Genomic DNA, 70,088 nt, shown 5'->3' on the forward strand with positions numbered 1-70,088 from the left:
CAGCTCCACACGGGTCAAGGAGGCCCGGGGTTTGAACCGTGGACCTCCCATGTGGTAGGCGGACGCCCTAACCACTGGGCCAAGTCCGTTTCCCTTTTTTTTTTTTTTAATAATGACTGTTCTGTTTGGTGTGAAATGGTATTTCATTATCTCACTGTAGTTTTGACCTGCATTTCCCTAATAGCTAGTGATGTTGAGCATCTTTTCATGTGCCTTTGGCCATTTGTGTTTCCTCTTTGGAAAAATGTCTATTTGAGTCTTTTGCTCATTTTTAAAAAGATTTATTTTATTTACCGATTTCTCCCTTCCCCTTGTTGTTTGCACTTACTATGTCTGTTCGTTTTTCTTGTTTCTTTAGGAAGCACCAGGAACTGAACCTGGGACCTCTGATGTGGGAGGGAGGCACCAAATCACTTGAGTCACCTTTATTCCCTCTTTAGTTGTGTCTCTCATTATGCTTTTCTTCTTGTGTTTCTTGTTGCATCTGCATGCTGTGCCTGCCCATCACACCAGCTCACTGCTGTCTTCTTTAGGAGGCACCAGGAACCAAAGAAGGGACCTTCCATGTGATAGTCAGGAGCTCAATTGCTTGAACTACATCTGCTTCCCTTTTGCCCATTTTTCAATTGGGTTGATTGTCATTTTGTCATTAAGTTGTGTGGTCTCTTTATATAACATGGAAATCAAACCCTTGTCAGATATATGGTTTCTGAAGATTTTTTCCCATTGAGTCGGCTGCTTTTTCATTCTAACACTTTTGTACCCAATCTTTTGTATTTAACTTCCTCTTGAAAATACTAGAATGATTTCCTTTAAGAAACACATCATTCTTTCTTTCCCTTTTCCCTGGTTGGAGACCCTAGAGCCACAGGCAGGAGGTGCCTGGGTCCCCAAATCCCCACACCCAGCAATCTGACACAAACCTTAGACTGTTACATAAACAAGAAATAAACTTCTGTTGCATTTGAGTCATTGTATGTGTGGATCTATTTGTTACTGAAGTTTAGCCTTTGCCCCAAATAATCTAGCATCTTAACAACCATGATTTATATATTTATATGAAAGTAGTGCTTACTCATGCTAGGTAGTCTCCTAAGCACTTTATCCTCATTGAATCTCCACACAACCATTATTCCCATATACAAACTAGAAAACTGAATTGTAGAAGAGGTTCAAGATCTATCTAACTTAAAAGTCTATGTAACACTCATTTTTTCCTTTCTGCAGATAAGAGCCCTGAGACTTAAAGACCTTGAGAAGCTTGTCCAAATCATGTGATCCAGTGCTTAGCAAATCTGGGATTTTAACTTAGGTCTGTCTGACTCCAAAATTCGTTGTTTCTGCTTGATGCAATAAATAATTGCACTTCTTTTCTTTCATTCATTCATTTAGTCAGTCATTTGAGAGTAACATAGCAAAGTGGCTAAGAATTCAGTCTCTGGAATCAGGCCATTCATATTAAAATTCTGGTTCTATCATATACTAGCTGGTACTGTAAGTATTCTGTGCCTCAGTTTCCTGGTCTGTATATGCATGGGCATATTAGAACTTACCTTATAAATAAAAGAAAAATATGCCTATGTAGACGGATAGATTAGATAAATATAGACACTGATAGTTTAATATATAGAAATGTGTATATATTTTATATACCACATAGTCTTTGCATCTTCTCCACCCCTAAGCGTGGCAATGGTTCTCCACTGTTGCTAGTCCCAGGATGTTTGACTACCTTGCTGATTTCCTGCAACCATGTCCATACCTGTGTAAATAGTTCCCTAATTGAACTATCTTCAGTTATACCTTTGAGCATGCCATCTGTTTCCTGCCAGCACCTTGATAGTACAGCTTGTAGGTGTTTTCATAAACTTTTGAATACTCTGTTGTTTTTGCCGCCTGGTGTCTATTCACGCCTTTCGTGGTAGGAATACCCATCTCTCCCACTCCAGGTGCACATGCTTTGGGAGGAATTGACCTTACCTTCCAGTCCTAGGACTAGGCAGGTAACTCAACTCCGGCCAGTCAGAGCACTGCATTTCCCCGTCTTCAGAGATTGATTTGTTGGTTCACACAGATTCCAAATCAAACCAATGAGAGTCAGCCCAGGACTTTGGGCTGGCTGTGCTGGAGAAGAGAAGCTCTCCCGTCAGTGGGACTCAAACCTGAGAGTATGTTGGCCTAGAGATGCTGGCAGATATCTTGTTTTAAGTGGATTCTAAGAATGAAGCCAATACTCTGGAGAGCAAAGCCATGCCCTGGAGTAAGGTCAAATAATGATGACATTGTTTACAGCCCTGAATCCAGCCGTCCCTAAAGTTTAATCTACTTTTTGGATTTTCCCTTATTGGAATCTTTACATTCTCTTTTTTGCCTAACCCATTATGGGCTGGCTTTTCTGTAGTTGCAACCAAGAGTCGTAGCTGATAGATAGAAACATGTCAAACTTATGTGTGCTCTTTGCAAGCAAACAGAAATCACCTCTAGATGACAGTAACAGTTTGATACTATTGAGATATTCCAAAAAGAAATATTGGATTATGTTTGTAAACTGATCTTTTCCTCTGGGCATATTAGATTATATTGGATTCATAGATTTACTTGATTATGTAATTATGTAAACCTCTTGTGCCAGTAGGGCATTGAGTCCCCACTCTTGGTGGGTAGGGACTCACAGATAAAAGGCATGGCAAAGGACAGAGTTGGGAATTTTTGATGTTGGAGTTTGATGATGAGACCTTAGCTGAAGACCTAGGAAGAGAGGAACTCTGAACCCAGAGAGAAGCAAGACCCTGGAAGGGAGAAACCCAGGAAGCCTGAACCCTTCCTTATAGCCATTGGCAGCCATCTTGTTTCAATACATGAAAATAGACTTTTGTGAGGGAAGTAACTTATGTGTCATGGCCTGGTATCTGTAAGCTCCTACCCCAAATAAATACCCTTTATAAAAACTAACCAATTTTTGGTATTTTGCATCAGCACCCCTTTGGCTAACTAATACAACGACTTAAGTAAAAAAAGAGATTTGGGAGAGGGATGTGGGGTAGTTCATAGAATCAAATTAAAAGCAGAAGAAGCAGGTCGTAGACAGGACATATGCCAACATGGTCCCTGGGGATTCAGATAGCAGGAACGAACGGGCAATGTCATCAGGTCACTGCCCAGGAATAATCCAGTGCTGCCTACCACCCTTGAGTCGCTCTACTCAAGATTCAGATTAGCTTGGGAGAAGAGTTCATTTAGCCTTTCTTGAGCCATGTCTTCAGCCCTTGTCCAAGGGAAGGCAAGATAGCGAGGTTGATAGTCCCACCAAGACTGTACACAATCAGGGCTGGGGAATGCCCAAAGCAAAATCTGTTCTAAATGCTTTGCATATGTTAACTCATTTTAATCCTCAAAATAGCCCTATGAGATAGGTAGTGTTACTGTTAACTCTGTTTTACAGATGAGAAAATTGAGGGGAAACGGACTTTGGCCCAGTGGTTAGGGCGTCCGTCTACCATATGGGAGGTCCGCGGTTCAAACCCCGGGCCTCCTTGACCCGTGTGGAGCTGGCCATGTGCAGCGCTGATGCGCGCAAGGAGTGCCGTGCCACGCAAGGGTGTCCCCCGCGTAAGGGAGCCCCACGCGCAAGGAGTGCGCCCCGTAAGGAGAGCCGCCCAGCGTGAAAAGAAAGAGCAGCCTGCCCAGGAATGGCACCGCCCACACTTCCCGTGCCGCTGACGACAACAGAAGCGGACAAAGAAACAAGACGCAGCAAATAGACACCAAGAACAGACAACCAGGGGAGGGGGGGGAAATAATAAATAAATAAATCTTTAAAAAAAAAAAAAAAAAAAAAAAAAAAAGAAAATTGAGACACAGAGAGGTTAAGAAATTGCCCACAATCACACAGATTGTAAGTGATAGAACTACATGCAAACCCGGGCAGCCTGGCTCTACAGTCTGTGCACTTACCATTACACTCTATGCTTCTCCAACAGGAGAAGGGAGAATGGATGGATGCAAGACGCAGGGCGGTTCTCCTGCAGTGGTTATCTATCAAGAGACAGATTATATTGAACTTCCACTATCTTTGTATCATTTTTTAGCCACCAAGAAAATAGATTTCTATTTTGGAATTTAAAAAAAAATCTTGCTCAGCCAATAAGGAGAAAAGAAAGGAACTCAACTCCTGTGATCTCACTCTCTTCTAGCTACAAAGGAGACTGTGAAATATCTAGAACCCATGGGAATTCCAGCTGTCACCAGGCTGTACTAGCTGAGGCTGAGGAAACCCAGGGAAATAGGAAGGCATTATCCATCATAAAGGCACAGTTCAGGGGCCAAGGGGAGAGGAGAAGCAAACAGAAGTGGTCACCGCATGGTTAGGCTCAAACCCCTCCATGGACCCTTTTGTGGCCTTACACACAGCCACGCTGTTCCTTTTTCTACATAGCATGCTTCACCCTCCTCCTTCTGCAGGACCTGCTCCTTCAATAACGTGCAAAAGGGGTTTGCCAAGTCTCCAAGCCTGAGAACAGCAAGGGTCACAACAAAGCACCAGAATGACATTCTTCTGGTTCAGCCTTCAGCTGCAGAACAGTGGAAACCCCCGTGCAGACCTAGATGTTACCCCTTCCCAGGAGCACAGGCCAGGCAGTAGTTAAGAAGATGGGCTCTGGAGTCAGATAGACACAGGTTCAAATTCCAGTTCTGTCACTAAGGAACTGCATTACAATGGGCACATTGTCTAACCTCTCTGAGCTTTCACTCCACTGCCATGAAATGAATTACCGTAATGATATCAAGGCTGATATTCAGCCATGAGGCACCAGTACAGCTGAACTAGCTGTTAAATTATCAAAATTAGCCCAGAATGATTGGTAAATAGGTAGCCATACCCCTAAGCCCCCCACCACCCTACCTTCTCCTCTGCCCACTCCCCTTAATCCAGTAACTGAAGTGTTAACTCTTGGCAGAACAGAGATCTACCAAGGCCTTGATATAGCACTAAGTCCAGTTCTGATTGGTAATGCTAGCAGTGCCTCGATGGGTTGCTAGGCATTTTTAATGTCACCCTTGACAGTGGTCATCTTTGGGATTAAGTAAAACGATGCAGATAAAGGACTTGGCAGAAAGCCTGGTACATGCTGAAGCAATTCAGTGTCAGCTGTTATTGCTTTAAACATCAAACCTAGGTAGGGCAGAGGCAGGATCATGGTCGGGGTCTCAGAGTCAAGTCTTAGGAGCAGAAGAAGATGGGTTATGACAGGAACCCTCATGGGGGAGGGGGTCTGGTATAATTCATGAGCCAAGCTGCGTGGTGGTCCTGACTGGTTTAAAGGAGCCAGAACAGGATCGATCTATCCTGCTTTACCAACTGCCCATGCCTTCCTTTTCATGCTTGCCTGGGACTCCCTGGAACCCATGCTTGACTCCGGGGTGGGGGGATAGGAACGGAGAGAAGGAGCCACACACTGGTCGCCTTGCAGTTCAGCAGGGCTGCTACTTGTTGCCGCTACCAGCTCTCCTGCTGCTATTGGACTTCCATGTCTTGTGGCCTCCACGACAGAGAAGCTGCTCCCAGGAGGCTGGACTTTCTTGTGCCTTGGGAATCAAAAACAAATATTCCAATCCAAGGTCCCTCCACTTCAGGACTTGAAGGATCTTCAGGACAGTATTATGTGTTGTATTATGTGTTGTGTTATGTGTTGGCTAAGAGTGTGAGCTCTGGAGCCAGACTGCTTGGATTCAAATCCCAGCTGCAGCTTTGCTAGCTATGTGAGCTAGAGCCAGTACCTTACCTGGCTCTGTGCCTCAACTTCATCATCTATTAAATGGGGATAATAATAGTACCTAACTCATGAGTTCTTATGAGGAATTATTAGGCAATGCATGTAAAGTACTGTAGTAGCCTCTGGAGCAAAGGAAGCTTCCCAACATATGTTAGCTATCGTTAGGGACTAGTGAAGCAGTCAGATTCACGCCCACATAACCTTGTCCAAGATGACAGTCTTTCTTCACCTTCCTACTTGAAACTTCCCCTGCTCTTCCAGGCCTCCTGTACCAGCTCCCCAGGCAGACCAGGAGGCCCAGAGAGAGAAGGGTTTTGCCCACCGCCATGTGTGGAGTCACTGGCAAAGATGGGCCTGCATTTTAGGGCTTCAGATTCCACTGCCACATCCCATGCCACCTCTCCTCAGACTTTCATGCCCTGGACTGGGGGTTTTCTGTGAGGAGTGGTAAGTTCTTGCCCATCTCTGGGTCTCCAGAGCCCAGGGCAGAGAAGGTACCTGGGAAGTAACAGAGTCAGGGTGTTCAGACGCCTGTCCCCACTTGCAAGTCACCCACAGATGGGAACAGGGATGTGCCTCCTCACTGGAGACTGAGATAGACTCGCGCTAGCTTCCCGGGGTGATAGTACGGGCCTGCTGCCAGGAGAATGGCGCTGCAAAACCGGTTTAAGGGGGGGGATTGGGCTTCTAAAGAGGAGGACCGTCCACGCCTTGCTCCCAGCCGGTAGAGCCAGAGTTGCTGGGACCAGCCCCTCCACGGAGGCTGGCCTCTTCCCCAACCCCAGCTAGCCACTGCTTCCGCGGCTTCAGGAGAAGCCTCGCCTCTTCTCCGCAGCCGCTGGGCATCCTCGCTCCTGTTCCACCAGTTCTCAGACCAAGACCCCGCACTCCCGCGCTCGGCTTAGTCTCAGAAGCCCCTCCTCCGCACTTGGCCCAGCCGGGAGACGTCTGCTTCCCTTTCACCCCCCAGTTGGGGTGCAAGGACTCGTTCCGACCCCCTCGAGTCGGGAGCTCTCAGTCGTCGGTGCAGCGGGGCGGACCGGCCGGGCTTTGGGGAGACCCCCAAGTGCGGGAAGGAGGTGTGCCCGGGGCCCTGAAGCCTTCCAGACCCTCTCAGTGTAAACGGCCTCGAGTTTGTGTCAACATCCGAGGCCGGAGCCTGGCGGCGGCTGGGGACGGCTCCGTCTACTGGACGGAAAGAGGGGAGGATGGGGAACGGAGGGGTCCATGGGTTAGGCAGAGGGATCCTTTTGGGGGAGAACCGCGAGGCCTGTTAGGGGTCCTTAGGAAATAAGGATGGCTTGTCTGGGGAGGGATCGGAACTAGGGGCTTAGGGGCGGCTGTAGGGAGCCACGACGAGCGCGGAGCCAGTGGAGGATGGGTGCTGCGACTCCGCACTGAGCTCTGCGCCCACCCACTCTCTGTGCTCCAAGGCGCGAGGGGAGCGGATGTGAAGGAGGGACGCGAAGGCGTGGGCTGCTAGACCGTCTCATCGCTTCCCCCCCCCCCCCCCCACCCAGCTACTCGGCAGCTTCTTGTCGGCCCCCTCCACCAATTTCGGGGGGGATTTGGGCGGGGGGCTCACCTTGTGACTCATCCCCTCTTCCACCCCCAGCCCTACTGGGCCCCAGGAAGGGAAGCCTTAGAGACTCGGCTGTGGCTCTCCCGTTCCCATAGCAACGGTGCGGTTGTTGCTGCGAATCCCTTTCCATCGCCGACACTTTTCACCCTAGACCGGGGCCGGGGTCTGAGCCTCAGGGTGGGAGTGCAGATAGGGCCACAGTCCTCCCCCTCTTCCCGACTCCGGGAAGGTCAGCGCCGCGGGCGGGGCGCGCCGCTCCAGCCGGGCCTGCCGGGCCACCCCATCCCCACCTGAACGCCGCCTGTCACTCCGCGCCGGCGGAGCCAATCAACGCCCAACATGCTCGGGATGAGGCGGGAATTATGCAAATCGTGTCGCCTCCGAGAGGCACATAGTGATACAAGAGCTGGGAGGCGGCTCCGGCGCGGACCGAGGAGAGCCCGGCCGCCAGCCCGCCAGCCGGTGTCCGTCCGCGCGGCCCGCCGAGGCTCCGAGCCACCCCGCGACCCCGCGAGCGGCCTCAGGTAATGCGGGCGGGGCGGGACCTCGCAGGCGCCCCCCGGGCGGACGCCCTTGCCCCCTCCTCCCCATTCCAGCCCTCATCTCCCTGGCCCCCGGTTCCGCCTTATCGGCTGGGGACTCCCCACCTCCGTCCAGACCCCGCGGGCCCCGGGGAGCGGGGCGGAGCCACTCCTTCCCCCCAGCTCAGGTGGGAATGACCATTTCTCTGGCTCCCAACACACACAACACACGCACCTGGAGGTGTGGTGTCGCTGGTGCGAGGGGAGGCACCGATCACCCGCCCTCCTGTTGCCTTTGGAGCTGTGTAGTCTGCCCAGCCCCATGGCAACCTCCTGCCCCCACAGATAGCCCTCACCACCCAGCACTTCACGCCATGAGGCCCCCGTCCCCAAAGACAGTCTCCCCCTCACGGAGGGCCCACTCCCACCCCTCAAGCTGGCAGAGCTCAGGCCATACCTGAGAGAGGGAAGGAGGCCCCACCCAGAGTTTCTTTACTCACAGACACACTCTTTTAACAGCATGGCCTTCCTGTGGCCCCAGTGCAGGGAAAAGGCCCCATGTTTGGCTTCTTTCATCCTGGATGATGGATGAACCAGGGACCCTCCCCAGCCCCCAGCAGACCATCCATACCTTGCCAGTCACTGCTGCCAAGGCGCCAGCCTCCAAACCTCCTCCATTCCCCTGGCCTCTCACAGCTGAAGCACAAACCCTTTCCTTCTACCTCTCTAATGTCTTTCAAAGCTGTGCTCCCTGTGCCCTCCTTGAACCCAGTCCCTCCCTCTCTCTTCCAACACCCTGCTGCCAAAGCTCCATATGATCTTTGTTGTTCTTTTGCCTAAAGTCGTCTGAACCTGGAGGGCAGAAGAGCTGGGTTCAAGTCTTGCCTTTGCCCCAAGTTGCCATTTGACTTTGGCCAAGTTACTTCCCTCTTGGATCCTCTGGGAAGTGGGAGAAGGGGGCAGGACAGGGAGTGGAGTGGATGAGATGATCTTTACCAGCCTTCAAACACTGACATGCCCTGGTCTGTGACTGATTTTGGGAAAGCAGGACCCTTTCACTCTTTCCCTGAACCATGAGGACAATTCCAAGAGGAGCCCTGGGGAACTTCAGTCCTCACCAAAAGAACATTGCTTCTATCCCAGGCCTGGATCCAAGTCATCTCCTCCCACACATTCCCCAGGCCCTTTCCAGTATGAGTCCCTCCTACATCAACCCACTCTGGTATGGACAGCCCCAAGATTGGGCTGGTCAACAGGGCTCACCCTTTGTTTAGCATCCCCTGGGTTCTCATTAAAAAGGAGATGGAGAAGTCCTGTCCAGTTTTATCCCAAAGACCTGGCTGCTGCTTCTGCTATTGCAGCTGCTTGGAGAAGAGCAAGGGAAAGAGAGGAAAAAGCAAAAAATCTCCTGACCAGGGAGCTGTTGTCACCATGGCAACCACCTCAGCACCAGCTCCTCTGAAGCTAGTGAGGGTGTGGGATTATTGCCTTCCTCAGTCCCTCCCACCCTTTCTGCCATCTCCCCATTCTAAGCCCAGAACCCTGAGCTCTGCCCTCTGGAAGAAGCCTCTGAGCAGAGAGGGGACAGTGGCTCTGTGTATGGGGCAATGCCAGCTCCTTCACAGCTGGGCACAGCCCTAGAGGTAAGCAGAAGAGCCTGCCCATGTTCAGCAAAACCACAGCTCCAACAGAAAATGCCTCCGGCTGGCTTCTGGCCTTCACTTTGCTACTGATAAACTCTGGCTGACCTTGGGTGAACCCTTTCCTTCCCGGTGTCTGGGTTCCCTTGTCTCAGAACTGGGTGCAATGGTAGCATACAATAAATGAAACAGCCCAACATAAGTTCCAAGTAGGAAGAAGAGGGTTTTGCCCTTCTAACGTTGTCCACCAAAAGACATTCACTGAACATTACTGTGTTCCAGGCACTGGCTTTAGGTCTCTGAAGGTTGGTTCTGTTGAGCCACAGAGGGCAGAGCTGGAACCAGTGTGGGAAGCTACACGGAACCATGGGAAAAGGGTTCTTCTCACTGTCCAAGTTGCTCAAAGGTGGGCTGTGGGGAGGGGATAAGCTCCTCACTTATCCTGGAGAACTTTTTCTGACTCAGGCAAGGGTTTAATGCAAAGCCCTCTCCCAATTGGCTCCACCCTAGGAGAGGGTCAGAGAGCTCTGAAGCCTACATGCTGGTAGGGGCTGGACTCCATGGCCTCACATGGTCTGTCCATGTCCAGATGCCGAGCCCATGCTGCTGACTGTCTACTGTCCAGGCTGGAAGAGGCTGGTTATAAGGAAGTGGGCTTCAGCCAGACCCTTACTTCAGCACAAAAGAGAAGATAGGGCATTAGAGGAGAGGAAAGCAGATAAGCAAATAGGTGAGGTAGAGCCCACCCATGAGAAGTCTAGCTTGAAAGGAATGTGGGGTTGTTGAGAACAGTGGAAGGTGAGGCACCTTGAGGCCAGATGCTAGAGGATCCTGGAGTTTGAGGGGACCTGTGGGCTTGGCCACCTCTAGTGTATACTGGACTTCTGTACAAAACTGGGAAAGGCATTCCCTTGGTGCAGAGGAATCAGAAGAAAGACATTCCCTGTGGGGCAATTGCATGGGTACATACATGACTTGGCGAACAGAGCCCTAACTGGATTTCAGTCTCCTTGGCTGACCATGGGGAGAGAGAAGACATAAAGAAGGTTCCAGGATCACTTCAAAAGAAGAAACGACAAGACTTGGTAGCAAGTTGGACCTAGGGGACAGGGAGAGAAAAAACAGAAAGTTACTGAGGGTAACTAAGGTGGAGTTGCCTCCCCTGGGAGAAGTGAGTCAAGGAAGGAACAATGGAGAGAGAAGGACCAGCAAAGATTAGCAGTGAGTCTGATCATAGATGTCAGAGGTGCTGATATGCCCCCCCATGGGTGGATATTTCCTCCGTGTCAAAGACCCGGCCTGGAGCTCAGACAGTATGGTCCCACTGAGGCCAACAGGGAGAACAGAGCTGTGGTTTTCCAGGAGGCAGGTGGGGGTGGGGAAGGTCTGTGTTGGACAATAGTAGCCATGATTTGGAGAGGGTGGTCCAGGCAGGAGGCATGTTTTCATCCTGGGTGCTCACCTATCCTTCCACTGCCCTGCTGCATAACCCTGAGCCAGTTTCCTCCTGTCTCTGGGCTTCAGTTTCCACTCAGATAAGGCGGTTGATCTTACAGGGTTTGACAAACTTCGACCTTTTGAGGATCTAAAAGCAGTAGAGGGAGTGAAGAGAAATAAAGGAAGAAGCACAGTTCTCAGTGGGTCCATAGTGGGGTAAATGGGGCAGGGAGCAAGTGAAGCCCCAGGAGCTAGAGAATTGTGGAAGAAACAGCACGGGGCAGGGAGGAGAAAAGGGGCAGAAGGTGAGACCCACACAGACCCATGACACACACACAGACGTGCGCACTGACAGATTTGCAGTCTCATACTTGACACCCTCCCACACACAGACCAGCTCCTCACACAGATACACAGGCACATGCCATAGGAGACAGTGAGGAGGCACTTGGCCTCCTTGCAGGAGACTCCTTAGCCTTGGGTTTCTCCAGCTTCCTGGACTATACCCTGAGCCTTAGGTATCCTTCAGACTTAAGGAGGGGCCAACTAGGGGAGGAGTCCACGGGTGTTCCAGAAGCAGCCTTTGCTCTGGCCCCAGTGCAGCTTCCTAGAGATGACAACCTCTCCTCCTGGCTTCTCCTGTGTGCACAGAGGATTCCTCATCCTCTGATGGTGGTAGATACGGGAGGATGTCCTTGTTCCCTCTACTCCTCCATCTTCCTCACAGCCCAGTGGAGGAATCAGAGGCCCAGTGGTATTCTGTAACTGCTTGAGGTAATCCAGAGAAGGTGGGGAGCATGGAAAAGACCATCCTCAGGTCTGGCTGCTTAGGGCACTCCAAGCAGTAAGGATCAGTTGCTGAACTGGCATGGGGTAGACTATGGAAGGGGAATTCCTCTGCCAATCCAAAGGCTTCCTTTTCCAAAGCATCTTGAAGGACAAGCTACCCTGGGGTGGGGGGCCTGGCGCCCTTCCAAAGAGACTCTAGATAAGCCAGAGGCACCTCCCAGGTGAGTCCTGGGGAATCCAGGACTCTGAAAGAACATGGAGGAACAGGGGGGTTCACCCAGTCTTCAGGTGGGGTCTCACTTTGGCCAGGCTTCCTGGGTGTGGGTGGGGGTGGGGCCTGCACTACCCTCTGCAAACACTTCCCCTGGCACAGGCCACTTGAGGGGCTCATGTTCCAGCTGGGGACTGACTTCGTTCTCCCCAAGATCTCAGCAACAGGATCTGTCCATCCTCCACCAACTCAGACCCAAATCTGGGCATCTGCCTCAACTCCTCTGTCCCTCTCACCCTCATATCCAATCAGCCACAAAGTCCTACGGATGACATTTCCTAACATCTCTCGGTCCACCCACATCTCTGCACACTCCTACCCTAGCGGCATCATCTCTCACCTGTGCAGAGGCCCAACCTCAGGTCATCCTGCACACTGAGACCAAAGGAAAAATTCTAAAGCCTAACTTCTATGGATCTCCAGCACCTACTTCAGGGCCTGACATATTATAAGCCGTCAGGAAGTGCTGGTGGAGTGAATGCTGTTTTCCTAGTCCCTGCTATAGTCACTTCCAAGAGCTTCTGTCCCCAGTGGGTACAGTCCAAACTCCTTGGCATGGATGGAAGGCCCTCTACAAGCAGCCATCTACCTCTGAGACTCGATTATGAGTTTCTGAAGGCTGGCTCATGTCTGTTTTTCCTCCATCACAGAGGAGGCTAGCACACAGTCATCCTCAATAAAGGCTCAGGGGATGAATGAACTAATGAAAAGCAGAATGTAATCAGGGTCGTCAGTGCTGCAAGCTAAGGATTTCTGTTTGTACCGGGGAAGGAGGGAGAGAAGCTTCCTGCTGGGGAGGCTCTGGAAGGCCTTGGGAAGAACTTGGGAGATGGTGCCAGAGGGACGCAGAGTAGCCTGCCTCGGGCTCCCGGTGGGAAAGGGGCCTGCGGTGGTATTTGGGGCTGAGTGTGGAAAGCCCCGAATAGCCAGAAGGGTTAAGACTTGATTCTTCTGAGTGGGGCGCTAGGGGAGGGGCGGGGCTTGCTGGGAGGGGCGGCCTTTGCTGTGGGGGAGGCAGGAGCTCCTTTGGAAAGGGTGTGTGGTGGAGGATGGGCCCGGCTGTGGAAGGTGGGGCTTGTTGGGGAGGGGGGTGGCAGGAGGGGGAGCTACTATGGAAGGTGGGGCTTGCCCTGGGAAAGGGGCGTGAGGGGAGAAGACCCAGCGGTGGAGAGAGGCGACCCTGTGCCCGGGGGCCTTGGGGTCCCGCTGCAGTGAGGCGAGGGCCCAGTGCTGCACCAAGTCGAGTGCCTCTTCTCCCCCAGGCCCCGCCATGGGGAAGACCAACAGCAAGCTGGCCCCGGAGGTGCTGGAGGACCTGGTTCAGAACACGGAGTTCAGCGAGCAGGAGCTGAAGCAGTGGTACAAGGGCTTCCTCAAGGACTGCCCCAGCGGCATCCTCAACCTGGAGGAGTTCCAGCAGCTCTACATCAAGGTGCGCGGCGGGGCGGGGCGCCCGGGGCGGGGCCGGGGGCGGGACGCGGCCAACCCCGCTGCGCGTCCCCGCCGCAGTTCTTCCCCTACGGCGACGCGTCCAAGTTCGCGCAGCACGCTTTCCGCACCTTCGACAAGAACGGCGACGGCACCATCGACTTCCGGGAGTTCATCTGCGCGCTTTCGGTCACGTCCCGCGGCAGCTTCGAGCAGAAACTCAACTGGGCCTTTGAAATGTACGACCTGGACGGCGACGGGCGCATCACGCGCCTCGAGATGCTGGAGATCATCGAGGTGGGCTGGGGCAGACCTGAGAGGCCTGGGTGGGCTGGGCCGGGCCCTACCCTGCCACCTACCTTTACAGCCCCAACACCCCCCCCCCCGCCCCCCCGGCCTAGAGGAGCATCGTGGGGGCGTCATTCAGGCCCTTACTCAACAACCCTATGGGGTCGGTCCTTTAGAAACCCATTTTACAGGCAAGAAAACTGTAGCCAGTAGTGGTTCACAATCCAAATCCAGGGAGTCCGGTTTCAGAGTCTGAGTTCTCAATTCAGTCATTCTTCAACAAATATGTATTGAATGCCACGCACTGTTCAAAGTTCCTCCTTTCACTGGACTTTCTTTCTAGTGAGAAAATTGAAAGGGAAAAAAAAAAGCTATGCTATGTCAGGCGTTAAGTGCTTTGAAGAAGACAAGCGAAGCAAAAGCAAAGGTAGGAGATAGAAATTGGTGGAGGAAATGCTATTTTATATACAGTGAGATGTGAGAAGCGACCTGAAGGAAGAGAGGGAGCCTGGGGGAAGAACACTGCGAGGGAGCAATGGCTGCAAAGGCTCTGGGGCTGGACTGAGCTTGTGTTGATCAAGGAGGGGTCAGGAGGCCAGGGCGATGGGAGAGAAGTGTGTGAGGGGTCGGTGGTCTGGCAAGCAGCCAGGAGCCCTTCCCTTTGCTCCTCCAAGGCTGGGGTAGAGGCTTTGCCTTTATTCTGAGAGAGATGGGAAGCTGTTAGAGGGTCCTCTCTATTCTCTGGTCCGTGTGGAGAATCGACTATGGCAGGGCATGAGGGTCAGAGAATGGCAGAAGCAGTCATCCAGTCAAGAGCTGATGGAGACTGCAGTTGAGAAGGAGTAGTAGGAGTGGTAGGAAGTAGTTGGCTAATTCGAAAAACTAGGGCTGGCAGATTTGCTGAAGGATTGGATGTGGGTGTGAGAGAAGGAGGGGAGTCAAGAATGACATCAAGATGATTGCCCGAAACCACTTGAAGAATAGTGTTGCCATTTACTGAGACAGGAACCTCTGGGGGAGGAGCAGGTTGGGGATGAGGAGGTAGGGTTTAGATATGTTGAGTTTGAGATGCTCATCAAGTATCCAGTCTTAATGACCATACTTCAGCTTCCAGTATCCTCACCATCCCCCAGGATGTCCACCCCCAGATCCCCTTCATTCATCCCCAGTCCTCCCAGCCTCTTGTGGATGCTCACACCTCCCTCCTCACCACCCCCCCCCCAGGCTATCTACAAGATGGTGGGCACCGTGATCATGATGCGCATGAACCAGGATGGGCTCACACCCCAGCAGCGTGTGGACAAGATCTTCAAGAAGATGGACCAGGATAAGGATGACCAGATTACACTGGAAGAGTTCAAGGAAGCAGCCAAGAGTGACCCATCGATTGTGCTGCTGCTGCAGTGTGACATGCAGAAGTAGAGGCTGGTGAGGGGCAGGGCCACCGCCCAACCTGACGACCTCTCTGGTTGGCCCTTCCCCAGGGGGAGGGGCACTCCAGCCTCACTCCCTGGCCCCCCACCCCTCTGCTCCATGCCCTTCCTTCCCTCAGTCAAGATCCTTGAGGGACCACCTCACCCTGCAAAAGAGACAGGTCCTCAGGTATCCTGTAGTCTAGCCACGCCCCCAGCCTGGGCCCAGAACCAGCATCCACTGGGCAAAGGGGAGTTGGCTTTGGCCCGAAGAGGCAGGGTTAAGGAAGTGGGCTGGGGTCCTGTTTTGAAATTCTGTTGATTCCTGGGATTACGCTTTATAGGATATTGTCCCACAGGCCCCAGTCAAAGGTCTGAATTGGATCTATCCTTTACTGAGAACCCAGATCCCTTAGAGGTGGTCTCTTTCCTGTCCCTCAACTCTCCCTGGCTCCTCTGGCCCTAGCTTTGGGGTGTTTATTCAGTCCTTTGTTCGGCTAACATATTGACCAGCTGTTCTGTGCCAGGCGCCTCTAGGTGCTAAGAATATGGTGGTTTACAAGTCACATTCCATACCCTCTTCAAGCTCATAGGGTAGTGAGGCAATTTTATGTGGTCACGCTCTCAGAGGGGAATGTTGAGCACAGCTGAGCAGGGGGTGCAGTAAGGCTGGTTAGTTTGAGAGGAGCTATTCAATTTTCCAGCTCAGCTCTGCACAAAGCTTCAGAAGGATGGAATGGAAAGCGTTTGAAAGTTTAGGAGTCATGTGAGTAGGGAACAGTGGAAGTTTAGAGAAAAGTTGAAATTTATGAGTACTTATTTTTTCAGTACCCTTTAAAAGAGCTGAAGTCATTTTATTAGTTTAAGGTGTTAAAATGTAGTCTATATGACTTGGTTTCTTATAAAATGATTAAGTGAATATAGATAATGCTAATTTTTAAGAAACAAAGAGCTGAGGAAAAAGGGGGGAAATACCAACAGACTTACCAGATAATACTTTTTCCATTTTTTCTTATCAGTCCCAAGCTGTTGCAATCAGCAGTTTTCGCTGCTTCTGTGGCTTTCTTTTTCACTTTTTTAGTTCAACGAGTAACTCTATTATGTGCCTAGTATGGTTGAATACCAACTTCAGAGATAGAAAAACCAAGGTTTGCTGAGAGTGAGACAAGTGTATTTCCTACTTGTCAGTAGTTCAGTTCCAACCTTGGTCTAGTTTCAAGGATGGGCTCGTTCTTTCACTGCCACAGACGCAAAAAGAGCTGCAAGAAGAGGCCCACCGGCCACTGGAAGGAACCTCTTTTTAAGCTCCCAGGATGCGTTTATGAACCAAATGCCTAAAGTTGTGCTGGATGTGCTCCATATGAAAGGCTTTTTCTTACCCCAAACCCTAAATCTACCAAGTAATTCATCATCTTCCAAGTGCAACTGGCTTTGCTTTCCAATGTCTCCTTTTCCGATTTAGGATCCCTGAGCTATACAGCTGCATGCTTTGACTGCCAGAAAAATTAATCTTGCTTCTTCATCAAGTCTTTCACTGTATTTTCTCCTGTACTTGTGATCAAAAATTTGTTTTGATGTGTAGTGATAGTTGATTTCCTCTTGAACTGCTGGTGAAAACAGTCTAGTACATAGGTGCTGTCAGCCGGGCAGGAGTGGGGGATAATTGCTGAGTTGGCAAGGGAGTGGGGTTGCATCTGCTGGAAAGAGATGCAGCATGCCCCTCATTTTTGGGTCCTCACCTCTCTGCCTTTCTGTGGGTGGAAATTCTTAGAGATAGTGACCTTTGGCCCCAGTCTCTATTGGATCTTCCTTCTTGCTGCCGTTGGAGGTAGATGCTCCTGACCATGCAGGGCCACTGGATTGCTGCCCTCTCTCTATTCTTCTACCACATGGTAAGGCTGGGAAAGTCACATCCTCAGGCAGTAGCTTGCAGCTATTTATCCAGTGATGCCTCAAAGGATGTTCCATTCCTATCAGGAGCTCGCCGTCAGGTGTGTCTATTGCTGGAAGTTGGCATCATAAACTCAACAGATGCTCAACGGCCTGGCTCAGTTAGCTGAAATGTCTGGTTCATCCACCTGAAAGTCCTGGTAGATAGCTTTTCAGAGTGGGATTTTCCCCCTCAAATGTTGGCTCTAACCTATCTTACATTTGCACAGAACTTCATGGCTGTCTAAGGCTTGCCCTCCACTCCTTCTCATTCTGTCCTCACAGCCCAAGACAATAGGAATGTTCATTCCCGTTTTCCAGACTTGGAAGCTGAGGCTCAGAGATAGAGGGTCCCTTGTGCAAGGTCTCACTGTCCAGGTGATGGCACAGTGCCCAGATTTGAACCCAAAGCTCTAAAAGAGTTTTTTCTCTTCAGAGTGTCTTCCCTATTCATTTCTCTGACTTCAAGTTGTGCAGAGGTTGACTGTAGGGCATGCTAAGGTGGGTTTTGTCTTTTACCAGCTTCCTACTAAGAAGCTTCTGAGGCTTTGATCTTCCAAAAAGAAATAGGAGCTTGGTCAAAGTACTCACGTTTTCTGATTTCTACTTCTGGGTAGCTCTGCTTATAGGCCAGTGCTGGACCGTTAGACATCTGACTCATATCCCTAGAAGCATCTTGCATTGTCTTTATCACCAACTTCCTCCTTAAGAGAACTACTTTTGTTTTTTCCAGGCTGGTTGACAAGTCCTACCCATGAGACATGTTTGATCACTCCAAGCTTCTGGACATATAACCATGGGTGATATTTGCTGATCAGACCAAGGACTTTCAGACAGCCTAGCAATGTGAACACATAATACCAGACCAGCAACTTGGACCACCATCTTGCTGATGGGAGGACCCACAAATGGGCTAGATCTTGCTCCCACATGATTCTGGGTTTCCCAGGGACTGCATCCTCAGGTGCCCCTGTGGTAGAGCACTAGCCCTGCTTGGGGAAGTAGGCAGGCCTCCCATATCAACGCTGGCTGAAAGAGACTTGCCACAAAGCACAAGGTTAGCAGGGATCTAAGTATGACTTGTATAGACACAAAAATACACAGGCACAGCTGATACAGCCAAACTCACCCTTAAAGTTCTCATCATCTTACTGCATAACTCTGAATTACAACATCTCATAATCTGCTGCTCACTCTATTCTGTCTTCTTTAATCCTTTTTGGCTGATTGATGAGCCCCTGCTTCCTTATCTCTAAAAATCATCAGCAAGGGTGACTTCAGATGGCCATTCTAGCCCTTTGCCCTGTGAGCTTTAGTCAGGGTTATAAAATTTACCTTTGAATCAAAAGTTTTTTAAAAAAAGGAATTGCATAAGCAAAGGCACTAAATCTGTTCTTTCCTGACAATGACAGAGTCCCTAGAGGTAGAAATTCATCCTGCTGCAGGTAGAGAGGGGCAAGTTTGGGGGAGTACAGAGAGAGGAAAAGAAAGAATGAAAATAAGCTGGGATTTCTAGGCAGGGCAGTAAACTGACATTTTAAGTATTTTTACACAAAAATGTATTAAATCAACAAAATCTGAAGATCCACCCTGGGTGGGGCTTTGTGCTGACTTTGGAGGTCACTTTGGGGGCAAGAATACATTTCTTACATATTCATCATTCTTGAAAAAAAAATTCAAATCTGGCAATTGAAAAGTCCCAGAAAAAGAGGGGACTTTCTGAAAGTTTTGGGTTGGATTTCACTTTTGTCAAAGTGTGGAGACAGGATGGGCCTCCCCAGGTGTGTGGCTGTCCTTGTGTGTGGAGGTGGTCCAGCCCAGAGCGTCTAAGCAGCAGGAGCAAGGAGGCCTGGGGAAGCAGAGGGCACAGGTGGCAGAAGGAGGTACCTCAACTCACTATGGGTCCTCCAGTCTAGAGCAGTTGCCCCGGCGCAGCCCCTGTTCCCTCCATGTGTGCTGCGCCTGTCTGTCCCTGCAGTGACCGTCCTCACTGTCTGACTCTGTGCTGTGTGGTTTTTAACTTTTTTTCACTGACAACGAATAAAAAGTGTGACTGTGCTGAGGGCTCTTACTTTTCCCTGAGCTGAGAGGGGGCTGGGGAGAGGGGAAAGGGAAAGAAGAGGGCTGGGGGAAGCTTACACAGTGGGTGCTCCTCAGGAACCTCCTTCGGCCTGAAGTTTTTGTTCTAGCAAGGACTTTGTGGTTACAAGGAACTGAGATCCACTTTAGCTAGTTCAAAGAAAGTAGGGAACAGATTCCAAGGAAATCTAAAGATGGAAAATCAAGAATGGCAGGGTCTTGAGAGAGCGGGAAGTGGCTCTGGGCCTCTCCTCATCTCTGGGCCTCACGGGCTCTCATCTCCTAGGCAATATTTGCTCTTGTGCTCTTCTTGGTTTCTCTTCAAACTGGCTCTCTCTGCAGACCACTGTTTTATTCAGGGCTCTCCAGGGAAACAGAACCAAGAGAAGATATATATATATATGTATTCTTAATGTAAATATTATGAGATTTATTGTAGGAACTGGTTTACACAACCATGGGGATGGGCAAGTCCAAATTCCTTAGAGTAGGCTGCAGTCTGGGAACTCTGATGCTTTCTGATGAATTCCCTAGGAGAAGCTGGCTGGCTGGCGGAAGAAGAGATGGAAATTCTCCCTTCTTACTGCTGAAGTCATCAGTTCTCCTTTTAAAGCCTTCACCTGATTGGATGAGACTTTTCTTATCATTGAAGGTAATCTCCTTAGTTGATTATAGATGAAACCAATTTATGGATTAAATCTACAAAATGTCCTCACAGTAATAATCAGGCCAGGGCTTGCTTGACCAAACAACTGGACACCATAACCTAGCCAATATGACATATGAACTTAACCATCACTGTCCACCCCTTATCAGCTTGGCACCCATACACATCTCCTTCAATCATACTTAATCTCTAAATAAAAACAATAGTAGTCATAGTTTCACCTAACAATACTCACTTGTCCTGCATACAACTGGAAATGCACTAACTCTTTTCCTAGAAGAGTGTGCAAGTCCTTGAGTGATATTCACTCTTGAACTTGATTTCCTATAACTTGAATGCTGTGACATAAAGGGAGTACCACTTATGTTCTATGATAAGGGGATAAGGAAGAAAACAAAGATATTTGCTTTATGTATATATATACAAACATATCCATAACAAAACAAAGAAATTACTCATAACAATTACAGTCCTCATTTCTGTAACTGATCATGTGGTTGTAGCTTGTATTTATAGCTATCTCTTCCACAACCCGTTCCATATTCCCTTTACCCTCAGCAAGCACCTCAGCTGACTATGCTTCTTTGCCTGGTGGTATGACTCAAACCTTTGTTCCTGATATTTCTGGGCCTGCCTGGCTTGGGTTTTTGCAGTTTTCCATTGACTTTAATCAAAGGGCATGGTAATACTAAGAGATGCCGGGCTGCCAAAACAAATACCATGCAATGGATTGGCTTAAACAATGGGAATTTGTTGGCTCACAGTTTTGAGGCTAAAAGTCCAAAATCAAGTCATCGAGGCAATGCTTTCTCCCAGAGGACTGTGGTATTCTGGAATTGGCTGCCAGCAATTCTTGGTCCTTGGCTTCTCTGTCACATGGCAATGCACACAGTGGCTCTCTTGGCTTCGCCTTACTCTTCCCAGTTCTGTTGACTTTCAGCTCCTAACTCCTCCCTCTGGCTTTCTCTATGTGTGTCTGAATTTCATTTATTATAAAGGACTCCAGTAATAGGATTAAGATCCATTTGGATTGAGCTGGGCCACACCTTAACTGAAGTAACCTCATCAAAAAGTCTTAGTTAGGATGGGTTCACAGCCACAGGAACCAGTTTTTCTGGGGTATATAGCTCCAAGCCACCACACCCACCCTACACAAAGTGGCTGCATCCCTAAGTCTGTATCAAGACCCACCAGCAACTGACAACTCTACTCTGTGTTTCTTAGTTCCAGCTTTCAAACAAAAGAATCTGATTGGTATAGCTTAGCTTTTGGCCAGACCCCTTGAGTCAAGTATCCCTCCTTGGTCAAATCATCTGTGACCAGACTGAACTCTGCTTGCGGGCAGAGCAGTTCCCTCAAAAGCGACCAAATGACTGCAGGCACTGGGTCATAGTTTCTCCTTCTGTCCTGTGAAGGCATCATCAGAGCCCAAATGAGTATATGGTAGGCAGTGGGGAGAAAGGCCAATAGCTAGTTCATATGGCACCTTCTGTACAAATTAGGAAAAGGTAGCCTTTCTAAGTGGAAACAGCCCCATAAGTACATAGTTGGATGATACCTTTGGGCTAATTAGTAAAAGGTACCCTTTCTTTGAGACAGATACGTCCCTGTCATGCCAGGGCATATGGTTGGGCAAGTGGAACATGGACTGGATTTCAGCCCCCACCTGCCTGGTTGTTCAGGGTCATTGTGTTATTGTATTACCTGCTCCACTATCCACAGGAGCCCAGCCCAGAACCCTTAGTCCCCTACACTGGGCCAAATATGGTGGAGGTGGAGGTGGGAGTTGAAGTGTTCCTCTGAGAACACCCCCTAACAGCCAGACAGGCACTGTTCCTCCAGGGAGTTGGGGGCAGTGACAGCTGGAGGTGTCTGCTTTCTCCTGCAATGCTTCATTGCTTTTACAAAGGTTTCCTCAAGGACACTTGGAGGGGGCAGCTCCCTGGGCAGGAAGCAATTAGGGTAGAGAAAGGAGGCTGGTTTGGCCTCAGGGCAACCAGGAACCCAAGGAGGTGATTCAGAGGCCAAGAACTTGGGGCTGCTACCAAGTCACAAGGGGTGGGGGTGGGGGGATGGAAAGTCCTGTCCCCTGAGCTGCCATCTCCTAAAAAACTCTCCACTCAGGCCCACATAATCTCTAGCTTGGTCCGGTTAGCCCAACTCCTGCCTTCAGTCTTGCCTTCCACACCAGTCTAGCACCATGAAAGAGCCAGAATGATCTTAAAGCACAAATCTGACCCTGTCAATTCTTCAAAGTCTCTGCTCTTCCCTCAGTATGATACTCAAGCTCTTTAAATGTCCCTCAAGGCTCTGCATGATCTTGTGCTTGTGCTGACTTCCCACTCCCTACCCCTGCACCCTGCACTTGGGCCACCCTGAGTTGCCCTCCGTTCCCATAAGGGATCTCGCATGTCTTTGTACTTGTGCACAAACCATTACCCCTCCTGGATCACTCATTCCCCTGTCTCAACTATCTCCTTTATGAAGCCCTCCCAAGTGTTAAAAAATTGGCTCCTCATGTGTGTACAAGCCCATTATAGTTACCAAACAGCTCACAGGACTCTCCACATCCCATTAGCTGAGCTGAGCATACATTTAAATCTCTTTGTAAAGACAGAAATGAAGGCTCAGAGAATGGTAACGCTGGGACTTGAACTCAGGTCTCCTAATATCCAGTCCACTGCTTCTTGTGCTGTCTCAGTCATGGGAGTGAATCCAAGTCTGGTTATGAAAAAGGAGGCAACAAACTCTGAGCTCTGGGCATCAGAGGACGGATTTTGCCTAGTGCAGGGAGGAGGCTGGGCACAAAGAGCAAAGGGAAGAGAAGGCTTTGTGGAGGAGGTAGCATTGCCCTGACGTCTTGCTAAAGACCAGTCAATAGAGCCAGAAATGTTGGGTCAGGGCTGCTCAGGAGAGCAGTTCAGGTGGCTCAAAGGGTCTGTTCCCAGGGTATCCATTTAAAGAAGTGCTGAACAGGGAGAAAAGTGCTGACTGGAAGCCAGGGCTACACGAGAGCCAGGGAATCCTTGCACCAAGTCAACTGTTAGGAAGTGACAGGGCAGACAGACACAATGACCAGAAGCCAAGAAGAGTGAATAGAACAACTTAGGATCAAGTTCTTCCACCCTTTCAAAGAGGAACCTAGAGAAGGTGCTAAAAGGGACTGAACCAGGAGTCTCGGTCAGGATCCTTTGATGGCAGGGATCCAAGGCCTACTCATGTCAGTGTGATTAAAGGGAATTAGATTAGTCTGGACTTTGGGTTGTAAGTGAACAAAACCCAACTCAAACAAGCTTAAGCAAAAAGGGAGGCTTAATTGGGAAGTGGACTACTGGATTCAGAGGCTCAGTATTGTACCTTCTCTCCCTCCTTCCTTCTGCTTCTCCTTCTGTGATCTCAGTGTCAGTGTTCTTTCCAGATGGGCTCTTTCGTTTTCTCTTATCTGCCACAGGGAAAGATGCACTCCCAGCTCACATCAACCCAAGTTAATAACCCTAGAGAAAAAAGAGCCAAATCTCCCAGCATCCCTATATGAGTACTAGAGAGTGGCCCAGTTGGGGTCACATGCTCCCCTGGGCCCATTCCTTTGTCCATGGGAATAGGTGTCTACAGTTCATCAGATCTAGGTTATATGTCCGCTCTTGTGGCCAGGGATGCAGGATTTGTTACTAGTATAGGGTAGGAAAGGTTGCTAGTCAAGCAATCGATATCCACTAACTTTTCTCTTTGGGACATGTGTTGAAGTGATATGTAGAATCCTATGGAAATGTAGAGCTGGGAACCATAACCAGCCATCAACTAGGAAACTTTCAGGAACAGGGGGCAGCTCCCTTTCAGGGAAGCATAGGCTCTTTCTCTTCTGGTGACGCTGCTAGCCTCTGCTCAGGTGTCTTCATCTTAATCTGCTGATTCACTCACTCTGCTCACAGACAGCTGGTTCCCCTCTTAGTATGACATTGCACATAACTTCAGCTAGCTAGGGTTATCCAAGTCTCTTGGGAGCCATTGACGTTTTACAGCATCCTCATCCTCTTTTTCTGTCATTGACTACCTAGCCCTTCAGTTTCCCAATTCTAAATTCTTGAAAGAAGAATCTGATGGGCCCAGATCATCTTTGCAAGCCAGACCACACAGGTCAAAGGTCACAGATAGCCTGTGGATGATTCTCCTCTGGGTCAGGTACCCACCTCCAACCAATCACTCTACATTTTTCCTAGGTGACCTCATTCTTCTTCTGTTTGAGGCGCCTGAAAATAATTGATCCATTCCTGGAATTGCAATTATCTATTGCTGTGTAACAAGTTGCCCCAAAATTTAGTGCTGAAAGCAATGATTTATTTTTCATGATTTTATGGGTTGTCTGGGCTTAGCTGGGAGGTATTCCTGCTTCATGAGGTATCACTGGGGTCTTTCACACATTCCACTGGGAGATGGGCTAGGGCTGGAACTACCAAGGTGGCCTCACTCATATGTCTGGCAATTGGTGCTGACAGTCACCTGGGAAATCTCACTTCTCTTCTGCTGGCTTCTCATCCTTTAGGGCCTCTGTCTCCATATGGCCTTTCCAGCATGTTAGTCTAGATTTCTTTACATAGTAGCTGGAGCCCAAGAGGGCAAAAATGGAAGCTGCAAGTTCTCTTAAGACAAGCTTAGAAACCACATAACATCACTTCTACTGCATTCTTTTATCAAAGCAATTCACAGAGCCTGCTCAGATTCAAAGACAGGGGAAATAAACTCCACCTTTGGAGGAGAAGGATCAAAGTCACATTGTCAAAGTTCGGGCAGGATGGGAGGGATTGGGGGACCATTTCTGGAAACAACCTACCAAGTCTGGAGATGGGCAAGTCTTAACATACTTCTCACCAATCCTTAAACTTTTTACAAAAATAATTTCTCCCTTCCTCCTACACAAGCTTTGGTTGGTTCTTCCCAGGACATGGTGGAGGTTGGGCAGATTCCTCCATTCTATACCATTCTCCCAATTAGATGCCCTCCAAGCTAGCCCAGTATATCTTTCTGCTGCTCCCACCCACCTGTGCATGCCTCTGTGATATGCCCATACCAAGTGATATGCTTGTCTGGTTCCTGGTCTGCACTTTGGGATAAGTGAAAATACTCTGGAACTCCAAGATAGTGGCCCAAGGTTGTTTGGCTTCTACCTCCCTTCATCTGGTCCCTTCATAGCATGTAACTAGCTTCCCATCCTCTGCAGGTGGGAGCTGCTGTTTTAGTTTCCTAGGCTGCTCAAAGCAGATGGGAATTGATTAGCTTACAGTTTTGAGGCCATGAGAATGTCCAAATCAAGGTATCATTAAGGTGATGCAATCCTTGGCTCTTCTGCCACATGGCAAGGCACATGGCATCTGCTGGTTTCTCCCTCTTCTTCCTGGTTTTGTTGCTTTCAGCTTCTTGCTTCCTTGGCTTTTTCCCTCCCTCCCTCTCTCTCTTTATATTCATTCTGGTAAAAGGATTAAGACCCAATGCTGGTGGGCTACACCTTAACTGAAGTAACATTATGAAAAGGTCCTACTTGTAATGGGTCCGCAACCGCAGGAATAGATTAAATTTTAAAACATGCCTTTCTGGGAGTAGGTACAGTTTCAAACTACCACACCTGGGAACTCGGGGCCCCCATGGTGATCTGAGGGGTGGCAACAAGAATCCAAGTCAGTCTCTGGGAGTCCCTCTGATCTGGTTCTCCCGCCAGGAAGAGGGCAGCGTGACCTTGCAACGGACTTCACTGGCCCTTCCACCCGGGTGTGGAAAAGCTGCCAGCCTGGGCCCTCCGCTATGCTCCCTATTGGGAGCAGGGTCCTACTCGTGGACAGAGCTATCCATCCACCTCTTTACGGCATCTGCGGGATAGACTGGGATCAGTGAGAAGGGGTGCCACTTAGGGCCCCCGGGGGGAAAGAGGGTGGCTTACTTCTCATTTTTCTCTACTTCGCGGGCCGCCAGCCTGCGGAAAAGTTGTCAAGCCCCTGTCTCTCCGCGTGCCCCTGAGCGCTGAGGACATCCCCGAATCCGCTGCAGACCCGCTGCTCCACGGGGCGGGGAGGCGGGGCCGCCCTTGCACTTGGAGTGAAGTGATGGAGGAAGGAGAGCTCAGCCGTCCCCCCGATAAACAAACCACCGCGTTAACAACTCACGGGCAACAATTGCCCGACCTTCCCCCAACTCTCCCGACAGGCGGGGCCCCGCACCCCGCCCTCGCGGGCCTGCTCACACGCACACACCCCTGGCGCCGCCCGCCCCCTTCTCACGCCTCGGACGCGCCTCCCTCCTCCAGCCCAGCCCCGCGCGCCCTGCGAGCTCCGCGTCTCCGCCGCCGCCTCTCACGCCTGGCGGGGTTGGAGCGGGAGCATGGAGCCCGGGGAGCCCCGGGAGCCCCGCGACCCCGAGCCGGGGGTCGAGAGCGCCGCGACCCGGCGCTGGGAGGAAGCCAAGACTTTCTATGATAACCTGTCGCCCAAGAAGAAACCCAAATCGGTAAAATCAGAGCGTGGGAATTGACTGGGGGCGGGGGGCGGGAAGGGACACCCCGAGGGAGGGGTCATTAAACCCCCTGGAGAGGGACCCGCGGCGCCTCTTGGGTAGGGGGACGCAGCTCCTCAACACTGACGTGCGCCGGGCAGTTGGCTCCAGCTCGGGTTTATTTTGGGAGCTCGGCACTGGTGTTTTTTTCTGGGGCTCCGGTTCCACGCCAGGATCCCCCTCCCCCATGCGGTCATCAGGGCCCGCCGGGCAGCCTGCGGCGTGAGGACAGCACTTGTTGGCAAAGCGGGTCAGTGGCGCTAACGGAAGCGCCCGGGCTCGGGTAACCCCGCTCTGGAAACCCGGCTCCTTGCTGCGCGCTCTGGTCTCCGCCATCTGGGCACTGGGTTCCGGAGCCGAGCCTTTGCCTTCCTGCTCTGGCTCAGGGCCCGTCGCCCTGGGCTCAGGGATCTGCACCCCCGTGCTTGCGCCAGGCACTGGGGTCCCCGCTTAGAGCTCTGTGCCCCTGATTCCCGACTCCCAACGCTGAACTCTGCGCCCAGCTCCTGGCTCTGCTCTCATCGCAGTGAGCATCAACTCCTGCGGCCCCCAGCCCTCCAAGGACTCACACACAGGAAAGAGATCCGTTTCCCATGGAATACATTCATGATGCGCTGGACGGTCCCTGGGCCTTGCTCACTTCAGCTTCCCAGAGCTCAGAGCCTGTAGAGGGGACAGAGGATAGGGCTGGATCAAAGGCACCCTTGACAGAGCTCCAGCCTGAACTTAAAGCATCCTGCAGCTTCTCTCCAAGGACCCCTTCGCAGGAGGCCTCACCCTGTCAACACTCACTCCCTGTGCCCCTTCAGGCCATGACTCAGTCCAGGGGATTGAGGGGTGAATTAGGCTGAATTTCTGCCTCAGGAGCTGCAGAGCACTGAGGGAGCCCCTTGGGGTGGAGAATGCTCACGGCAAAGACCCTGCCTGGTGCAGAGGGAACACAGAACAGGGACTGACTGCAGACTAGGGCAGGCGCTGTAGAGGTGGCATGTGAGCTGGGCTGAAGGCCTGAGTCTGAGGAATTTCCCTGGCAAGGGAGCGAAGCAGCATGAGCAAAGGCAGCAGATGCCTTTGAAAGTGAGGTCTGTGTTCCAGACTCAGTCTTGAGTGGAGAAATGCAGGGTCTTTGGGAGAAGAGTTGGACGGTTGCAGGAGAGCCCACGGTCAGTGCCATGGTGAGGGGCCTGGACCTTGTTCCATGGGGTTAATTTTCAAACTAGTTTCCATAGAGTTCCATACTTCTTGGGGGGGGGGGCAGTCTGCACACATGTGAATCCAATTTCTTTTCTTTCTTGTTCAAACTATGTTTTAAACCATTAAAAATCTGTGATTTTGTGTGGACATTCTAGCCCCTTGGAAGCCATCAACACATTAACTAGTGCTGCAGATTGATTATTTTTGAGCAAACCTCAGAATAAAACTTTGCCTGTGGTCTATTTCATAGAAGAGTATCTGAAATTGCAAGACCTGTAATATTGGGAGAAAAAAAAAGACCGTTACTATTTACGACCACCTATTGTTGTGAATCAGGACTTTCCAATAATTAGCAACCAAAAACAGAAACATACTGACTAGATACTGAAGCTTAAGTCTGCAACTGCCACCCTAAACCCCTGTTCCAAATTTGTCATAATCCAAATAGCTGTATTATTTTCAATGGCTTGTTTCATAATAAATACATTCATGTACATGTAATACTTTTGAATTTGTAAAATAAACTTATTCCAAGAAAATATGTTAATATCTGGTTTACATGTCAGGGTTCTACTCTACATTCATTTGGGGAAAAAAAGGTCATGCTACTTAAAAAATATATGATGGAGCTATTGCAGGAGTTGTTTTTTTTCAGCTGGGAATTGACTTAGTCCCGTTTTCATTTTAGAAAGATCACCCTGGGGCAGTGTGGTAGACGGATTGGAGAAGTCGAGGCTGGCAACAGGCAAACCAGTGAGAAGGCTGGTCCCTTAGTGAGGAGGACGCTAGAGGAATGCCATGGCTGGGGGATGGAGAGGAGGGGATGGGTTTGAGAATCAGTGCCTTCCAAGCACTGAGGAGCAGAGAGCTCAGACCCAGGGGTCGGTTGTGACCCCTCAGTCAGTCCCTGACCTTCACAGTTCACAGAGGCAGAGGCAGAGGCTTCTCAGCCCCTACTCCTTCCTGTAGTAGCCCTTCTTCCCATAGGCTATTTTGGGGGCTTTAGGCCTCATTCCCAGGACCCTGAGTAAAATATTTAACCCCTGAGGGCCGAACAGAGGGCCTCATACCTCTTGGGGTCAGAGGACTTTCTCAGTCCAGAGCTCTTCTGGCCCCTTCTCCAACAACCCTCTTCTTTCTAGAAATAACAGGTTTCGGCTATGTTTCTATCCTGGGCCCAACAGTCAGAGTCCTGTTGGCCTAAACGGGAGCGCCTTAGGCTGGCTGAAAGTCTGGGCTGCCCTCCATCACCCTCCACCCAGTCCTGGTCAGCCCAGCCCAGTCCTGTAGCCCCACCCCCCCAGAAGGCAGAGAGCTCCCGGTCTGGGATGGGGGGCGTCCTGACCTAACCCCCAGCCTGGGATCTGATTTCAGGAGAAGCTGTGCCTAGATACATCCTAGGGGCATCGTGAGATGGGGTGGCCTCCCTCTGCAGCCAAGGAGGGTCTCCAAGTGCTAGGAGCCCTGGCTTCTCCCCCATCTGGCCAGGACCACACTGTCTTGCAATCTCGACTCTTCAGGACGCTTATCTGTTAAGCCTCACTTTGCATCTGGTCTGGGTGAAGCACTTCCTGCTGACCTTGGCCCCAGCTTACACCCTGTGGGAAGTCTCCTGAGCACATCCAACCATGGCTCACTAGTTCCTTCCTCCCCAGTCCCCAGCCCCTTTCACCTGCTCCTTTAGCTCCACAGGAGCCTGGCCAGGCCGCTCATCTGTCCCAACTGGGGTCCATATTTCTGACAGCTGCTCCTGCCTTCTGGGCCCTTAGATTCTGCCTCAGTGGTACTGTGTGGGAGCAGTCTGAGTTGGAAGACAGGGTCTTGCCCTTGGACCTCCAGCCTGAGGGGCAAGGGGCCATTGGCCTTAGAAGCTTCAGCCTGAAAATGTGGTGCCTTCCTCTTCTAAGTTTCCAGGGTCTCCCTAGAATTTTGCCTGGTGCCCTCACAGTTTCCTCTGTGGGAAGATAGACCTAGGGAGATAATAAAGCATACCTGGTTTCTCCCAAATCTGGAAAGATCATATGGAAGCTAAAGCCATGTCCTATCTCTACTATTTATTGACAGTATTACCTTGGGCAAGTCATTTGACCTCCCTCAGCCTCAGTTTCCCTATCTGTAAAATGGGAGGAACTAATAATACCTACCTCGTTGTGTTGTTGTGAGATGTAGATGAACTAATCCACTTAATGTGCTTGGTACTGTGTGTGGTACCCATAAGTGCTCAATAGAAATGTCAGGGGTGTGTTCAAATTCTTTTTTTAAAAGTCAGTTTTATTGATACATAGTCATAAAGCATACAATCCATCCAAAGATACAATCAATGGTATATGGTATAATCAGAGTTGTGCATTCATCACTTCAATCTCAAATTTTTAACAATTAGTACAGCATGGACACAAACCAATCAAAACTGACCATCAGGCTTTGGAGCTGGAACAGGGTCCTAGAGGCCCCCTGTGTGTCAGGCATCATAGGGAGGACTGAGGGGTGCCCCAGGGAAGTAGCTGAAGTAGTAGGGGTTGGGATCTTCTGGGGGCCAGTGAGGAAGGCACATCAGGTAGGCTCCTGTGTGGACAGAACCCAGGCTAGAGACCAGAGATTTGGGATCTCACATTGGCTCTGCCTTGACTTTGCTGTGTTACTTAACGTAATACTCTTCCCCTCTCTGAGCATATTTACCCATCTGTAAAAGAGGGAAATAGACTTCTGGGGCAAAGCAGCCAGGATGTTTTTCTTGCAAGAGCCAAAGGTAGAAGACTTCCTGGTTTTATAAGAATGGGCCTCCCCCATCCCCTTACCACCCTTGGCCAGCCCTCTATTACCCCTTTTCTTTAGGGCTTTTAACTTTATCTTTTTTCCTTGAAGGCCAAGGACACACAGACACATGGTGTCGGTTGGCACCTGGGTGATGTATTTGGTCTGAGCCTTTAAGGAGAGGAAGCTGTCCCACAACTGCCTTACACTGACCCTGCTGGCCACATGCACCATCTTGGTTGGAGTTTAAAGTCAAATGCAAGCTGAAGTTCACCACAGGAGCTTGGGGGACTCTATCATTTTCCATTTCTATTTTGAGGTTCTAAAAAACTGCACTGTCCAATATGGTAGCCACTAGCCGCATGTGGCTATTTAAATTTAAATTAATTCAAATTAAATACAATTTAAAAATTCAGTTCCTCAGTTTCACTAGCCACTTTCCAAGTACTCCATGTAGCTAGTGCAGATTAGTGTAGCTGGTGCAGATTAAAGGACGTTTCCACCATCATGGAAACTTCTATTGGACAGCACTGTTCTAAAAGGATGGCACCAGTCCTACATCTCTGCCTGGGGGATAGACCATGAGCTCCATGGGGGGCAGGGACCCTACCTGTATTGTTCCCTGCTGTGTCCTCAGCACAGTGCCTGACATATGGTGACGACTCAATGTTGTCAACCGAATGGAACGCAAGCTTGACCCAGGAGCAATGGGGTTAAGCATATGATCCACAGAACTATAAGGGGAGATGAGGTGGGTGGGTGCAGAATGCGAGATCCACTTAGGAATCTTCCTCCCAATTTGAGCCTTTTGTTCCTCCCCTGTAAAGTGGGAATACATGATCCCAGGACTGCTCATGTCTCAGAGATATGGTGGGCTCTGGGTGTCTGTGAGTCCCTGGAGCACCCACATCTTGATCCTCTCCAGGGACTACAGAGGATCCAGCTGCTGTCTGTGGTGGCACTCCTTTTCCCCATTCCAGAGGAGGCAGAGAAAGGGCTCTGAGACCCTCCTGGGTCCTGAGAGAAAGCCCTCTTCTATTTGGCCCCTACCTCCCTTCTGGGTTCGTCTACACCCCCTCCCAGATACCCCGGGCTCATTTTTGTGAACGCACTTTGCATGTTCACACTTCACACCTTTTTCCACCCTCCCCTTAAGGCTCCACTCAAATGTCTCCTCTCCAGTGGTGATTTCCTCTGAACCCCTGTCACCCAGACTTTGCTTTTGTCTCTGTTCCAACACTCATTTCAGTCCCGTTCTGTTTACCTGTCTTTCTCATTTAACTAACCTGTGAGCTCTGAGTGCAGGAACCAAGTCTCCACCAAGACCACTGCCAACCAGAGCCCAGGTGCCTAGCACAAAGAAGCAGTAAGATGTTTTCAAATCTGAATCAACCAAAATAATATTCTCTGAGCACATACGATATATCAAGCAATCCAGATTAGCGCACTTCATAGGCATTTCTAGTTCATGTTAAATTAATGTCCTTGAGAATATTGTTTCTCATTGAAATATGCTACATAAAAGTTCAGAGGCATTCATTAAATAATTTACTTAGCTTATATATTCTAGGCACAAGATAGACACGGTTCCTGCTCTTTCAGAACTTATGCATGGTTCTTGCTATCTCCCTAGAACTCTGTCTAGAAAGAGAAATAATTAAATAAGCAATTATAATCCAGGGTTAAATTTTACTGAGAAGGAACTCTATAGAAGAGGTGTCAAACCCAGAGTAAGGGTGCAGGAAGACTTCCTAGAGGTAACATCTAGTTTGAGGCCCGAAGGTTGAGTAGAAATTATCTGGATAGTCAGGGAGAGTATATCAGGCAGTGGGCATACCATGTGCAAAGGCTCAGAGAAAGAGAAGAAGGTGTGTACTCAGAAACACAAAAAGGCCAGAATGAGCAAAGCTGGGGAATTGGAAAATGAGAGGAGAGAGAGAGGTATTTGCAAAGGGCCCTTACTTCATTCTAAAGGCTCCTGGCCTTATTCTGAGAAGAGTGGGTACCACTGAAGTGTTGAAGCAGAGGCAAGCCATGATCACATCTAAATTTTAGAAAAATTCCTTGACAGAAGTATGGAGGACAGATTGGGGGTGGGTGAGAGATGATGATGGACTAGACTATGGGAGTAGAGAGAGAAAGAAACGGATAGGTTTCAGAAGAGTTGACAGGTTTTGGAGATTAATTGATGAGGGAAAGGGAGTTGAGGAAGCAGGAAGAGCTGAGGATGCCTTCCAGGCTTCTGGCTTGGATGGTGGTGTTGAGCATTGAGATGAAGAAACCAGGAAGGGGGCCAGGTTTGGGAGGTAAGAGAAGGTGGTGGGAGTTCAGCTTTGACATGTTGAGTTTGTCAACTGTGGCAGTTAGATATAGAAGTCTGGAGCTCTGGAGAGCTCTAGGCTGGAGATAATTTTTCTTAAATAATTTGTGATGTTTCTGGGCCCTATTTCTTCCTGAAGGCATCTAGCCCTCATTTTATAATGGAAACCATCTGAAGACCATCTTGAGCGTCAGTCAAACTTTTGTTGTATTCATTGTATTCATTTTTCTGTTATGTCCAGGTGGTCTACCAACTAGATTGGAAACTCATCAAGGGCATGATCCTTCTTCCATCAGATTGTGATCCTGGGTGGGGAATCATTATCTGAGTTTCCTAGGGGTGCCTTAGCAAATTATGGCAAACTGGGTGGCTTGAAACAACAGACAATTTATTGTATCACAGTTTGGGGGCTAAAAGTCTGAAATCAAGGTTTCAGCAGGGCCATGCTTCCTCTGAAACTTGTGGGGGAGAAATCTTTCCTTGCCTTTTCTAGTTTCTTGTGTTTTCCAGTAATCCTTGGCATTCCTTGGCTTGTAGATACATCACTGTAATCTCTTTCTTCTCCATCTGCACATAGACTTCTCACCCATGTCTGTCTGTGTCTGTGTCCAGATTTCTTCTTATAAAGACATAATTCATATTGTATTAGGGCTCACCGTAATCCAATTTGGCCTCGTTTTAACTAATCACATCTTCAAAGACCTAATTTCCAAATAAGGTCACACTTGCAGGACTGGGAGTTAGCATTTGAACATGTCTTTTTCGGGGACACAATTCAACCCATAAAAACCATCCTCTGCCCTAGTCCCCAGCTGGGTCCTGCCCAAAGGGGTTTCTAACCCAGGTCTGCCCCTGCCCAAGGCTGAGTCTTTTTTGGAGGAGGGACTGAGCCTGGGTCTTCTGTCTCCAGTACCTGGAGGGACCTGCCCATGAGTGCCTACCTAGGAAAGGTCTGAGTGACAGCCCTTCCTTTTGTGCCTCTGCAGCCCAAGCCTCAGAATGCTGTCACTATTGCCGTGTCCTCCCGAGCCTTGTTCCGCATGGATGAGGAGCAGCGGATCTACATGGAGCAGGGCGTGGAGGAGTATGTGCGCTACCAGCTAGAACACGAGAATGAGCCCTTCAGCCCCGGGCCAGCCTTCCCCTTCGTGAAGGTGAGGGGGTGCTTCCTCTGTGAACCTGCCCTGCATTTTTTGTGGGGATTAGAAAAAGGGACTCTCATGGATGTTTGAGTAAGAGAGGGCCCTCTCTCCCTGCCCCAGGCAAACACAACTCCGCAGTGAATTACTAGGTTAAGGGACATACCTTTGTGGGAAGAAGGGGCCATTTCATTCTCTGAACTAACACAGCTCCATGCCCGGTAATCCGCTTGGCAAGTGGAGAATGGCCTTATGAGAAGGCAGTCTATATCCACTGAGCTCATCCTAAGCCGGGCCTCCCCTCTCTCCCTTGATAGCCCAAGCTAACCACCCATTCCAGGTGCTGGTCCCCATTGGATCTCAGTTTACCCAGGCCTGGCTGTCAATTCCACGTATTATCTCTGCAAGTCTTAGCTGGAGTGTATCCTCTCCCATTCAGGCTCTGGAGGCTGTGAACAGGCAGTTGCGGGAGCTATACCCTGAAAGCGAAGACATTTTTGACGTCGTCCTTGTGACCAACAACCATGCTCAAGTGGGTGTCCGTCTCATCAACAGTATCAACCACTATGGTGAGCATGAGAGGTTTGGCCATGGGACACCCCTACCAGACCCCCAGTAATGGGGTCACAACCTTACAGGGTGAAGTTTACTGACCAGAACCCCAGACCCAGTGGGGTGTGGGTAAACAAGCCCTACAAAACAAACAAACAAACAAAATATATATATATATACACACACACACATAAATATATAAATATATTCCTACCACAACTGATTCCAAACTTCTTACCATTGAACACCTAACTGGCTTGAAAAAATCCTGAATGTTTAACTGTTGGCTGTTGAGAACCAGTGTACGCTGGCCCCAGCACACCACCACACAGGCTTCACTCCGTGTGGATGAGAAGGACACTTACTTCCTCTATGCCTCAGTTTCTCTATCTCTAATGGGGCTAACAGGCCTCACATGGCTGGTGGTAGTAGCAGATGCAGTTGTCATAGTGAAGGGGTTTTGTGTCTTAGTACAAACTCTTGATTGAGAGTAACATAGCCCTTGCTCAGATGGGAGGAGGTGGGGAGAAAAGTCCAGCTCTCAGGGTTGATGTGGACAGAGGAGTTCTGGGCATGAAGAGACCGCCCTGCTCCTCTCCTCTTTTGGGTGATTCTTCTTTCTGAATCTTCAGGGTTGACTCTGCTAAGGAGTACACTTTACTGGGGCTTGATTAATCTGAACACAATCTCAGCGATTCATCTAGAGGGCTGGGGAGGTTACACTAAACAGAGCCTGAAGCTTCCTACCCTGTGCACCCATGGCCTTGAGGCATCCCCTCCTGTGGCCTCAGACCTCCCAGGAAATTTCCCTGGGACCCAGCCAGGGAGCCAGTGCCCATGGTTCCTGGACAAGTTGGGCTAAATCCACAAGTGGTGAAGACCTTCTTACTTTTGGCCCTGGAAGAGCATGGTCCTCTCCAGATTTCAGTTGAAGCTTCCTGCTGATTGGAAGGGGTTACCCCCAGTGTGCTTGAATACCAGTTTTCTGGTTATAATGAGAATGCAGAGGAAGACAATTGTCAGCTGAGCTATTGACAGTGAAACCACGGAAGCACAAGTATCTGTTTGAAGAGTCAGTGCTCTTTAAAGATGTAGCTATAGACTTCCCCCAAGAAGAGTGGTCTATCCTGGGCACATCACAGAGTAAGCTGTTCAGAGGTGTGATGCCAGAGATCATCAATCATCTGGTTTCAGTGGGATTTCAGGACTGCAAAGTAGATGTACTTTTCCCAATTGGAACAATTTGAGGAACTGTGGGGAAAAGGAATAGGATTCCTCCAAAGCCAGAGTTCAGTCAGAGAAAGTGGTCATAAGAAAACAAGAAATGACAACCATACGAAATATCTACAGCAAAGATGCATCTGCCATGATATCATTGAGATCTCACATAAAGAATCTCTTTAAATGTAATGATTTGCCAGAAGAATTCTCACACAGATCCACTGTCTCTCAACATGTGTTAATTTGCAAGGGAAAGAAACCCTCTTTCAGCAAACTATTTGGAAAAGCCCTCAGTGAGCAGACATCTTTTACTCAAGGTAAACAAGTTTATACTAGAAGTAAATCATATGAATATCATGTAAGTGGTAAAGCCTTTATTCAAATTTCTGGCATTAGATGATACAATGGATCCAACATGGGAAAGAAACCATATGAATGTCATCTATGTGGGAAACCTTTTGGCAAACGTTCTCATCTTAGAGCACATAACAAAACTCATAAAGAAAAGAAATTCGTGAATATGTTGATGTGGGAAAGCCTTCACATATTGTTCTATCCTTAGGCAACATGAGAGAATTCACACTGGAAACAAACTATATAAATTTCATCTTTATGAGAAAGCCTTTGTGATGTGTAGGCTAATGTGTCTACTTTTCCAGGTAATGGTGCCCAGTTGTGTGGTCAAGCAAGCACTGGGCTAATTGTAATAATACAAAGGCATTTCATGTACTTTAATCATCAGTGAGTTGATTGTATCTATTGCTGATTATGTCTACAGTCAGCTGAGGAGATTGCCTTCAGCAATGAGTGATGTCTTATCCAGTCAGTTGAAGGTCTTAAAAGAAGTGATTTCAGGATTCAGGAAGAGAATTCCCACCTCTACCTCAGGCAGCCAGTGTCTCCTGGGGAACTCACTGAGGACCTTCATTGTAGTCCCTGACTTGCAGCCTGCCCTATGGAATTTGGACATGTGCAGCCCCACAGTCATGTGAGACAATTTTACAAAATTTCATACTATTTACAGATATCTCCTGTTGGTTCTGTTTCCTTATAGAACCCTGACTAATACAGTCTTCATCATTCTACCTTTACCCTACATGAGAGAATTCACACTGGAGAGAAACCAGATCAATGTCATCTATGTGGGAAAGCCTTCACTCATTCTAATGTTAGGTGACATGAGAGACCTCTCAATGGGAAGAAACCATATGTGGGAAAGTCTTAAACACATGTTCTCATCTTAAAGGCCATGAGAGAACTCACACTGGAGAGAAACCCTATGAATGTCACCCATGTTGGAAAACCCATTTTTCTCACATTGGAGAGAAACCCTATGACTGTCACTTATGCCATAAAGCCCCCACTCATTGTTCTGCTCTTCGGTGACATGAGAGTATTCACAATGAGGGTAAACCACATATGTGTGTTCTATGTGTGAAAGCTTTCACTCATTCTGGCCTTAGATAACATGAGAGGATTCACACTTGAGAGAAATTGTATGAATGTCTTTGTGTGAATAGGGAAACTTTAAATTTATTTATTTTTTATTTGACAAGCAGCAATAAAATGTTTGTCATTTTAATGTATATACAATTATTAGGTTATCTGTCATATTATAATACTTAGGGTTTTTAAAATTTTTATGTCCTTTAAGATACGCTAAACACACACACATCAACTGCAAATGTGAGGGGAAGAAAAAGCATGGTACCCAACCAAATTTCCACATTTCAGCAATACTTCACTCATTCTTTTAATCAAGTTTTAAGAAATGTCATAATGACATGAGCTTGAAATTATCTAGAGAAATTTTCTTTGATGCTAATTATGTGGCAATGGTGATGTTATAAACAACAGAAAAACAGGGGCTGCCAAATAGCCGAGTTATGGCAGCACAGTCCTGCTTTTCCCCATAGGAACACACCAAATGGTGATGACAACGATCTTCTTACACCCACACTTGGAGGACAGCATCATGCTACATAATTATTCATCCGCTGATGCTTGGCTGCATTCGATGTACTGTTTGTCTATCAGAACTTCAATACCCTTCTTTATCATGCTGATACTTGGATGAAACCTAGCCCTTGGCTGACTAATCGCCTCTTGAATAAGGGCATTATGCCAAAGCACTTTTTGTGCTTTCATAATACGAGCTAAAGCAGCTTGGAGGTACATTTTCTGGTTCTCATCTATAGCACTTCTAGTTTGCTCCATTTTCATGGCATGTCTTTCTGCACTGATGTTGTAGTTTTAAATTTTGTTCTCTTGTTGCTGAAGTTCATATTCAATGAAAATGAAGATTCTGTATCGGTATCTTCCTTTTCTGAATCATGGTTAATCATTTTCACATCAAGTAATGATTTGATTGTTTTTGTCAGTTCCTTTTCATTCATATGGGTGCTGTCTTGAAGCTCTTTATAGCTGACAGTTTCACTGTTGTTAAAGGCACGAAGACCCGCCATTTGGTATGTCGTGACTATGGCTACATATGGTTTGCCCAAGTAGTTAATTTTTACTTCACCTGTACAAAGATAATGTAATCATGTAAGTGTCCTTCCACTGTAATGCTGGCTGTAAAATAACTCAAACATCTGTACACTTTTTTCCAATTGCTTGGGAATTGCAAATGTAGATGAAGGAGCCTGAGTAAGAGGCCATGCACCAGCCTGTAGAACAGATATTTGAAAACTAATTCTATTATTGTGGCTTGATTTTTGATAAAAATGTTGAACTTATTTTTGAGATCATCACTGATACTCTTATCTGTGTACATCTGATGTAGCTTGCTAGTAAACTCATAACAACAAGCTTACTTTAATTTATTGATCATGGCTTCTTCAGAATCCCTAGACATACTTAACCCAGGATTTGAACGTTTGCCAGTGTTCTTGCGCAGAACTTTTGAAAAACGTCCTTCTTGTCAATATATTTGAAACCAGTAATGAAGCTCGTGAGTTTGTCTTCTACTTCATTCTCAGTCATCCCTTTTGCTGAATTCTTTAGTAAGCTGTCACAGTACTCAGCAAGCTGTTCAGGTGGTTTCAAACAGACGGGTTCTTACTACTGATGTAAGGGCCTTATCCAATGCACTCATAAGGTGCTGATCACCATTCAAAACAGTGTTGATAAATTGAAAAAAAATTTACCATGGATTCCAAAACTGACTCCACAAATAGTGTTGGCATCATTTTTTTCTCCTGTCAAATGATATTATGGCATTCTGCATGTAAGAATGGTACGTGGTCTGCTACCATTCTTTGCTGACATTCACAAATCACTTTTTTTAGTATATGAACTTGGATATAAGTATTTTTGACATCAATTTCTTCATCTTTTAACCTTCCTAGAACCTTTTCCATAAATTGCTCATAGTTTGATTCTTGTAGTAAGTTTGACGTTTCTTGCTTGTAATACTCTCCTGTTTCAGTTAGAAAAGGAGAATCAAAGATTTCCTGATAAAACTTGAAGGGAAATTTTTTCTTATACAGTTCAAATGAACAAAGGAGTTAATAAACTCATGGATTACTTTCTGGTTTGGGTCTTCTCCATCACAATCATTTTTTACTTCTTGGAGCAACATTTGAATAAGGATGATCTGGAGTGGTTCAACCATCAATTTCCTCCACATATCCAGTGCTAGTTCTCATTTCCATAAGTGGTTCATTTCATATCTATATCACCACAGCCATACTGAAGGTCAGCTTCTGTCAATTTATTCTTTTTAATGAACTGTGTGTTGAGATATCTATATAAGCAGTGCATATAGTCTGCACCTTTGCTATTTTTTTCCCAATACCTATGATATAATGAATACTTGTTCTTCAGCCTCCAGAACTTTCTTGTGCAAATGCTAAACATGATTTTCCAAAATAATTTTAGTGTCTGTATAAAGTCTTTCTCCAAGGGGTTACAGATAGGCCACACATAAAGCATAGATATCTGAGAAGCGATCGTTCCATGTTACTCTTTCAATGTATTCCAACATGACAACAGCTTTGTTGTTAAAAGTTTGTTCCATGTTTCATCAAAATCTACTACTCTTGGTTTCAAAGACATTGTGCAAGTTTAGTGTTGAAATCAAGTAGTATGCTGGATTATTTCCAGAACATGCCAAGGAAGGTCAGGCTCAAAGGAAATGAGGTCTGTAGAGGCATTGTTATTTGGGAAATCAAGGTATAACGCTTTTTGTCCCTGTAAGATTTGACCAGCAGAACTCTAAGTACTCCACAAATGGTATTTCTATCAAACAGTTCTCCATATCACTCGAGCTTTAAAAGAATCCCAATAGCTTCTTAACAAATATAGCTTATTTTTGTAACCTTAGACAACACGAGAGACCTCAAACTGGAGGAAAACCCTATAAAAGGCATATATGGGAAAGCCATCAGGCAGTGTTCTGATCTTACATGATATGACAACACTCAGTAAAAATGTTCTATATATAGAAGAGATTGCATCTGTAATTAAGCTTAAATACACCACAGAACTCACACAATGAAGAAACACTATGCTTGTAATTAACGTGGAAGAGCTTTTTTTCATCCTTACTACTTCAGCTAATCTAAGCCAATTCATACTGAAGAGAATCGATATAAATGTCATCTGTGTAGAAAAACCTTCTGTTGACAATTTGATGATATACAAAATGAGTGACCAATATAAATGTAATAAAAGTAGAAGAGTCTTAAAAAAGAAAAGTAAGACCTTCCAGAGCTAGCATACACTGAAGAAAATAATTTATCCTTAGGTTACAGGAGTGTCTCTTAAAACCACAGGGCAGGAAGTGGAGTAGGACCTCACAAAAGCCTGAATCCAAGAACTGGAACTCTCTCCTGGGCTCTTTTTCTCTCTGGGAACATAAACTCTTATTTCTTCTTCTCTCAACTAGTCTGTTCCGTTCACCAAACTAGGTTTCTCTGCTTTTTCTGAGTATGGCCAAAATTTACACATTTGTAAATCCTCATTCTAAGCAACCAAGAGAGGCTGATTAGCATTTTTTTAATCCTAAACAATCAGAATAAGATGCCACCTATAGTGCTAGGGCAGGGTCCTGAAGCATTATCCCTTTTCCCCTTCCACTGTGGATCGTGGGAAGGACGGGGACCCTGGAGGGGGCTGAGGAAGTGATGGGGTAAATCCGTGGGCTCAGAGCAGCAGCCATTTACCAACCAGATAATATTTTAACAACCTGTGTAGCTATGCTGGTGGGTACTACCTGACGACCAGACCAGGCTGGAAAGATGATCTGATTGGGCCTGGCTCCAGTCAGGTGTCTGCCCCTTATCCAATCAGCTGTGGCCAAGAAAGCAGGGTCCCATATCACAGTCGTGGCTGGAAGACCCACTTCTTACAGTACTCAGATTTTCTAACCAAGCGTATTACTGTGAGCCAGGCAATCATATCAGGATTCATGGGGAAAGGATGGACGGTTTCAGAGAGGGGGAGTGCTGACTTAAAATCACAGAGAATCACTTTCCCCACCCCCCATACCACTCAGAACCAAGATGGCGCCCACTCTGAGGCCCTGATGGCTGACCCTGGCCTCACGCAAGCACTCTCCTCCTCCTCCTAGACCTGTTCATTGAGAGGTTCTGCATGACCGGCGGGAACAGCCCCATCTGCTACCTCAAGGCCTATCACACCAACCTCTACTTGTCAGCTGATGCGGAAAAAGTGCAGGAAGCCATTGATGAAGGTGAGTCAAACTGGGGAGGGAGAATGTGGGGATTCTGGCAGAGGGGCCTCAGGGGTGGGAGGGCTGGTCCTGAAGCTCTGAGCAGGTGCTGGGGGTTGCTATGGTAATTGGAAGGGGAGGCTGGGCTCCTCCCTCCTTAATGCCTGTGACCTGTCCTGTGAACTCTGAGATCGAGGCCCCAACAACCCCACTTTCCCACCCCCTGCCCTATCAGGTTAAAGATGCTTTTACACGTCAGTATCACCCAGCCTCCTCCTTTTCCCATGGACAGCCACTCCCTTCTAAGGTTCCTCCAGGTCATCCCTGATTCCTCTGTAACCACGGGCAGTTCTGCGCCTCCCTGCACCAGTGGGAAAGGAGATCCGCACCCGGGGATGCCTGAGTGGTGAAGCCTGGGGAATGGCCAGCGTCTGCAGCTGGCCAGCGCTTCAGCGAGGTGGGGAGACCCAGCTGCAAGTCCTGACAGAGAGACTCCCCCTCCATGTGTCTCTTTCAAGAGGCAGAACTGGGTGGTATCCAGAGCCTCCGTCCTCCCAACCGGGTGTGTGTGCCTGAGGCACAGGGAAGAAAACAGGCCCCGGAGGAAGGAGGACTGCCCGGCTGCCCGAGAAGCCTCCTCAGGCTGAACACCAGTTGCCATTGCTGGAGTCACTCCTCTCTTCCTCTCCCATGCTGGCTTCTGAATGAAGCCTGGCCTCTCACCTGCTGATGCCTCACTCCCCTGAGCTGCTTGGGAACTCCCAAGACACTTTTTTTAACCAGGAGCCAGGAGCCATTTCCCCAGACACATGTCACCCCCTCTGGGTGGGGTCTTAGCCCTGTTGTGTATGTATATATACCTCGGTGTCTGTGATCTGGCAGGAGAGGGGGGAGGCCCTGCTCCAGGTGGGGGCAGTTTTGGTTCGTCTTGGCTCCAGCCTTGGCAGAGCTGAGCGGGTACCTGGCCTGATGCCAGGGCCTGGTCCTTCTTAGTGTATCCTCAGGCTAGCAGAGGACCTGGGAGACAGGTATGCTCAGGCCCCCAAAGTTCTGCCTAAGTCCAGTGCCCTTGCGATCCTAGTTTACCAAAGAGCAGGGCCAAAGTGACCTTTAGAGAGATGGAGAATAGGGAAAGGATGCAGCCAGGGGCTCGGGTCTCTAGCCTCCTAGCACTGGCTCTCCATTGTGTAGGGCAGCCTGGAACCTTGGTTCCTGACATGCGTCCTTGACCTCTGGAGAAACCCAGAGGAGGCAGAGGGTCTATCCACACAGTCAGACACAAGGCTATGTGCCATGGCCACCCAGGTTGTCTCAAGGAACCCTCAACATCAGGCTGCCCTGAGTAGGGCATGCCTGGGTGCCACTGTGACAGTAGACTGAGGGTGCCCTTGTGCACCCCACTCTAGACTGCAGTCTGGGGTCTCAGCCCCACACAGAGTTGAAAAGGTCCTTCATTTCCCATTCACCAGTGAGCGACTTGCCAGAATCAATAGTGCGGAAGAGGTGGAGACTCCTTCCCCAGCCCCCCTGTAGGTCTACACAGTGGGGCTAGGAGGAATCCCTGGCAGGAGAGCAGTGGCCTGGGGGACCCTTCCAGCCAGGAGTGATGTTCCACTGGTCCACACTATCATAGCCTCCCAAGTGTTAAAGTTTTGAAATCTCTCCATCCTGGTTGGTAAATAGCGCCTTCTCTGAGCCCTCATTGTCTTCCTGCTACCCTGGACCCCTTCCAGACCTCTGCACAAAGGGGTAGCCCTGGCATAGCCCAAAGCCCTCAGAGTCCTGTTCAGTGCTACAACCAGTGTCCATTCTTATTGGTCAGTGCCCATGCCCCACTAGTTTGAAAATATTTTGAATATTAGCTCTCATTAGCCTTGCCTGAGTCCTGGGAGAGGCAGGTGGGAGCAAGGATAGCCTGAGAGAAAGCCCCGCGCCTGGGGCCAGCCAACTCGTGCCTGTCTCTGCCCAGGGATTGCAGCCGCCACCATCTTCAGCCCCAGCAGAGATGTGACTGTGTCCCAGAGCCAGCTGCGTGTAGCCTTCGATGGGGACGCCGTGCTCTTCTCGGACGAGTCAGAGCGCATCGTCAAGGCCCACGGGCTGGACAGATTCTTCGAGCATGAGAAGGCCCATGAGAACAAGCCTTTGGCCCAGGTGCTCCACTCGGTCCCCAGAATCTGCCCTTGGCCTGAACCCCCAGCCTGAGCCAAACCCCAGGCTCAGCCAGAATCCAGCCAGGTCCCCCCTCCCGCGCCTCCAGCCCTCGTCCTTCTCACTCAGGCCCTGGCTTCCCTCTACAGGACTCCATCCCTTCTTCAAGCCCCCAGTCCTCTCTCTGAAGCCCTGTTCCCTCTTTGAAGCTTTAATACCCTGTCACTCCCTTTCTGAGATCTTTGTCCCCTCTTTGAAACTGCCTCCCCTCTCAGAAAGTCCTATCCTCTCTCTCTGATGTCCCCATCCTCTCTCCGGAGCTCTCACCCCCTTTCTGTGACTCTGCCCCCTCTCTGAGACCTCCCACCCCTCTAAGTAAGCTCCTATCCCCACAGGAGGCTCCTCTTCCCCTCCCTGGAAAGGAAGAACTGAACTGGCATCAGCCTGGGAACTCTCAAAGGGCAGAGTATCAGCTTTAAGCCACACCAGAGCCCCGGTCTCCTGCCACCCACCCCTTGACCAGGGGGCTCAGGAAACTTCACTTACCCTCAAATTGCTCAGTCTCCCTGGGCACAGAATATGCCCTGGAGCTTGGTGTGAATTCCCTGGCATTGGAGCTGTTGGGATTCTCCAGCCCACCTGGCAGCTCCTGTTTGCACTTTTAACAAAAATCTGTGTACTCAATAATCCCAGAACCCCTCTCTGAGGAACTCAGAAGGTCCCAAGGCTTTAGTTGAGACTTCTGAGTATCATTTCACATCTGTACTCTTTGGGTCCCTCTGAAAGCTTTGGCAGTCCAGGGCAAGTTCGTTTTCTCACTAGATGGGAATTACCGACTTGCTCCTGATCACCCAGCATGTGAGAGGGGTCTCTGTATTAGTCAGCCAAAGGGGTGCCGATGCAAAATACCAGAAATGGGTTGGTTTTTATAAAGGGTATTTATTTGGGGTAGGAGTTTACAGATACCAGGCCATAAAGCATAAGTTACTTCCCTCACCAAAGTCTATTACCATGTGTTGGAGCAAGATGGCTGCCAATGGCTGCGAGGGTTCAGGCTTCCTGGGTTCCTCCCTTCCAGGGTCTTGCTTCTCTTTGGGTTCAAGGTTCCTTTCTTCCCAGGGCTTGCTTCTTCCTGAGGCTTGCTTCTCTTTCCTCTGTGAGCTTACTTCCCGGGACTCCAGCTTAAGGTTTCAGCATCAACCTCCAACATCAAAACTCCAACGTCAAAAAACCCCAAACTCTGTCCTTTGCTATGCCTTTTATCTGTGAATCCCAACCCACCAAAGGGTCGGGACTCAATGCCCTACTGGCACAAGAGGTTTCCATAATTACTTAATCGAGTAAACCTCTGAATCCAATATAATCTAATATGCCCAGAGGAAAAGATCAGTTTACAAACATAATCCAATATTTCTTTTTGGAATTCATCAATAATATCAAACTGCTACAGTCTCCAATATCAGAAACCCACTATTCCTTATTTCTAGCTGCTACTGGAGTTTTCTTCTTCATTATCATCTGGTTCTTTATTCACAAGTTCTCCTTAAGCTTCATTGTTCTGGGCACTGAGGAGAATAATTCCTTTTCCTGACCCTAGGGAGCTAGAGCACGACACACGAGACACCCATGTGCCTGGTGGGCAGCGTGGATATTCAGCAATTACACATTGGCCCATCTGTCCGAGGTACTGACAGCTAGAATCCACTCTGATTGAGGTTACCCATGCCATCATTGCTAAATTTTTTTTTTTAAGATTTATTTATTTCTTTCCCCTTCCCGCGCCCCACCCCGATTGTCTGTTCTCTGTGTCTATTTGCTGCGTCTTCATTGTCCGCTTCTGTTGTTGTCAGCGGCACAGGAATCTGTGTTTCTTTTTGTTGTGTCATCTTGTTGCGTCAGCTCTCCGTGTGGGTGGTGCCATTCCTGGACAAGCTGCACTTTCTTTTGCACTGGGCAGCTCTCCTTACGGGGTGCACTTGCACGTGGGGCTCCCCTATGCGGCACAGCACTCCTTGCGCACATCAGCACTGTGCATGGGCTAGCTCCACATGGGTCACGGAGACCGGGGTTTGAACGTTGGACCTCTCATGTGGTAGACAGACGCCCTAACCACTGGGCCAAGTCCGCTGCCTCGCTAAATATTTTTAATATGCTTCCTACCAACAGACATAGATAGCCACACTTACAGAGCTACAGGGCAGACAGCCATGTACCTGGTGGGCACACAGATGGACATACATGCTTACGGTTACCCTGATGCAGTTATCTGGACACAGACTGCCCGAATTACAATAGCCCCAATTTCAATAATACAGACACCCAGACTGACATTGAGGCCCACGTTGGCCCAGGCAGGCACAGCAAAAAGAGATTTAGGGAGCCTGAGGAGCTTTCCCATCCTACACAGCCTAATGCTGTAGGGAGGAGGCCCAGCTGGGGGGTGGGGGGAGTAAATGGGGAGGAGAGGAACTGACAGTGTTCCTTTGCCTTTTCTTAGGGTCCTCTGAAAGGCTTTCTGGAGGCGCTGGGTAGGCTGCAGAAGAAGTTCTACTCTAAGGGCCTGCGACTGGAGTGCCCAATCCGAACCTACTTGGTGACGGCACGCAGTGCAGCCAGTTCTGGGGCCCGAGCTCTCAAGACCCTGCGTAGCTGGGGCCTGGAGACAGATGAGGCTCTGTTCCTAGCTGGAGCACCCAAGGGCCCCCTCCTTGAGAAGATCCGCCCACATATCTTCTTTGATGACCAGATGTTCCATGTAGCCGGAGCTCAGGAGATGGGCACGGTGGCTGCTCATGTTCCTTACGGCGTGGCACAGACCCCCCGGAAGGCTGTACCTACAAAGCAGACCCCATCTGCCCAGTAGCTGAGCTGGCAGCTTTACCAAGCCATGGTGCACCCGGTCCAGTTGCCTGCCATCCTCCGGCACCCCGACTAATGGACCCCACCTGCTCTGCCCCTCTGCATGTCTGTCCTCATCCCTGGGATTGGGGTACATGGAGGAAGTGATGCAGGCAGGGCTGGCGTTCTCACCAGTCCTTCTTTTGAGCAAACACTGTGCCATGATCCTGGCTAGGAAAATAAGACTGTGCAGAGAAGTTGGTGGGATGGAGCAGGGGATGATCAGAAAAGCTATATGTCAAAAGGGACTTGGGGTAAAAACTAGCTCACTGCAGTGCAGAGAACCCTGCTTTGAGAGAGAGCAGATCTGCCTTCTAAGCTCTGTCCTGGCATTAACCGCATGACTTTGAGAAAGTACCTCCCCTTCATGGGCCTCAGTTTCCCATGTTTTTTAGGTGCTCGTTTGTAGGGTTTTTTTGGAGGTTTTCAAACTCTCCTTGAACCGTAGCAGCTTGGTTTTATGATCGTCCTCTTTAAAAGAAGCTGCTGCTGGTATATATTGCACCTTCGTGCAAACTACAAAAGGATTCTCCCTCTAGGTGAACTATAGGAGACTGCCCTTCCTCTAGGCTGACCTAGACTCAGGTGAGGGTACACAGATTGGTTAGCAGGTTTTGGGCTGGATTTCAGCCCCCATTCATCCCTCAGTCCAGCGGCCTTTTTCAAATGGGCAGAGTGCACAGTCGTCCACAGCATCCCTGTCTATAATCTTAAACGTTTGGAAACCACTGGACAATAATTTGTACTTTTGGCTTCCGGTGTTTCTCTGATCTGGGTCATCAGTAGCCAGCTGCCAGGTGTAAGGTTTGAGGAAAGGAAAGAGGAGAGTCCATTTAAGTGGCATGCAAAAGCGCCTTCAGCCAGCAGGGGGCACTGCAGCCTCTTACCGGGAGGAGATTTAGTGGCTGCCCACTTCTCCGGTGGCTTCCTTTGCTTTTCCTTGTAGCCAGAGTGCAGCTGGTCCTCCCTGCCAACCCCCTACCTCCCTTCAATTATTGCCTCCTGCTAGGCTGTAAAGCAGATCTGCCAGTGGGGAAAGTGGTGGCGTGTCTGTCGACTCTTGTGACTCCAAAGGCAGAGAAAGAAAGCTCAGTGGCTGAAGTAGGAGGCAGCTCAGGCTGAGTCACAGCCTTGGGTTGTCCTGCCCCGGGTGAAGTGGAAAGGTGCCCAGTCGGCGCTCAAGTGTGCAGTGGGCAGGTCTGAGACAAGCGGTAGAGACTGGAAGGAGTTGAACTGTGCATTAGCAAAATTCTGCCGCTCCACAATTGGAGCTAGCCTATGGAAAGCCAGTCTATGGAGGGGATTCCAGGACCCCTCCCCGAGATGCCCCAGTGCCTCCTCCACCCTTGCGGGAGCCCCGGCAGCTGCCTCTTCACCACTGCTGGATGCCAACTCTCGCTGCTTGCTGAGGCAGCCTCCTCCCCACGGGCCGCCCTGGCTGTCTCTGGAGGCAAGATGGAAGCCCCCGCGGCTGGGCCACGGGACGGCGTGGGCAGACTCCCTGTGTGGGACTGAGTGTCTGGCTCCCGGAAGGAATTCTAGCTGGAAGCGACTTGGTGAAGAAAACCAAAGGTATCATCGGAGGGGGGGCAGGAGCCTAGAGGTGTGTGGAGAGTCGGAACCGTCATGGGGGCAGGAGGAGGGCGTGACGGGCAACCTGGGACCTGACCTCTGTCCCTCTGGGGACTCAGCCCGGCGTCTGGACGAGCACAGGTGCTGGGCAGTGTGGGGCAGAACATAGTTACAGAAAGAAGCCAAGTAGGAGAAAAAGTGAGAAGACAGAGATGGTTCTTGAAATGCGCAACTGTTGTGGCCAGCAGAGAAGCCCTGGACTAGACTTTTGCTGCAAGCTTTGGAGGCTGGTGCTGGGGAGGATGGGCAAGGCTGTGCTGAGCGGCTGTGGCAGATGCCGAGATGACCGCCTTATCAGGGGACACTGATGACCGCCTTATCAGGGGACATCCGCATTTTTGTGTTCAGAAGGGCATGTGATGAAGATGTCTTTGCACAAGGTCCTTTCCATCCCACAGTCAGGATTCTTCTGGCTAAAGGGGAGGTCTCTGCCTGGTTTCAAGCTCCAAGCCCAAGAAGAGATACTGTGAGACCAAAGAACAGGAAACAAAAGGCAAGCGAGAGAGGGAGCTCTGCCCCAGAGTCACCTTTGATCTTGGCCAGATGTCACAGTGGCTACTCAGGGTATGAATCACCACCTTGGATGAGCCTCCAAGTCTCAGAGTCCAAGGCCTTAAGAAGTCTGCAAGGCTGGGCACAGCCAAGGCTCATAACCATGGCAAATGGTATTAGAATGCGTGAGCAGGTGGACGCATGGTTTGTAAGGGCAGCACCAGATGTCACCTAATTAAGACAGACCCCAGGGACTCTGGGATCCTGAAGTGCCACCCCTGGGGCCTAGTGATGAATACCAGTGATCCTCACAGGACTCTCAGGAAGCAGGAAAATATGACACTGGAAGCAGAGAGATAAGGTACAGTAAAAGCCATGGGTTTCACTGGAGTACCCTTAATAGATGGAGATGGCTCTGGGCCATGAAGAGACACTAACGGTCCAAATTCTGTTATTGAAACCGTAAACGAGCATCTCAGGCTTGGGGAAAAGCTTTCAGTGGCTGGACTAAAAGACCAGGAGTCCTGGGGACAGGCTTAGGCAGCAGCAGACCAGCCTTCTGACTGCTCCAGGTGGGGAGGGGCACCCTGGGTGAGCGGCATCTTACAGTATCACCAGGCAAATCAAAATGCCCCAGGCCCAAGCATGGACTGCAGCAGAGGGGAGGAGAGGCCACAGCTCCGGAAACGCTGCACCCCTGTACCTGAAAGCTCTGCAGAACACTGGTCCCAGGAAATGCTTGCCAACAAAGTCCCAGACCCAATGGATACCGCCACTTCACAGAAACACGGAAGTCCTGTTACTGAGTGCTGAGACTGCTAAGATCATTGCAAAACTGCCTCCCCTTCCTGAGAGCCCAATCAGAGTGGTGAGGATGTAACAATATGCCAGAAGAAGCCGAAACCAGTGAGAAACGCAAATCCAAGATGGATCTGGTATAACAACAAATGATAGGGCTGATATTCAACTGGGATGCACCAGTACAGCCAAATGGATTATTAAAATCTTGAAATACTGCCATAACAGTTGGTAAATAGTGCTGCCCTCTAAGCCCTTAGTGCCCCTCTGTGGCCCCAGCTGCCCTGGCCCTTCCACTGTGAATCCTCTTATCTTCCCATGACTCAGCAAAAGGGGTTCTGGCCAAGCTGGTTCAGAGAGGTAAAGAACTTGTCCAAAGGCGCACAGCTAGTGGCACTGCTGGAACTCACAGCTATGTCTTCTGATGGTGGGAACCAGGCCCTTAACCATTATGGCATAGTGTGCACGCATATGCATAGAGGTGGCAAGAGAGGCTTCATTCTGAGGTCTTCACCAAAGGAGTTATCCATTAGTGTCAGTTAACACATTCATCTGCATGTTAAAATGCTTTGGGGAGGGGAGCAGATGTGGCTTAAGCATTAAGTGCCTGCCTCCCACATGGGAGGTCCTGGGTTCAGTTCCTGGTGCCTCATAAAGAAGACAAACAAACAATGAACAGATGTCAAGCAAAAACAATGAGCAGACATCAAGCAAAGACAATGACCAAGACAATGAGCAGACAATGGGCAAAAACAAAAACAAGCAGGGAGTGGATGTGGCTCAAGAAGTTGAGCGCCTGCCTTCCACATGAGAGGTCCCAGGTTTAGTTCCCAGTGCTTCTTAACAACAAGCAAAAACATAACAAAACAGTGAGTGTGAACAATGAGCAAACAGACGAGGGTGCCATCTCGGTGGGGAGGATGCTATGAGGAGCAGGTATAGCTCAGTGGTTTGAGTACCTACTTCCTTTGTACGAGGTACCAGGTGCTATGATACATTTGAGTGGGTATGTTGTTGTTATTTCCTAAAAAGCTAATCATAATTTAAATTAGAGCCAAACATTGGCAGAACCCCTGAAATACCCCCAAACAACCCCAAGTTCTGTGGAACCCAGTTCAAAGACCCTCATATCAGGCTAATGCAGAGTGGCAAATTGTAGACCTGTGGACCAAATCTGGCCCATTGCCTGGTTTTGTAAAGGAAGTTTTTTTGGAGCAGAGCCATGTCCATTTGTTTACATATTGTCTATGGCTGCTTTCACATGACAACGTCAGAGCTGAGGTGGTGCAAGGGAGACTGCAAAGCCAAAGGTAATATCTGGCCCTTAACAGAAAAAGTCTACTGACCCGTGGAATAAGGCAAACATCCTCTGCCCACTCTTCAGTGGATGGACCAGGTCACATCTACCTAAGTATCTGGGGGCAGAGGCAGGGCATGGGGGCTCTACGCCCATCTGTGGGCACCATTAGGGCTGCAGGGAACCACAGGCACTAGCTGAGTACCTCTACGTTAAACTTGGCAGACCCTTGACATTTGAGGATTTAAGATAGCAAGTTTTACCCGTGACCTGTTGTAATGTGCAGTTTTGTGGATGCATGACTTTGACTTGACCGTGCCCTCCCAAGCTGATGGGTAGGAGCAGGACCTTTGGCTAGGGATGTGCCAAGCTGGCTGTCCAGCATCTGCTTCCAGGGTGGCCTTGTTCTCTACTCCTCATTGTCCACATGGCAACTCTCGTGAAGATGGTGAGTGCTGATGGACGGATGAGCCTTACCTAAATATAAGTTTTGGGTAAAGTCAAGTGCTCTGTGTTGACTCCAGCAGCTCAGATCTAATAAGTCATCCTTATGCTTTCTGTGGAAGCAAGAACAAGTTATTCATGGCGAGGGTCCCAGCAAAGGTTTTAGCTGGTTGAGAAGTTACTCATCAAGCAAAAGATAAAACTTCAGTAAAGTTGGAATGGCAGTTTCCTTGTGGTATGAGGGTATGGGCAACAAACACCCATCCCTCATGATGGAATTGTGGATCAGGAAACATCTAGGAATCTGCAAATTTAGAGATTTAGACAGATTTCAGGATCCACTGCAAGAATGGCAGTTGTGGAAGCCACCGCTCCTATCCTCCGCTAATGTCGCTGCTCCATCATGGTACTCTTCTCCGCTAAGTCCAGACTGGGACTCAGAATCTGTCTCAACCCAGTGTTCTAGGCAGGCTCTTGCATTGGGTTGGAACTGGCATGAAAGATGAAACCTATTTTGCCATCTCTACCGGTTATGGGTATCGCTTTCCCAGAGGTACATGGGTCCTGAATGTTCATTCCCTGATGCTCTGGTGCAACTTTGAGGGTTCTGGAGTCTCACCTCATTCAGGCAGAACACACGAGGAGGCAGGAGAACGGCGTCCTGTGGTTGGCAGTTTCCTTGGAAAGGGTGCCTGAAAGGCAGTGCCCTAGATTTTACCGGCTTGAAGCGAAGTACTAAATCCCTCCCGCCAGTAGGTGGTACTGCAGGCCAGCAGGCAGCTGCTGCTTGTATTCACTCGCTCACTGTTCTGTCCTTCCAGGCTACTTGGGAGCTTCCTCCTGGTAGCTCTAGCCAGCCGAAAAGGTCTTTAGGTGCTCTGGAAACATTTGCTAAATGTACCTGACTAGCTGATTGTTCTCGCGGATAACCACTGTGATCGTGTATATAGATGCACACATGAGTGTGCACAACTAGACTGTGTGTGTTTTTGTTTATGTGTGTGTGTGTAAAGGTCATGTGTCTCTGCTGAGGGCTCTGCGTGTGTGTCTATACACATAAGTATTCGTATGTACGGGATGGTTACCTCTGCAAACTGAGGCTTCTGTTACCCACATACTGATCACTAGCCCTGCTTCTGGGGACTAGTTCTGGCTGTTCTCATCATCTCATGGGCATTTGCACATAGGCAGTGTGGAGTGAGGGGCTCTGAGACCAGGAGCCCTTGTCTTCCTTTCTCTCCAGCTTCCAGCCTTGGGCAACAAGGGGCTTGGCTCCCACCCCTTTGCCTACACCCCCAACCCTTGCAGCACTAGGAAGGAAGTGGTGGAATCTGTGCCCAGACACCCCACTTGGCTGCACCAGCCTTACCATCTCTACCTATTTCTTACCTCCCCCTGACAGTCCCAAGGCCCAACATGTACTGTTGGGCAGATTGTGCACTGTACAAATCTAGAGAGAGCCATTCATACCAACTGTAAATAATACCTCCCAGGCACCTGCAAAGTCTGCCAACTGTACACAGCTGCCCTGGTCATCTCGTGCCCACAGCTAGGAAGGCTGCTTTCCTCCTTGCCCCACTGGCCCAGCCCAGTCTAGGCTGAGATTCCCTCCTCTGCTTGAGTATTCTAGTCTGGCCCAGAAATGACTTACCTTTGGCCTGGATTGGGAAGTATCTCCCTGGTGGGCTACTCCTCAGAGGCCTCTGAGAGTCAATTTGTGAAAGTGAAATATGGCTGGAAACTTTCCAGTTGCTCCTCTTCGCCAAGTGGCAAACCAAAGCTCTGTAGACTGGAGTCCTTGGCTCCCACACTCCTGGCCTGAGGGCAAATGCAACTTCATGTGCCAACAGGTTATGGTGGGTCTGCGGTGATATTAGGGCCAAAGCCTCGAGGCTAGACCTGTAGCCGCCCCCAGGTAGAGAATCATTCAGGTCACGAGACTGGTCCCTGGGCCAGGGGTCACAGACCCCAAGGGCCAGGCAGAGTCTTCAGTGAAATAGAGAACACGTGCCCTTTGTTTGATATGGCTGCTGCTATGTGGGAATGTGGGTGGGATTGCCAGATATTCCACCCCATTTTTCAAGAGAGGCTGGAAGTCTGGATTTTTAAATGTTGGCAACTGTTTCAAATTTAGAAAACACTGTGCAGGCCAAATAAAATACACCTATAGGCTAAATCTGGCCCTCGAGTCTCTAGTTTGCAACCTCTGGCCCAGGCACAGTATACTGGGTATTTTAGACCTGAGTAACTAAGTCTGGAGATGTTATGCTCAGATTCATAGATTTGGGGATCTTTAAGAGACCTTAGCAGTGACCTAGTTCAGCCCTTGTGTGTTTTAAACTGTGTACATACGAACTTCTTTATTAACTTAATAGCACACAGAACTTTAACTTCTGGTTTCTACTTAAAAGCATCTCAATATCCCCAATTTTAGAACAAGGATAAAAGTTGAAATTGCTACACATAAATAATGTGCTTGTATCTTTACCTGTCAGAAGCCCTATTTTATAACATTTGTTTTATTATATCTCTATTTTTTGCAAACCTGGGCTGCCCCAGACTTCCTCATAACCTAACTTCTCTGGGTTGCTTTTAATGGTAAATCCCTTAAGTGCCTCCTTCAACACCTGGAGTATGTGCTTCTTCATCTATGCCTGGGGCTATGACTGCTCCCCCTGCCGCCAGCTTTGGCTACCCCTCCTGCTGGCCTGCCATTAGCACTCCGCACAGCTCTAGTTCTTTCCGACTTGGGGCAGCATTCACCCAAGCCACATGATAAAGGGTGCTACCTGCTTGTCAGCGTGGATTCCTCTCACTCTTCTTGCTTGTCCTAGACTTTGATTTTACAGCACAGGTTTCTGTTTCTTCAAAGCCATTCACATAAATAGAAGAAGTTTTTAATAAACTTACATTGTGTTGTTTCTCCCCATACAAGTGGGTTATGGCCCCCTCAAGAAATGCTATCGGGGACATATGCAGTGAGCAGGCCTGAGACCAGTTCCATCCACTGGTGCGGGGGTCTCTCTGTAGACCCTCTCCCCCAACATGAGGACTACCCTGAGGGGAGATTCTCAAATGGATGGCAGCCTGAGCACATCAGGAGACAAGCTTCCCATCGGTGTTCCTGACATGGATGCAATATTCCCATCTGGAATGTTCCCATCTGGGACTGGAGTGGAGGAAGAAGAGCAAATGAAAAAGGATTTAAATGGGGGTAATTCAGACTTCTTCCTGTACCTCACCCCCAGCCCAGCTTAGGTCTATGGCTCTTTCTCAACCTAGCCCAAAGGAATATATCCAGCTTCATTTTGGCATCCCCTAGCCCTCAGTAGGTGGCAATAAATATGCCTATACCTGAAAGACTGAATTCAGGGCTGATAAGACTTAGCCAGTCGTCTGTGGCCAGCGTCATTTCTGAACTGGTTATAAAATATTTTTAATATCTTTCCTAAAAAATCACCAAAGGATCACCTATGGCCTGTTTGGGTAGGAAACCAAAGGCATGGGAATCTTATGGCGTATTAGTTACCTATTGCTGTGTAACAAATTACCCCAAAACCTAGAAGCTTAAAGCAACAAACATTTATTATTTCACAGTCTCTGTGGGGCAGGAATCTAAAAGCGTCTTAACTGGGTGCTTCTTGCTTGGAGACTCTCACAAGGTTATAGTTAAGCTATCAACAGGAGCTACACTAGGGAAGTGGACTTGGCCCAGTGGTTAGGGCATCCGTCTACCACATGGGAGGTCCACGGTTCAAACCCGGGGCCTCCTTGACCCGTGTGGAGCTGGCCCACGCGCAGTGCTAGTGCGCGCAAGGAGTGCCCGCCACGCAGGGGTCTCCCGCGTAGGGGAGCCCCACTTGCAAGGAGTGCGCCCCGTAAGGAGAGCTGCCCACCGTGAGAGAAAGTGCAGCCTGCCCAGGAATGGTGCCCCCCACACAGAGAGATGACGCAGCAAGATGACGCAACAAAGAGAAACACAGATTCCTGTGCTGCTGACAGAAGGGGACAAAGAAGACACAGTAAATAGACACTGAGAGCAGACAACCGGGGTGGGGAGGGGAGATAAATAAATAAATAAATCTTTTTAAAAAAACCCACAAGCTCATAAAGAAGAACACGCAAGAGATAGCCACAGAGAACAGACAACTGGGGTGGGGGGAGAGGGGAGAAAAATAAATAATAAATCTTAAAAAAAAAAAAAAAAACTGGAGCTACAGTTAGCCAAAGGTTTGACTGGGGCTGGAGGATCTGCTTCCAAGATGTACACTCACGAGGCTGTTAGCAGGGAGCCTCAATTCCTTGCCACAAGGTTGCCTGTGTGTCCTCACAACATGGTGACTGGCTTCTACCAGAGTGAGTGATCCAAGAGAGAGCAAGGCAGAAGCCAACTGTCCTTTATGACCTGGCCTTGGAAGTGACATATCATCACTTCTGCTGTATTCCGTTGGTCACACAGACCAAACCTGATACAAGGTGGGAGGAGACTACACAAGGGTGCAAATACCAGGAAGTGGAGATCAGGGGCCATCTTAAGTGGGCTATCAGGCAAGATTATGCGCATCAGCTTTGGATAACCAGGGGCCTGCAAGGTTATCTTAAGCATTCCCCTGCCCCTGGGCAAGACTAGACTCAAACATGCCTCCTTGGGATGGGGAGAAATGGGACTTCTCATCCTCTTCCATCCTCACACTCTGCCCAGCAGATTTCTTAAGGGGCCCTGGGGGTCACCCACTTGGGAACGTCATGGAAACTTTGAGTTCTGCGATGTCTTGGTCTCACTGTGAAGGTTTAATAATGTCCCTAAGGCCAGCAGTACCAGAGCTGTTTATGCTGGTTTGTGGCCAATGGGCCATGTCTAAGGTAGGGAAAGGGCAGGGGCTGAGAGGGGCGGTGGTCCAGCCCCCTCTCCTTCCTGGTCCTGGGGGGAACAGACCTGGTCCCCTGGTGTCACAGCTGAGTTTACTTTCTCACACAGCATTGGACTGGATTTGGGAGCAAAAACCCCATGACATGGTGAAGATGTGAGTGTGGCTTGGAGCCTAAAAAAGGAAGGAACAGGAGGATGGAGAAATCACCAACTTAATTCCTTCTTTTTGTGTCCTCCCTTTTCAACTTGCAAAGCTTTTCCATGACCTGAGAACTACGTGCTCTCTTTCTCTCTTTTTTTCTTTTGCTTGTCAGTAGTCAGATTTTATTTCCCAATGTCATTTTAAAAGATTATTTTAATAAACCTATAACTGGTTTATAGGAATAAAGTTGCAAATTCACATATAACAGTGACTAGACTAGACTTTATTCTAAACACTTTACACAAATCAATTCGTTTAATCCCACAACCCTATGAAGTTGGTATTATTATTATTACACATGAGGAAACTGAGTCTCAGAGAGATCAGGTAACTCACCCAAGGTCCACAGCTTAGTAAGAAGAGCTTGACTTAAATTCAAGTTGTCTGGCTCCAGAGTATGTATCTTTATACAGCTTCTCTCAGATAAATATTTAAGATAAAATGCACAGAAGAAATTTTGTACTTATACTAAGTTAGTTTGAGCTATGCCCCACAAAGCCTCAGAGGTAATATAATGTTTTAAATTAAAAAAAAAAAAAATCTTTTTGCCATTTGGGTTTCTCCAGGGAAAGAGTTACTCCAGAGGAACAGTTTTTAATGAGCACCTCTGTTAAAAAGCAGAGTCATCTTTACAGAGACAAAAATGCTGTTCCCCTCACCCCACTCCTTCTGGGTCCAGGAGGGGAGCCATGCCCAAGGCATCCCCACAGAGGTAAAAACTAAGGCTTAGAGAGGGGAAGTGACTTGCCCAAGGACACTCACTCTAGATGAAGCATGTGGATTTAATCCAGGGTGTTGCTCCAAATTCAGTGCTGTTCCCTCTGGAATACCATCTTTTCACCTGAAGTCATCCGAATCTTCATTTCTTCATTCCTCTGAATAAGCTCTGTGAGATATCAAGTTGTTTAAAGCTCACCCCAATATTAGGGTAAGGCAACCATGGTCCAGGGGAGTGGAACTGTCACCTGCTCACTGGGTGACCTGGTCAAACAGGCACCCTCAAGAGAAGCCACTGCAATGACCTCCACCTGCTTGCTGCTCCTCTGGATGCGCTGTCGTTTTCATGCCAGGGGGAGGAAAGGCCAGACTTCCCTGTGCTGCTCCCAGCTGGTGACTGGGGTGGGGTAGGGGCAGGCGGGTGTGCCAGAGCCAGGCTATTGCTCTCTGCATGGGACTTCTCTCGTGGTCAGTCTTTACGCTGGCCTGGCTAAGACTTTCCCAGAGCTGCACTGTAGTCTGAGGACCTTCCTGCCTGGTCGCCTTCTTCACTCCTCTCCTTTTACAGGTGTCAGACCTGTACCATGGTTGAAAGGCTTTTTCTGCTCATTCCTGCTCCCTCCCCTTTATCCTTTGAAGCCTGTTTCCCACTAACTCTCTTGCACCTCACACTCACCTTAGCATATATTTTTTAGGAGACCTGAATTGACACCCTAGCTGGGCCATAAGACCCACACCCTCCACCTCCCAGGATAACTTAAGGCTGAGGCTGATGGTCTCACAAGTCACCATCGTAAGTGGTGGAACAGAACACCGGGAGATGTGGCGGAATCCAGTTCAGCCACAGCCAGGGGTGGGGCAGCTGCGTCCTCAGCCCTGGGCTCTCACCCACCCATGCCCTACCTCAGCCCATTGTCATTTCCCAGCTTCCATTCCCTCCATCCCATAGAGCGGTTGGGGGCAGGGGAAAGAGCCTCAGAGCCTTGGCTTGAGGGTAGACTATAGTCTCTCTTAATCTAACACCATCTCTACCACCGACTTCCCTCTCTGGGCTCGGCTTGCCCCATCTCTCAGCCAACTTGGCTTGACTGGCTGGGGCTGGGGAGGAGGGACAACAGTTGACTTCTGGGTTCAAGAAATGCCTTGGCAGCTGGTGAGGACCAAGCTCCTTCCTCTGCCTGTTCTGACCCGACCAGGCAGGAGCTGTGGAAGACTCGACCTGGCAGCATCAGGGGATGGGGAGCCAGATGGAGAGACACATCCTGTGCCTGCTCTGACACCACAGGTTGCAGAGGCTTGCCAGGGCTCCTGAGGTTGACCAACAGTCCCAGGAGGACAAATTCCATTTATCCACAGCTTCCTAAGGAGCTGCATTCAGGAGAGGAAAGCAGAACAGTAATAGGATGGTGAGGTAAGGATGCCATCGAGGTGAGCACAGGATACCGTGGGAGTTCAAGGAGGCAGAACCAGCTGCCTGAGAAAAGCAAAGAAGGCTTCCTAGAGAGGGACTTTTGTGCTGGACTTTGAAGACTGAGTAGGAGTTTTCCAATAGAGAAGGTGAAAGACTTTCAAGGCAGGCAGACTACAAAGGCCCAGAGGCATGAGCCTATTATGTGTTTCAGAAAACATGAGAAGTGATAGAACTGGGATGGAGGTGAGCGGGTAGTGGGTGGGAGAGTGAGCTGACCATGAAGGACCTCTAAGAAGGAGCAAGGTTCTATAGCCTTCACTGTTACTCTAGGAGGTAGGTACTAGTCTTACCCCCATTTTACAGATAAGGAGACTGAGGCTTAGAGAGATGGAGTTCTGGCTGGAAGACATTGGGAGCCAGAGGCTAAGCCATTTTCTCCTTTTTTGGGGTGGGGACCGCCAGGGACCAGGCTCTCCCCTCACCCTGACCCCCATGTCCATGTGACCCTCAGGGAGTATGTGTCGTCAGACCCTCCCTTCTTCTCTGTTCCCAGTGTCCTTGTCCTGCTGACAAACACCCATGGAAAAGAAATCCGTGGAGATTCCAGAGAGGCCAGAGTGTGGGAACCAGGACAGATGCTGCTGGCGCTGCCCCAGGGCGGAGGCTCCTTGGGAGCCTCTGGGCGCTGCCAGGGGGGCTCTGGAATGCGTCCCAGGCCCCTGGCTTCCTCCACGGCTGGCCGCCCCCCAGGGCCTGGGAACGCCGGGGCGGCTCTTGACACCCAGCCTGCCGCTCCTGGGCAACGTCTGTGGGACTCCGTGCTGCCCTGCACTTAGGGGCAGGCCCTGGACGCGCTTCAAGACACCAGTCTGCTCTCGAGAGGCCCGATCTGGGGGCCGCGGGCCCTCCACAGCCAGGGCACGACCCTCACTGAATTCTGCAGTCCACCACCTTCCTTAGGAGCTTGGGAGGGTGTGTGTGTGTGTTACAAAGACAAACAGACACAGACAGATGGGCCGCTGCCCCACCCTGCCAGCTCCAGGGGTAGCTGAGCACCGCCTGGTCCACACATGTGGCTCCCAGCAGCTGCACATTCCGTCGTCAGCGACCAGCTGTGGTGGCAGCTGTGGAGGTGGAGAGTGAGCGCTGATGGGCCTCGGGGGAGAGGGGAGGAGGGCGAGGGGAAGACAGAGAGGGCCCCGGGGTGAGCATGGGTCAGGGAGGGGGCAAGGCAGGAGGTTGGGTTGTTCTCAGGATGGAATGCTGAGCAGGAAAGCTGTGATGGTGATAGTGATGGTGCAGTCTTAGACGTGGGCCTTCACACAGGGAGCCTGGGGGAGGCCGGGGGAGGCTGGGGGAGGCGTGGGGGAGGCTGGGGGAGCATGGGGAGGCCAGGAAAAGCATGGGGGAGGCATGGGGAGGTGTGGGGGAGGCCAGGGGAGCATGGGGAGGCCAGGAGAGGCGTGGGGGAGGCTGGGGGAGACGTGGGGAGGCGGAGCGAGGCCAGGGGAGACTTGGGGAGGCCAGGGGGAGGCGTGGGGGACGTGGGGGTTAGGCTGGGGGAGGCCTGGGAGAGGCGGGGGGAGGCCCAGCACACCCCAGCTGGGTTCAGCACCAAAGGGCGCCATCATGAGAGTAAGGAGAAAGACGCCGAGCCATTGAGTATGTGGGTCCAAGGCTTGGAAAAAGGTCTGCATTAAAGATATAAACTTACCACCACAACATGGAGCCTAGAGTGTCTACAACTAGAAGCGGGAAGAGTGCATCCAGTACCCATGTGGAATCTAAGCCCTCACTTGACATAGGTGTGCAATGGACACAACCAATCCAATGCCCACAGAGAAAATGTGGAATGGGTGTGGGAACGGTAGCCATGGGGGCTGCTGGGTGTGGGGAACAGGAGGAAGAGATGAGATGTGGAGGCGTTTTCGGGACGTGGAGTTGTCCTGGATAGTGCTTCACGGACAATTACGGGACATTGTAGATCCCCCCAGGGCCCACTGGATGGAACGTAAGAGAGTCTGGGCTATGATGTGGACCATTGACTATGGGGTGCAGTGATGCTCAGAGATGAACTTACCAGGTGCAATGGATGTATCACGATGATGGGAGAGAGTGTTGCTGTGGGGGGAGTGGGGGGCGGGGGCGGTGGGGTTGAATGGGACCTCATATATTTTTTTTAATGTAATTAAAAATAATAATAATAAATAAATATTTAAAAATAAATAAATAAATAAAGATATAAACTTGGGGAACATCGGCTTATAGGAGGTAAAGCCCCGGGAGTAGACGAATCTCCTTGGGCGAGTGGCTGGAGTCAGGCCTAGCCCAAATCCTAGCACACCTGAATGTGCCCCGAAGCACCGGGCGGCCTCCGCCGTTTGAAGCCAGGGCCTGTGCTGACACGGGTAATCTTCACAGCAAGCCCGTGAAGCAAGAGGAAATGAAGACACGCAGAGACCGCCCTTGCCCTGGCGCCCCTGCTGCCTCCCTGCGTGACAAGGTTCTGCCGCCTCTGGGTCTCAGTGTCCAGGGATGCGAAGGTGGGGCAAGGCCCTGCGGAGGGGAGCGGCCGAGAGGCCCCCTCCTCTCCTTCTCTCCACCCCCCAGACCCCGGCAGGGAGCGGCCACGTTGCGTTTTCCCAGGGCCGGGCATCGTCTCCTCCACAGGGGAGCCCACGGCCGTCCCTGGAGCCTCAGCTCCCGGCGCCATCACTAATCATGCAGCCAACATTTACCAAACACCTACTGTGTGCCGGACGCCGCTGGGCCTGGAGGAGACGGCAAACCCGACCCAGCTCCTGCCCTGACGGGGGTTACGGTCCAGTTCCGGAGACAGACATAAATTATTGCACAATTAGTAACTACACATCCCGGCCCCGAGCGTCTCTACGCCGACCACCCTCTCCTCTGGAACCCTCAGATACCTCCGCCATCCAGCAGTTAGAGGCTCGGTGCCGGGCACGCCAGCAGCCTCTGGAACCCTGGACCAGCACACAGGCCCCATCCAGTCCACCTGTTCAGAGCCTGGCCAGGGCAGCTTACTAACCTGAATAACAGCCCCGAGAGAGGACGACGGGGGGCTGACGTAGTGGGGGGGTCAGGGATAGAGGAAGTGTCTCTGAAATCTGTCCCTGAAAATGTCCTGCTCTCTCAGCTCCAGGGCAACGGGGCGGGCAGCGGTCCCCTCCCTGCCTCCCTCCCTCTGCACTGAGCTTCCTGGGGTAGCCCCCACTGCCTACTCCCAGCCACCCTCCCCACCAGTGAGCGGTTCCTTTTGAGACCCTCCTACCCCAGGAGTTGCCTTTGGTGCTCTCCCTCCCTGACCTGTCCCACACCCTGCAGCCTCCCCCCTCAGACCCTTCCCCATCCATGCACTCCAGCCCCTGCCTCTGCCTCCTCCATTTACGTCAAGGCCTCTGCGACCTCTTGATTGCACGTCTCCCTCTTAGCGCCCCTAGACAATGACCAGCCCTAGTCCTTGTCCTTCCCTTGCTTGGGCTCCTGTGCTCCATTCTTGCCTGGTTCTGGTCCTCCCTCCCAGAGCTTCTGTGGCCATCGGGCCCCAGGGCTCTATCCCTCGCATCCTGCACTCACTCCTTGGCACATCTCATCTACCCCATGGGCTCAGCTACCAGACCCAGAATCTCTGCTCTAGCCCAGACCTCTCTCTGGGCTCTACTCCTGGGTGTCCCATGGGTCACACAAACTCAGCCTAACCACACTAAACATCTCAGCCTCTCCTCCAGTTTCCCATTGGTGCCCGGCTCCTCCACCCACCCAGTCACCCAACAGGAACCCAGCATCACTCAGACCCCTCTTCTCCTTCCCCTTCTAATCCAGCTCTTATTACTTGGCCTACTGTAAGAGCCTCCTAATTGGTTTACCCTACTCTAATGCATGACACTATCTAAAGTAATTTTGAAGTGCAGTGGTTACAAGTACAAGTTCTGGTGCCAATGTGCCTGATTAAAATCCCAGCTCCACCACTTGCTAGCTGTGTGATTTTGGATAGGGAACTACACCTCTCTGTGTCTCTGTTTCTTCAACTGTAAAATGGGAATAATAATGATAACTTCTAAAATAGGGCTGTTGTGAGGTTTCAATGGGTTAATATGTGTTAAAATGCTAAGTACAGTGCTTGGCACATAGTAAGTGCAACAAGTTTGTTTTCATTACTACTACTGCTTATTATTCTTATTTATTTTACAAATATTTGAGAACACCTACTATGTGCCAGGACCTTCTTTATGTACTAAGGGACACAATAATGAACAACAATAAATGATTCTAACCCCCTGTATTAGTCAGCCAAAGGGGTGCTGATGCAAAGTACCAGAAATCTGTTAGGATAAAAGCTTACAGTTACAAGGCCCTAAAGAGTCCAATGCAAGGTTACTTCCTTTCCGACATCTGTGAGGGTTCATCCTTCTCTTTTCCTCTTAAGGCTCCATAGGCCCAGCTTCTGATCTCAGCTGTAGGGTGGCATAGGGCTCAGCTCTCTGTTCTCTTTAGCTGCAAACTATCAGGCCAATGGCTCAGCTCTCTCCGGGGCCCCAGGATCAAGTTCTCTCCTCTGCCTTGTCTATAGAGCTCTCTCTATTCCCATGTATCTTCTTCTGTGTTCTCCTTGGGTGAGTGTCTATTTATACAGCCCACCAATGGGGCAGGGACTCAACCCTGAATCATCCTAATGACATGGTCAAATCAAAGCCCTTATCTTAACACAATGTAAAGATACCTCAGTTGAATCTAATACAAACAAAGGGGATCATGCCCAGAGGAACAGACGAGTTTACAAACACTATCTCTCTTTTTGGAATTCATAAATAGTATCGAACTGCCACAACACCTAAGAACCTCACAGTCAAGGTCGAAGCCTTTTTATAAAGGTCCCATGGAGGGGGTGGTTCTGGTGCCTGATCTTTGCTCTGCCTTCTCCTGTCCTTAAAGAAAAACAGAAGCAAACAAACCTAGATACATCATCTCCTTCCAGCTATTGTCCTAACTCACTTTCTCATCACAGTTAGGCTTTTCAAATGAGTTTATTCCACCAGCAAGTATTTATTAAGCACTTACTGTGTGCCCCGCATGGTTCTAGATGAACAGAAGAAACCAATCTCTACCCTCAAGGAGTTTTCCTTCTAGTGGGGCCACAGACAATAAACAAACATATCAGATACGATATAATGTCGATGATGTAAATAGATGCCACGAAGTAAGATAAAGTGAGGTAGGAAACAGAGTGACTGGGAGACTTGTGGATATTTTAGATAGGATGGTCAGGAAAGTCCTCTCTGAGATGACATTTAAGCAAATGCCTGAATGGAGTGAGATGATCTGAGAAGATCTAGGGCAAGAGTATTCCAGGCAGAGGAAACAACAAATACAAAGTCCCAAGGCAGGAATAAGCACAGAATATTGGTGGATTGGCAAGAAGGGTCAAGTGACTGAGTGAGCAAGGCAGAGAGTGGTTGTGGATAAAGAGGGAGAGCTGGGCAGGGGCTGGAGCTTAGAGTCATCATGTTTTCCACCGTGTCCTGGACTGTTCTGGCATGAATATTAGTAATGCCTCCTTTTACTCCCAAAGGTGCTCCAGATTGGATGATAAATAATAGTCACCTTACATATAGGCCATGCTCAGGAGCTGGCATTTTATTGTGTAGGTGATGAGGAGTCTTTGGATGGTTGTGGGCAGAAGAGGACATGCTCTGATGGACCAAGTCCTTGCAACGCTCCTTGGCTCCTGTGCCACCCCCTTTTGGTTCTACCCTACCTCCCTGGCTTGAGCCTTCTCAGTCTCCTCTGGAAGCAATTTCTCCTCTACTCCACCTCTAAACCTTGGAGTTTCCCTAGACAGTGGTTCTCAGGCGGGGGCAGCTTCTCCCACACAGGACATCTGGCATTGTCCAGAGACATTTTTATTGCCAGACCTGGGAGGGGGGAGGGATTACTACTGGCATCTAGTAGAGAAGATGCCAGGGATGCTGTGAAACATTCTATCTTTTCTTTTTAGGAGGCACTGGGAACCAAACCCAGAACCTCCCACGTGGGAGGGAGGCACACAGTCACCTGAGCCACCCCCACTCCCTTAAACACTCTGCAGCGCACAGGACAGTCCCTGCCCCCAACACAGAATTATCCAGGAAATATGTCAACAACCTTGCTCTAGCCCAGCGCCGCCCAACAGAAGTATCATGGGAGTGTGGTGATTTGAGTCTTTTGTGGAGCCCAGAAAATCTTGTTCTTAAAGCTAATCCATTCCTGTGCATGTAAACCTATTTTAGGTGGACCTTTTGATTAAATTACTTCAGTTAAGGGCCTTTGATTAGATCGTATGATCCAGAGTAGGCCTTAATCCTCTTTCTGGAGTCCTTTATAAACAGAGAAACAAAAAGCCACAAATACAGAAAAAAGCTGCAGAGATAGAGAGCAAACTGGGAGAGAGGAAACAAGAAGCTAATAGCAATGAGGTCTGGAAGAGAAGGAAGAGACCAGCAGATGCCACCATGTGCCTGATGGCCCACTGCTACAGCTCAGGGAGAAAGCAATTATCTCTTTTTTTTTGGGGGGGGGGAGTTTATAAAGGGTATTTATTTGGGGTAGAAGTTTACAATTACTAGGCCATAAAGCATAAGTTACTTCCCTCACCAAAGTCTATCTTCACATGTTGGAGCAAGATAGCTGCTGACATCTGCCAGGGTTTAGGTTTCCTGGGTTCCTCTCTTCCCAGAGTTTGTTTCTCTCCAGGCTCAGCTCTTCTGTTTTCTCCACAAGGTCAGCTGTAGACTATGAGGTTCTCTAGGCTTTGCCACTCTCCACAAAGTCAGCTGTAGTTATCAGGTGACCAGCTCTGTCTCTCTCTGGGCCTTTTCTCTTTCCTCATGACCTAGCTCCTCTGTGTGCTTACTTCCCTGGGCTCCAGCTCAAGACTCCAGCATCAAAAACCAGCAATTCTTGATTATGCCTTAATTTGGACCCTTTCATGGACCCTTAATTTCTGACCCTTAATTCAGACCTGTAAGCTTATAAGTTAATAAACCCCATTGTAAAAGCCAATACATTTCTGGAATCTTGCTCGGCAGCCTTCAACAATCTAAAACAGGAGGCCACAGTGATCTAAAAATTTCTAGCAGCTGCATTAAAATATTAAAAAGAAAATGAGTAAAATTAATTTCAATGTAATTTATTTAATCCGTTAAGTATAAAATATTATCATTTCAACAGAAATTAATATGACATATCAATAAGATATTTTACCTTTTTTTTTTTTCTGTTCAAAATCTGGTGTGAAGTGCACACAGCATGTCTAGATTCAGACCAGCCACATTTCAAGGGCTCAAAGGTAGCATGTGATCAGTGTCAACTGTACCGTTGGCACAGCCCTAGGCTCTGTACTATACAAAACAGACTAAGGGTTAAGAGCTATCTATGATAATAAAGACTCTGGAACCAAACCGCCTTGTGGAATTCCAACCCTTCCGTTTACTTACCTGTTTACCTTGGCCAAGTTACTCTACCTGTCTGAGCTTTCTCATTTGTAAAGTAGGGATGATAACAATACTACTACTTCGTAAGGTTGTTGTAAGAATTTAATGTGGGAAGCAGACATGGCTCAACTAATAGAGCGTCTGTCTACCATATGGAGAGTCCAGGGTTCGATCCCCACAGCCTCCTGACCTGTGTGGTTAAGCTGGCCCACGTGCAATGCTGTCACGCACAAGGAGTGCTGTGCCACGCAGGTGCGCCCCCGCGTAAGGGTGTCCCATGTGCAAGGAGTGCGCCCTGCAAGGAGAGCCGCCCCACATGAGAAAAGCGCAGCCTGCCCAGAAGTGGCACCGCCATACAGAGAGCTGATTTAGCAAGATGACGCAACAAAAAAGAGATGCAATTTCCCAGTGCCCGTGGATAATGCAAGCAGACGCAGAAGACCACACAATGAATGGGCACAGAGAGCAGACAATGGGGGGAGGAAGGGGAGAGAAATAAATAAAAAAAAAATCTGAAAAAAGAAAAAGAATTTAATGAGTTAATACTTATCACTTAGAATGGTTCTTAGTATTATAAAAAGTGCTCAGCAAATGTTAAAATATTTAAGCAATCCCTTCCTCTGTCCCTAGCCACACTTTCTGTATGTTATGTCTATTTCTCTAGCTTTAAATGCCATCTATTACCTCATGACTCCCATATTTAAATACGCAGCCTAGACTTCTTGTCTGAGCTCCAGGTCCCCATACTTAACTGTGTACCCTACTTGGATGACACGAGGCATCTCACACAGAACATGTCCGTGGCGGAGCCATTGATCTTCCCCTGCAAATCAGCAACTCCAACAGTCTTTGAGCTCTCAGTCAAGTACACAGGGCAGATATTTGGGAGTCATCTTTGATTTCTGTCTTTTCAGGGAATGCACAGAGTTTGGAGTGTGCAACTTCTCTGTTGGTTGTGTTTTCCATGCCACTGATATGTGCCCATGACAGTGATGTGAATGTTGAGGGCATTTGGAATAAGAGTCCTTAGCCGTGAAGGCTTTCTGGAGGAAGCACAGGCTGCGGGTACTGACTGCTTATGCCAGTGTCATACCAATATGTGTCTGTAGGTCTGTGCTGCGTGTGTGTGTGTACTCAGCCAAGTGGTTGTATATGTGGACACGTATGGAAGGTAGCACAAGAACATTTCCCAAAAGGACCAAAAGGCAGAGATGTTCTTTCCCACCCAGTAATCAGGTCTCCTCCAGCAGGTCTTGATGTGGGGTTGAAAGTGCAGTGATTCTCAGTTGGTGAACCCCGTTCTGTATGGAAGTGTGGCTTCCTCCTCTGTGCCCAGGTCGAAGGGAGAAGACTTCTGTAGTAGTTTCCCGTGGCTGCTGTAACAATTCACTGTAAATGTGTTGGTTTAAAACAACAGAATGTTGTCTTCTAGTTCTGGAGGTCAGAAATCCAAAATCAGTATTCCTGGGCCCAAATCAAGGCGTCGGCAGGGCTACACCCCCTCCAGGCTCTCCGGCATCTGGTGGCTGCAGCATTCCTCAGCTCGTGACTGCATCCCCCCCGCCACGCCTCCATGGTCACACTGCCTTGTGCCAAATCTCCCTCTGCCTTTCTCGTAGAAGGACCCCTGTGATGGCATTTAGGGCCCACCCAGATAATCCAGGATAATCTCCCCAACTCAAGATCCTTGGTCATACCTTCAAAGACCCTTTTCCAACATTTACTGGTGCCAGGGCTTAGGACCTGATATCTTTGGGGCCATTTATTCTGCCTACCACACCTTCTCTGGTGTCTGACCTCCCACCCCTCCTCCCTGCCCACTTTCCAAGATGCTCTCATTCAGCTTCCTTCTGAGCCTTGGGATGAAGATGCCAGGTCTTTGTCCCTATGGGCAGGGCAGCTGCAGCCTCCACTGAGTGAGCAGTGGGTCTGTTGTCAGAGGGGTGTCCCAGGAAGGGAGGCTGGACCTGGTGGGGTGAGCGGTCTCCAGCCTGCTTGCCTTCCTACCCAGGCACCTCGAACCCCTGCCACAGCTTCAGAAGAGCCCTCTCCTGGCGCTCGTGGCCTGGCAGGACTGCTCCGCCTTGGGTGAACTGGTAATTCCCAAGTCAGGCCTGCAGGGACCTCGGCCCGGGCCCACCCTCCGGCCATCCCTTTTGGGGGTGACCACCGGCTCTCTCGCGTCTGAACCTCCCATACACATTCCGCTTTTCCTTTAGCTGGGGATTCAGGTCGAGCATCAGGTCACTGCCACTCCCACCAGCCTCGCCGAACCGGGACGTCTCTGCTGCCCCCCGAAACGCCGGGAGGCAGGAGCGGGCAGGGTCGACCCTGCAAAAGCTGGGGCATCTCAGAGTGGCAGCGCCCCAGGCAAACCAGGGACGTCCAGGGACTCCAGCCTTCCCCACGAGGCCTCCAAGGGCACCTGCCCAAGGCCACCCAGCGTGCAGAGGCCACGGCGAGCGGAGCAGACCGCACCTCCCAGCCGTCGGCGGGGGCGGTGACCGCCCGGGGCCTTCCCACGGCTCGGCCGGCGCGTCACCGCGGGGGCGAGGGGGCGCCGGGCGCCTCGGGCTGCGGCGCAGGGAAGGGTCCTGGGAAAGGGCGGCGGCGGCGCCCCCGGGGCGGGGCCGGGGCGGGGCGAGGGCGGGGCCCGACCGGCCGACTCGCCGACTTCCCGAAGGCGAGCCCGCACCGCGGGGGCTGAGACCCGGGAAGCCTGCGCGCGCCATGAAGCGGCCCAGGGAGCCGAGCGGCTCCGACGGCGAGTCCGATGGACCGATCGACGTGGGCCGCGAGGGCGAGCTGAGGTAAGGACCGGGAGGGGTCTGAGCGCGCCGAGGGCGTGCAGGTGGGGAGAGCTCCCGACGTGCCAGCTCACCCCCATCCGGGCCTGTCCTCGGGTGCAACCGCAGGCGAGGCTGGTGGGAGCCAGGGGTGCGCGACGGCCTGCAGGCCTCCGCGTCTAAGGCGTGTGCAGCGTGTGCCTTTACCCGCACGCTTAGGGTTCGGGATGCTGGGAGGCAGGTAGAATTCAGCTCGGGGTCTGATTTCCTGGTGGTGACTGTTTATCTGTCGACGGGCCGGGGTGAGGCCATTGGTGAGTTGTCGTCCCTGGAGATCTTAAGATACCCTCCCAGACTGTGGGTACCACACCTCCTGCCTGGAATCTGCTGTCTGTGCAGAATAACCATACTTTCCCATTTTTACCCCAGCTGGGGTGCGCTTTTCCCAGAGCCCACCAGAAGCATCAAGAGGAAGACAATCTTTCCTCCCCTGAGCAAATTAGACTTTGAAATTAGGGTTTTGGTATTGCAGAAACTAATGCTGACTTGCCCAGGGTCGGTGCAAGGGCTGGGACTCCAGCTCTGGTCCCTTTCCTACTACACCTGCTGCCTCCAGTTAGATATTCTGACCTCCTTCAAACAAATTGCACTTCCAGGCTCTGTGAGCTCCCTAAGCTTCAGTTTCTTCACCTGTAAAGTGGGTACAAATAATAGAACCAACCTCAAAGGATTATTGGGAAAATCACATGAGGTAAGGCATGTCAAAGGCTTAGCACGGGGCCTAATACAGAGCGAATGCTTAAGTAGTGTCAGGCCCCCACTGTGAGAGATCCAGCACCCCAAAAGGATAGCAGGGACTGACTTGGAGTCTGCAGACCTGAGTTCCAGCCCCAAATGTGCCACCAATTCACGATGTGACCTTGGACCAGTGCTTTCCCTCCGCCTGTTTCTTCATTGGTAAAATAAAGGAGGGTGGGGATGTGGGAAGGAGTGCTCTCTGGCCTCTCTTGGCTCATCCAAATTTGATTCTCTAGCGTAGAATTGGAGAGGAATTCAGTTAATTCTTAGGGATGTGTTTGAGGGCATTTCAAAATTTTAACACTGTCCAGTTTTCTGGGACGAAGAGATCCTGCCTCAATCACTAACCCTAGTAAAATGCCACCAGCTTCCACTAACTTATAGTTCGTAACAGGGTGGGGCAATAAATATCCCCTTGCATTCTGTACATTAGGTTTGGGGTTGTATAATACAATTTCCTGTGCACCATACTAGCCTTTTGAATTTTTAGCAGACATTGCTCTTTAGAGAAATAGTTCTCTGTGTCGGTGGCTGCTAGGGGCGGGGGAGGGACCCAGCACCATGTGACAGTGGTGGAAAGGGTTCCAAATTCAGTGTCATTGAGTCTTCATGGAGCTGCCATGAAAATGATGCCAGAGACCTAGGCTGATGAGAGCCAGCTTCTGTCCTCCAAGAGCGTGCAGCCTGGCCAGTGACCTATCAGGTCACGCAAAGACCACAGGCAGACTGCGGGCTGTGAGGACACCTAAGCAGGGAGTATCTCCTCACAACCAAAGACGGCAGGGAGGACTTCTGGACGGTGGCAGCATTTGAACTGAAGCACAAAGGATCACTGGGCAGTGGTCTCCCACACAGCATTTTGTCATTTCAACGAGAGCTCATTTTGAGAGA

At 49.7% G+C, this 70,088-nt stretch overlaps 3 protein-coding genes and 1 pseudogene across 3 annotated transcripts in view; 3 read left to right on the plus strand and 1 right to left on the minus strand.

The window, feature by feature from the left end:
* Positions 1-7,490: 7,490 nt before the first annotated feature.
* HPCAL4 (hippocalcin like 4) lies at positions 7,491-19,129 on the plus strand. Its single transcript, XM_058303829.2, has 4 exons — positions 7,491-7,880; positions 13,277-13,446; positions 13,524-13,739; positions 14,955-19,129. The coding sequence occupies exons 2-4, from the start codon at positions 13,285-13,287 to the stop codon at positions 15,150-15,152; spliced, it is 576 nt and encodes a 191-aa protein (XP_058159812.1). The 5' UTR covers positions 7,491-7,880; positions 13,277-13,284; the 3' UTR covers positions 15,153-19,129.
* A 3,303-nt stretch (positions 19,130-22,432) lies between these two features.
* On the plus strand, positions 22,433-53,828 carry NT5C1A (5'-nucleotidase, cytosolic IA). Its single transcript, XM_058303828.2, has 6 exons — positions 22,433-26,309; positions 33,609-33,776; positions 34,201-34,330; positions 41,110-41,232; positions 43,181-43,365; positions 45,860-53,828. Exons 1-6 carry the CDS (start codon positions 26,184-26,186, stop codon positions 46,223-46,225), a joined length of 1,098 nt encoding a protein of 365 aa, XP_058159811.1. The 5' UTR covers positions 22,433-26,183; the 3' UTR covers positions 46,226-53,828.
* On the minus strand, positions 37,521-39,609 carry LOC105745408 (cullin-2 pseudogene; annotated as a pseudogene).
* A 14,446-nt stretch (positions 53,829-68,274) lies between the features above and the next one.
* Positions 68,275-70,088, plus strand: part of HEYL (hes related family bHLH transcription factor with YRPW motif like) — a 14,290-nt gene continuing 12,476 nt past the window's right edge. The window contains exon 1 of the mRNA XM_004450659.2: positions 68,275-68,423. Within this exon, the coding sequence (XP_004450716.2) occupies positions 68,344-68,423 (80 nt within the window). The 5' untranslated portion in view covers positions 68,275-68,343. The remainder of the gene's footprint in view (positions 68,424-70,088) is intronic.

This window comes from Dasypus novemcinctus, chromosome 9, assembly GCF_030445035.2.
Source record: "Dasypus novemcinctus isolate mDasNov1 chromosome 9, mDasNov1.1.hap2, whole genome shotgun sequence".
Taxonomy (NCBI): domain Eukaryota; kingdom Metazoa; phylum Chordata; class Mammalia; order Cingulata; family Dasypodidae; genus Dasypus; species Dasypus novemcinctus.

Bases quoted from the DNA above. Each gene is read 5' to 3' on its own strand.
- NT5C1A (XM_058303828.2), top strand. From the start codon at position 26,184: ATGGAGCCCGGGGAGCCCCGGGAGCCCCGCGACCCCGAGCCGGGGGTC. The intron at 26,310-33,608 runs GTAAAATCAGAG...GTGCCTCTGCAG, and splicing joins CCAAGAAGAAACCCAAATCG to CCCAAGCCTCAGAATGCTGT. The intron at 34,331-41,109 runs GTGAGCATGAGA...TCCTCCTCCTAG, and splicing joins CAACAGTATCAACCACTATG to ACCTGTTCATTGAGAGGTTC.
- HPCAL4 (XM_058303829.2), top strand. From the start codon at position 13,285: ATGGGGAAGACCAACAGCAAGCTGGCCCCGGAGGTGCTGGAGGACCTG. The intron at 13,447-13,523 runs GTGCGCGGCGGG...TCCCCGCCGCAG, and splicing joins TCCAGCAGCTCTACATCAAG to TTCTTCCCCTACGGCGACGC. The intron at 13,740-14,954 runs GTGGGCTGGGGC...CCCCCCCCCCAG, and splicing joins AGATGCTGGAGATCATCGAG to GCTATCTACAAGATGGTGGG.